The 69,372-nt window shown below is 57.8% G+C and overlaps 1 protein-coding gene across 4 annotated transcripts; it reads left to right on the top strand.

Moving 5' to 3' along the window:
• Nucleotides 1-29,927: 29,927 nt before the first annotated feature.
• LOC119516904 lies at nt 29,928-38,319 on the top strand. Of its 4 annotated transcripts, XR_005213399.1 has the most exons (3): nt 29,928-30,112; nt 33,040-33,173; nt 33,297-33,871. XR_005213399.1 is itself a non-coding variant. In XM_037813428.1 (2 exons), exons 1-2 carry the CDS (start codon nt 30,042-30,044, stop codon nt 37,266-37,268), a joined length of 885 nt encoding a protein of 294 aa, XP_037669356.1. In that variant the 5' UTR covers nt 29,928-30,041; the 3' UTR covers nt 37,269-38,319. The 4 variants fall into 4 exon arrangements, 1 of the variants encoding a protein (XP_037669356.1); XR_005213398.1 differs by having other exon boundaries at nt 33,040-33,871; XR_005213400.1 differs by having other exon boundaries at nt 29,928-30,127; nt 33,040-33,871.
• The last annotated feature ends 31,053 nt before the right edge of the window (nt 38,320-69,372 follow it).

The following is a 69,372-nucleotide window of genomic DNA, read 5'->3' as shown; positions in this document are numbered from 1 at the left end:
GTGGGGGCCTGGGTCCCAGGTTTCCCTAAAAGCAGCTGGGACCTGGGGAGGGAGCACCCGACCCAGGCTGGGACCCTTCGCTGGGGGTCTGTCCCTCTCTGGGGGTCTCCTCCTGCACCCTCTGCGTGAGCTCGGCAAGCACAAAATGCTTATTCTCATGGTCTGTGCCTCCGGACTTTGGGTAATTATTTCCCAGAAAAACCTGCATGGGTTTCCACCCGCACCCCCAGCAGTTCCTGAGGGTTCTCTCGCCCCACATGCTTGCCAGCACCTGACATCGTCTGACTTGATGATTTTTGCCAATACCGTGGGCATGATGTGGTCTCTCGTGGCTTCAGTCTGCATTGCTCCCCTGACAACCTCTCCGTGAACTTGTCGGTCACTGGGTTTCCCTCTCGGTGACTTCCCTTTCTGTACCCCTGACTCCTTTATTCCAAAAAAATCATCTCATGCTCTTGTACCCCCTGAGCGACCTCTCGCCCCTTCCCTCCTGGTTCCCATGGCCCTGCCTTCCCTGCTGTGTGGACAGGGTCCCTGAGCCCGGTTTAGGGAGGGGGTTTCTGCTCTAAACGTGGGTCTGTGGAGCTCGTGACCGAGACAGACCCGCAGTCGTCTCTGCTGCTGAACCACGGATCTTAATTTTGTTTTCTAAAGCAAGCAGGGGGAGAGGGGAGTTGGGGAGGAAAGCCCTGTGCCCACGGAGCCCTGTTGCCCAAGGCCTGGGGAGACCCCCTCCTCGCCGCAGCCGTGTCTTTTTTAATTAGTTTCTACTTGAAAGTGAAGACGCAAGATTCAAAGAGCCTGGAGATTCCACGCCCGGGCTGGAACCCGCATCTCTGCGTCCCAGGCCGGCCCGGTCCTGCATCAGGGAGGTGCCGGTGGACTTCGGGGGTGTCTGGGGGTGGGTTTTCCTCCTGTTGCAGGAACCCCCACCCCACAGAGGACCAGGAGGAGAACAAGTGACCCCGTTGAGCCCACAGCGCCGTGGGGGCATCCGGAGCGGCACACAATGGCCCCTGTGTCTGGCTTCTCTGAGGCCGGAAGCCCCCGGTGCGGGGCCCACGGATGAGTCACGCAGGATGCCCCTGCCCCGGCTTGTGCCCGAGGCTCTCTCATGCCCAGCCACGGCAGATGAGCTCTCCGCCCGCTGGCTCCGGGTAAGCCGTGTCACCCGGCACCGGGGCAGCTCGACGCCCACGGAGGCCCCATGAGAGCTGGAGCCGCCGGCCTTGAGAGGTGTCCTGGAGGGGGGTGGGTGCTCAGCCAGGACGGACAGAGTGGCCAAGGGGCAAAGGGGCTGGGATCCTGGAGTCCAGGGGCAGCCCCGCTTTGTTTTCTCCGGATGTGTGCGTGCTGATGGCCATGCAGCCTCCGCTGCATCCTGGGGTGGGGGGTTTCCTGGACTCGGGGAGCCCCCAGCCAAGTGCATCAGGGGCTTCCCCAGGAGGCCCGGCCTGTGGCTGCCAGGAAGTTTGGGGGGACCCAAGGGCTGGCCTTTCCCCTCTAACTGGGCTCAGCGGAGATCGCAGACATGGAAAGCCACGTGCAGAGGCGGTTTCTAATTCTCTGAACTTGGGTGTTGCTGTTCTTTGTGGTGGTTTTTAATGCATAGCCCACTTTAACATGTACCCCAGGGGCTTGGGGGTCACTCAGCTACACACCTGCTGACCATGCGGCCTCGAGAGAGTTACTTTACCTCTCCGAGCCTCAGTTTCCCCACCTGAAATGGGGACGACAACACTGCCCACGGGCTGTTGTCAGCATGCATGAGATTACAGATGTGGGTGCCTGGTGCGCAGTGGCTCCCCAGTGAGCATAGCCCCCCCTCTTTCCTCCGTTCCCCGGGAGCTTTGACGAGGTTCTCGGTTGGACTTTTGTCCTTGTCCACTTCCCAGAGGCTTGTGGCCTGGACACATTCTCTCCTTGGGATGCAGGTGATGTGTGGGCCACCTGCCAGCACCTGCTGGGGAGGGCACCCAGGTCAGTGCCAGTGCCAAGGATGGTGTCATCACTGCCTTCCACTAGGGTGTTACAGCCACTTGGTAGCCATGGCCATGACCGCTCAGAGGTCAGCCCAAAGGGAAACTCTGTAGGAGCAGGAAGGCCAGGCCCACGGGGCCCAGCAGACAGGCATCGGGGAACCTGGGGCTCTGCCCTGGTGGGCACTGAGGCCAAAGCCCCATCTGTGCAGACTGAGCCCCACCCTGCATCACAGGGGGCCCTGAGGTAGCTGAGGTGGCCCTGGAGTACCTGGGGCAGCTCTGGAGTAGCCAAGATGGTCCTGAAGTAGCAGAGGCATTCCTGGAGTAGCTGAGGTGGCACTGGGGTAGCTGAGGTGCCTGGAGTAGCTGAGGTGGCCCTAGAGTATCTGGGGCAGCCCTGGAGTAGCTGAGGAGCCACGGGCGGGACTCCAGGCACTGGTCATGAGAAGCCGTCTCAATGAGCTGCCCTCCTGCCTCTCCCCGGCCCCCCTCTCTGGCCCCAGAACTGGGAAAGCTGTGGTGAGAGCCCCCATCCCGGGCGCCTCGCCAGGACCAGCACGTTACCCAGGGAGAGTGACGCAGCTCCGAGTGTTCCACGTCAGAGATGCCCAGCCCTGCGGGTCGTGTTGAGAAACGACGCAGGACCATGGCTTCTGCAAGCCCACGGTCACCCGCAGGCCCAGAAATACCAAACTGTGAAGGGAGTTGAAGTCACACCGAAGAGACTGGAAGAAAGAGGTAGGGCCTGGAAATTTCACTCCAGCGATTTCACCAGGGGGCTCCGATAGGGCCAGCGTCTGCACCCCTGTCTGTGGAAGGGCAGCGCCCACCCAGCCCGTGCCCGGGAGCAAGGCCGGACAGTCAGGGGCCGGAGGTGAGGTCAGATGGTCGAGGGTGTCGCGCCTGCTCCGGGGAGGTGATGTCACCTCGGGCTCAAACGCGTGGCGATCCCGGTGGGGGCACAAGGCCTTGGTTGACCCGGCCCCGTGGAGCTCACTGTGGATCTCTGTCCCCTGCCTGTCCCAGGGGCCACCCTCAGAAGGGCCTTTCGCTGCTGCCCCTTCTGCCCAGAGGGTGTCTCCCCCAGGGCCGCCATGCCTGCCTCGCAGCCGTGTTTAAGGCTATCCCGGGCCACCGGCACATCCCAGGAACCGGAAGGAGGTGGGAGACGGCGGCGACGTGGCCTCTCCTAGGAGAAGGCCGCCGTGTTTGGAAGGAAGTCGGGGACAAGACGTCGGGCCCCGCAGAGGTCACCGAGCCCTCGAAGGAGGCTGGGCCCACAGGGCTTCCGAGGGGCCGGTGTGGGGAGCTGGAGCCCTCGCCCTGACAGAGGAGCGGTCCTCCTTCCCCTCCTCCCTCTCCGCCCCGTGCTCCTCACGGCAACACTGAACCCGGAGCAAGAACATGAATTTAGAACGTCACCAGCCCTCAACCCCCTGGAGCCCCAGATCCTTAGTCCACGCTGGGCCCCTCCATTCTCGACCAAGGGCCATGGCAAACCCTTCCTTGCCCTTTATGCTCAACTCAAGTGGCTCTTTCCTTGGGAACTGCTGGCTTCCCTGGCTGCTAAGCAAATATTCCGAATAGGTTGGGTTGAACAATGGGAATGTGTTCAACCACGGTTTTGAGGTCGGGAAAAAGTCCACGTCAAGGTATCATCAAGGTGATGCTTTCTCCCTGAAGACTGTGGCCTTCCGGGGCTGGCTGCTGGGACTCCTCGGCCCTTAGCTGGCCACACGGCAGGCACATGGTGGCCTCTCCTGCTGTCCCCCTTCTCTCCCTCGAGGCTCAGCTTCCAGCTGCGCCCTGTCACCTTTTCTCCATCTGAATGTCATTCTCTCATCAAGGACTCCCGTCATAGGACCGAGACCCATCCGGATTGACGGGGCCGCACCTGAACTGAAGTCACCTCATCAAAAGGTCCTACTTACGGTGGGTCCACGTGCAGGAATGGATTAAGCTTGGGAACATGTTCTTTTAGGATACATACAGCTCCAAAACACCGCAGGAAGCTTTGCAGAAGGAAGCACTAAATAAACACCACTTTTCCTATAGTGAAAGTATCAGCACATGGTAGGTGCTCCAGAAACACCTGCTGAGCCAAGGCAGGGCCCTTCGTGTCGAGTCAGTGGCAGACAACACATCGCTGACCCCGTGTGAGGCTGAACTGAACTTGCATGTCCTTGGAGCTGTGCAGAGATGGTGGGCCGCTCCAGACCCAGCCTCCCTCCTGTCTCAGACGGGCTCCCCTTTCTGACGCCCCCCCTTCCTGTCCTGGGCCCAGCGGCCTCCGCCCCACCTCAGGCCATCCTGGCCCCTTCCAGGCAGCCAGGCAGCAGAGCCCCTCCGTCCACTCACGCCTCACCTGGGACCGGCAGAGCCCAAAGCCAGGCTCCAGCTGCCCCCCGCCCCTCCTGCACCCCCAGCCAGCCCCCCTGTTGGCCACGGGAGTGCTCGGTGACAGTCCTCAAGCCCAGCTTCCTTCACGGCTTGCTCACCTCCAGACGCCACAGCAGGCCTGCAGCTGCTCCTGCCCACTTAGGGCCCCTGTGACACGGCCCTGTCGTGCCCACCGAGAATCCCTGAGCTGTGTCCTTGCTCGGTCCTCCCAGCCTCCTCGTGGTCCCTGCAGGGTCCCTGTGTGTTCCCACGCCTGGGCCTTCACTCTGACCTTTCTCCACCAGCCATGTTCTGCCGTGACCCCACTTACCGGCCCACCCACTCTCTGCAGCTCCAAGGCCGCCCCCTCGCTCTCACCTCTGGCTGATGTAACCCCCACGGCCCCACCCTCTTCGGCACCTCTGGGGTTTGATTCTTCCACAGAGTCAGGATCCTGAGAGTCTGGGTGTGATTTCTTCATTACGGGCAACTCCTGGGAGCAGGGCCCGAGACCCCAAGGGCTGCCCAGACACCAAAGGCCCCGAGCAAACCTGTGCAGGGGCCTCCCAGGAACCTCCCATCCCGGACATCCCAAAGGAAAAGATTCATCCGTGGGAATTCTGTTCCCTGTTGTTTGTTTCCCACTGAACGAAAGGATATGACTGGGTGTCCTCTGGTTCTTAGAAAGCACCTGCCTCTCCCCAAAACAGACACAGAAACCGAAACAGAAGCTGCAGCCTGCCTCATCCCTTGAATGGCAAGTTCTGCTTCAGGCAGGCAGGCCAGGCCTCAGGGACAGCCGACTCAGGGTGACGGGAATGGTTTCCATTTCTGTTGTGCAACAAAAAGTCCCCGGATCGTGGTGGGTGACCCGGGCTCGCCTCAAGGCCACCCCCCATCCGGAGCATCGTGGGTGCCTGCTCTGTGCCACGTGCTGAACTGTGAGGTAGGCAGCTCCACCCCCATTGTGGAGAGAAAGCCACGGGGCCAGCAAGTGGCTGAGCTGGGGAACCGCCGTGCGCCCCCCTGGGGTCTCCAGCCTCCGGATCCAGGCCTGGGTCTCAGGGGGGCTCAGGCCAGTGGGGAGACGAGACTTCCCGGCATAGGGAGCAGGGCAGCTGTGCTGACTTCAGCGGTGGGAGGGGCTATGCTGGGAAGGCTTCCTGGAGGCGGTGAGATTCCAGCTGGTTCCCTGAGGACAGAGAGAAATGGGCAAAGTCCAGGTGGAGGAAACAGCGTGAGCAAAGGCCCAGCAGAGGGAAGCCTGGACCGGGGGAAGAAGTGAGGGAGGTGCCTTCCAGGCCCCCTCTCCTAATGCCCCTCAGGAGCCTGTCGGGAACCTCTCGTGTGTTCCTTTCTGTAAAACCAGTATCTTTTACAAAGCAAATGCCCTCAAGTGTGGGTATCCAGTGCCCAGCAGTCATCACACCTTGAATTATCATCTCAGCTGCTCCCATGCTCCGTGGCTGGGCCGGCCTGAAAGCTGGGGTGGCACTGGGGAAGCAGAGGGTACCCATGTATGCCCATGGGGCAAGGCCCCTGGATCAGCAACCACTGCAGAGGCCGAGCCTGGGGAGCAGGGGGGAGGGGCATGCCTCTGCTTCCTTACCTGGTGATGGGGTGGGGCCCCCAGGGATGCTAAAAGAGGGGGTACCTACAAGGGGAGAGCAGAGTGGGGCTGGGGAGCCAGGGAGCTGCGGGCTGTGTGTTGAAAGCAAACAGCCCCTTGGAGTGCCAGGGCTGGAGGAGAACATTGGCATTTCTCGGCATTTTCTGACCTTGGGAACCAGCTGCCTGGTTAACACAAGCTGGAAGGCTTTGGACCAGGGCCCCAGGGCTGAGAGCTCAACACTGTAGTGTCCCTGGGCCTCCTGGCTCGCACACCACCTGTGTGGGCTGCAGGACTGAACCAGGTCAACACCCCTCCAGGTCCCCGGCCCTTGAAATGGGGCCTCTTCAAGGTCAGCAAATGCATCCCCTGGGAGTGTGAGTGGCTGCAGAACCAACCCCCAGAACCCATTGTTCAGAAAGTTCCAGAGAAACCAAAACAAACTCCCAACAATATGGGAGTGAGTAAGGAGAGCGGAAAGGGCTTTGTCCTCCAGCGTCCAGACGTTTCCATTTTCTGTATTAACCAGCTGGGAAACGGCTCCTCTTACGCCAATAGTAACAACAACACCCCCTCCACATCTCATTTAATCCTGGCAAAACCTGAGCAAAGCCAACATTATCATCCCTATCTGAGAGGGGATGAGGAGACTGAGGTTCAAAGAGGACCCCTGATTTTCCCCAGGTCCCAGGGCTAGTAAACGCCTGAGCTGGGACTTGAACCCACCTTCCCTGACTTCTCCCCAGGTCGGCTGGCTTGTGCCAGTTGTACCATCTGGAGACAGGATTGGGTTGAAAGATGTGCCTGGTTTCCTCCAGCTCCTGACGTGGAGACAGCCATATAAGAAACAGACTATTTTGCTAGGAGACCAGGGGGCTGGGTGAAGGTCAGACACCCGCTGAGTGGGGCTGCCGGGTGACGGGGGTCCCACTGGCCCTGGCTGGCTGCATTCCCTGCCAGTCGCCCCTTTCCTCGGCTGGTCCACTGTGGCCGGGGAACGGGGGAGAGACCAACGGATCAACCACTTGGGGACAATTAGCAACTGGCTGTATTTCCCTGAACTCTAAGATTTTCACAGGCTGATACCTTAGCTGGGGAGGAGAAATTGCTGATTTCATAAACTGTGATTTTGCTTCCTCATCTATTTCCAGCGCTCATTGCTGGATAACTAAGAGGTTGTTCTTTAATTACAGCCATTTAGTAAGTGAAATTCTAGCAGACACACTTGAGTCTTACCAGTTTCTGCCAAGAAGCCGTGAGCCACGGCCCTTCCATCTGGCAGGCGGCCTCGCCGAGCGTGCACAGAAGTCGGGGCATGGAAGCGTCAACAAAAGCACCATTAATCAGGGCCATTGTTCTCCCTGCCGTGAACATGACACTTGACTGGATTTCTGAGGCCGCGTGCACGTGACAGACCTGGCTTCGCGTTCGCTGTGACGCTCAGAACAACCAACGCCAAGCCCCGACGTGCTTTCCTTTCTGACGCTGGCCCCCTGCTCGCTTTGCATCTCCCCGAAAGCTCGGCGTGCGCCGGGGATGTGCGGAGCTGCCGAGCGCCTGGCCCTGGGGGGTGGGCTGGCTGCATCGCGTCCTGGGGGAGCCCGAGGCCCCCGCCAGTCACCCCAGGGAATGGTTCGGACCGGACACCGCCTGGAATCCGGCCTTCGCTAATTGTTATTTTTTGTGAGAAAACTTCTTGTTTTTGTTCCTTGCGGACCAGAGGGAGGAAAACGCCTTCAGCCTGTGGCCGAGCAGGAAGGGAAGGTTGTGAGCTCCCCGTGGAGCTGTCATCTGGGGGCTGCGGATTTGGCAGCGCCTCCAGAAAGGCCAGGAGCCAGCGACGCCTTCGGGACTGCGGCTCTACCCTGGGCTGGTCCTTTCTGGGGATCCTCTCGGAATGTCAGATTTTCAGTCTACAAAATAGTGACTCAAAACCCACCGAATGACATGGGTCTCGGGATTAGAGGGAGTGAGCGAGGGGCTTGGGGGAGAACAAGTGACAAAGCAGCTCCCGGGGACACCCAAGGCCCATGAAGGAGGCCAGGCAGGGCCCAAGACCCTGCGACCCCCGCAGACCCCGCGGCCCAGGGCTGGCAGCTGTTGAGGCAAAGGGGAGCTGCTCAGGGTTTCCCTTCCCCAAGGGTCCTGGCTCCCACACTGCCAGGCCTCGGGGGTCCCGGCCGCTTGGGTTTGTATCAGGATGTGAAGGACCAGATGTCGGCCTCAGGAACAGGCTGGGAGGGTGTCTGTGTGTTCACACACCCCCAGCTCTGTGGCCCCTGCACAGTGGGAAGGAGCCTTAGGTGGGTCCCCACCTTTCCTCGGCTTGGGGGACCCGGGGGTGGGGGCAGCCTGGTAAGAAAAGCTTAGACGTGAGTGAGTTCCTGGAGACAGGGCTGGCACCTCATCGGTCTCCCATGGCCTGCTATAACAAAGTTCCAGAAACTCAGGGGCTTCAAATAACTGACCTTATTCTCAGTTTTGGGGACCAGACTCCAAAACCAGTGTCACTGGGCTGAAAGCAGGATGCCACCAGGCTGTGCTCCCTCCACAGGCTCTAGGGAGACTCCGCTCCTGGCCTCTTCCAGCTTCTGGCAGCTTCCAGGCTTCCTTGGCTTGTGGCCGCACAGCTCCAGCGTCTCCAAACCTGCCTGCTCTGTCTTCCCGTTGCCATCTCCTCCATGTGTCAAGTTCCTCAGCCTCCTGCTTCTAAGGATCCCTGTGATTCCTTGAGGCCCACCCAGGAAATCCAGAACCATCTGCCCAACCCAAGAGCCTCAACCTCATCACATCTGCAAAGACCCTTTTTCCAAAGCAGGGAATATTTATAAGTTCCAGGGATGGGGACCTGATATCTTTGGCTGTTATTCCACCAACTGCATCCCTGATGTTTCCATGGCCATCGGCGGGCCCTGCCCTGGAGCCTGCTGTCTCACCGACATGCTGGGGGAGACGCAGGCTGCACAGGGCCCCCCACTCCCTTGGGGCTTGAGAGGGGCAGTTATTGAACAGCAGGGCCAGGCTGCAGCCCTGCAGAGCGGCTACCTGGGGAGGCCACACGCCCCGGCACGGATGGGCAGGACGGGGCAGGGAGCTGGCCTGGGGCATGCACTGGGCTCCGGTTCCCCGCTGGAAACAAGCGGAAGGTGTAAGAAGGTTATAATCGTTATTACCACTTACTGAGTCCCTTCCATGTGCCAGGCTCTTTTCTTCATTATTTCACTTAGTCCTTGTAATAATTCTGGCCATTTTACAGACAAGGATCCTGAGGTTCAAAGAGCTTTAGTAACGTGACCGACACCTCACAGTTTCTGAGTGATGAAGCCAAAATTAGAACTCAGGTGGGTTAGAAGACACGGTCCTTGGTTTTTACACTGCCGCCCGCTGTCTCTCCTGGTACCCAACGCGGAGATCTAAATCGCAGGCATGAGGCAGCATCGGGTGTGGGGAGATCATTTTGAAGTCTCAGGCCTACACCAAGACCTGAGTCCAGAGAACGCGGAGCCCCGAGGCCTCGGGCTGGCCTGGGTCGGGGTGGCGTGGAGGGGAGGGGGTTCTGCTGGGAGGGGGAGGGAGGCCCCAACCTCGGAGTCTTGGTTTCTGAACTGAGAGGGGCAGCCAGGCGTCCGGAGTCCCCAAACCAAGAAAGAATCTGACGGGAGCAGCACGAGGACCTGGTGGCATAGCCAGGCCAGAGCCAGGATGGGGTCCCGCCTGCCCTCCACCGAGATCCACGGAGAAGGCTTCATCACCGACTCCGCCCCGGACAGGAGGGTGGGAAGGGTGAAGCCAGACCCCCAGCTCCCAGTGCCAGCCTGGACTCCTGCCAGCTCTGTGTCAGGAAAATCACTTCACCACTCCAATCCTTGATCCTCGGAAACAGGAAGAGGGGCGAGGGGAGCGGGCTCTCTGGAACTGCAATGAGTTCTGAAGTCTCCGGTTCTGCTCCGCTCAGCTGATCCCTGCGGAGGAGGGAGGCATGCCCAGGGGCCCGGGGACTTAGTGGTTTGTGTTCGGGCCCAGGCTCCCGGGGGTGGCCCTGCGGAGGGCTCGGGCTCTGTCTCAAGCTCATGAATTACGTTACCACCTGATGTCAGGGTTAGGGTCCTGCTCCGGCTTTGCTGGGAACCCCGAGACGTCCCCACACTCACTGCCCCAGGGCCCCCAGGCCTGCTCCAGAGGGAACCTCCCTCCTGAAGGCCCCTTCGACAGTGGCCCAGGGCAGGGTCCCAGGCGTTCTCGTGGCCAGGGCGGGGGTCCCACGAGGTTCTTATGACCAGGGCGGGGGTCCCACATGGCCTGGGAGGGGTCGGGGAGGGAGCGGGCGGCCAGGCCTGCTGTCTCTTCTCCTGGGGTTTGCTGGATGCTGTTTTTCCCAGTCGGTGGCACCAGGCCCAGTTTGGCCAAGGACCCTTGGAAGGAGCAAGGGCCGCAGGAAGAGGACATGGAGGAGAACAATGAGGGGAGTTTTCAGCAGGCAGGGGTGGGAGCAGGGGGGCCAGCTGCCAGGCAGGCCTCAGGCTCCAGGAGTCTGGGAGGGCACGGGGTGACCCCGGGACGCGGCCAGTGCCAGGAACGGGGCGGGCGCTTCTGGGAGCCTGTGTTCAGGCCGGCTCCAGGGGGCCCTGGCCCGGCGCCTGCCCCCACAGTGGCTTCTTGCTCCACAGCCTGGACCTGGGCGGAGAACACTCGGGGGGTGGGGGGGCCGGGGGGAGGGCCTGAGTAAAGGGGTACAGCCTAAAGAAGGGGTGCTGGGTAACCTCATAGCTGGCTTCAGGGACGCAGGAGCAGAATTGGGCCTTGGTTTTCCTTCCTCCTTCGTAGGGGCAGATTCCAGACTGTTCTGACCCAGGTCAATTTAAGCACAGAGCCTTGCTGTGGGCAGAGCCTGGGCTGTGTTCTGGGGACCCCTGCTCTGGAGCACCCACCCCTCCCAGCTCTGCTCCCGGCTCCCTCATCTCAAGGCTTGAATGCTGAGGAGTTCCAAGCCCTCCCTCAGCTTCCCGCTGCCTTTCAGGTAAATCCACGCTCCTGGCTCGCCCCTGGGGCTTGGAACCTCCACGTCCCCCATGCTCCAGGGAACCCCTCTCTTCCCGGCCTCCTGCCTTTGCCTGCCTGTCGGCTTCTCAAACACCGTTTCTTCCTTCTGCCCCCAGCAGCTTCTCACTAGCTCCGGGATGCCGGGCAGGCATTGCCTCCTCCTAGCAGCTCTCCCTGCTCTCAGGCCGGGACACTCTGCATGGCCATCCTGGGCACACTCTCCCCCATGCCGAGCTCCCCGAAGCCACAATGGAGCCTCCTTTAGGCCTTTGCACACCAGAGCCAAGCAGGCCGTGCCAAGCTCAGAGAGTGTTTGCTGGTGAGTGAGCCTGGACCCAGGCTTGGCGAGGGGCTGAACCCTGCTCTAGGGTTCCATAAAGCTGAAAGGACACCTGTGCCAAGAGTCAAAGCTTTAAAATGGAGGCAACCCCCAGATTCAGGTGTCCCAGGCCAAAAAGGAGGAAGGAATCAGCCCTCTCAAACATTGCCATGTGGAGCAGGCTCTGGGTATCAAGAGCCCTGGAAGGGTTTGTGGGGGCCAGGGCTTGGGGCCCTGATGGGGCCCGCTCTGGGCAGGGCAGAGCCACTGTTTGAAAGGCCAGTGTGAGGGTGGTGATCAGGGGATGGGGGACTATCAGGGAGGGGGGTGGCACCACCTGCCAGCCTTTCCCGAGAGATGGGGCAGACGGGGAGCAGGGCCTTCTCGCTGGCTCTGAGGCTCAGCCCATAGTCTGGCTGTGGCTCGTGGTGCCCGATGCCTATTTCCACGGGCACGGGCAGAGCTGGGCCAGTGGCGGGGAGACTGTCTGGGGTCCGTGGAGTCAAGACAACCATTGGGGCCAGGGGCAGGTGGCCAGGGGCAGGTGGCCAGGTATGGTGGGGTTGTCAGGGTACTTGGGGGCAGGGTTGCCAAGTAAAGTATGGGATTCCCGGTTAAACCTGAACTTGAGGTAAATTAACATTTCTTTTTAGTATAATTATGTCGCCAATATTGCATGGGACACAACTGTACTAAAAAAAATACATGCATTGTTTATCTGAAATTCAGATACAGCCAGCATCCTGTATTTTCATTTGCTAAATCTGGAAACCCCATTTAGGGGTCAGCACGAGCAGAGAGGCGGCAAGGCCGGCAGACCCAAACACAGAAAACTTCTCTAAAGCAAACAAAACCCCCGGCAACTCATACAGAAAAACAAGAAGGGTAACTTCCTGAGAACTCATTATTGTCTGAAGGTGGAAATCTGATTTTGAAGGAAAAAACAAAGTTCTTTTCTAAGGAAGAGTGAGTCATGGCAATTGAAAATGTTTCCCCAGCCTTTGGGGGTGGGGCGGACCCCCTTCTCTCTCTTTCTCCTCCACGTCCACTCATTTGGTTCCCCTTGGGCCAGGCCCGGATCCCACCCTGGGCAGTGTCCGCTGGACCCCAGCCTCTTGGGGCACCGAGGTGGGCCCCGAGTCAGCCTGGTGCAGAGAGGGGTGGGATGGGGGTGTTCCCGGAGAGGTCTCCGGGGCTCAGAGCTGGGAGAGGCCAGGCAGGCTCACCTGTCTCCCCGTCACAGGGGCCCTTGGAGAGACGGTGCGTGCCTGTGGCTCCATGTCTACACCCCTGCACGGGGCCTGCCTGGACAGGGTGTCACCCTGGCAGCCCCCCCACCCCTGACTGGGCCGGGCTCCCTGCTTCCTCCCTGGCTCCTTGTCTGTCTTCAGGCAGCAGCAGAGGGGACCTGGGAAAACCTGCGGGTCTGCCCACGGCCGCCAAGCCGGCCACTCTCACCCGCAGCAGGGCAGCCACTGGACTGGGGGGCGAGGGGCTTCTGTATTAGCACACATCACCTGGGGGTCCTCTCCTCTCTTTCTCAAAGACCCTGCACCAAACCTGAAACTCAAATGCACCCAGCGTCCGGCAGGGAAGTGGCCCAGTGGGTCCTGAAGGGGGAGGCCCAGCTGCCCCCAGGGGCAGGGACGAGAGGACAGGGCCACAGGTCAGGCAGTGACCTTTGTAGCCTGGGGTCACTTGTCGTGGGCAGCCGAGCACAAAGCCAGCCTCAGCTCGGGCTGCGGGAGCCTCCACGGCTGTCTGCCCCCCCCCACATTCCAGGCATTCTTTGGGGTCCTTAGGGCTGAGGTCTGTGTCTGGGGGGAAGCTCTCGGCTTTGTGCGGGTGAGGAAGCGTCTGTCTGACTGCAGACCCCTTTGTCTGGCAGCCAGCGCCGCCTGCCCTCCCCGGGCCCCCCTGTTCCGGCCTAACTGCCCAGCTGGGGGGAGGCTGGGGGTGGGGACCGAGGCCTGGAGGCTGGGGACCCCCTGCCGCCTGCAGGCACCAGCCCCTTCCCGGTGTCCTAGGGGGGAGGTACAGGGCAAGGCTGGAGTGCCCCCAAGCTTTGGCCACTCGTTCCACACACAGCACTCGAAGGGCACGTGGCTTGGCCCGTGGCGAGGACTTCACCGCAGAGATCATCAAACCCCAGCACAGCCACTTCCTAAGGATGTGCTCTTCCCCCGTTACATCAACTCCCCAAAGCTCAGTTTCCTCCTCTGTAAAATGGAGCTCAGAATACTCACCATGTTACGGAGAGAACTAATTGAATACTTGTGTCGGTGCCCACGGTGGTTTCATGCAGGTGCCCGATAAATGTGAGTTCCACGGTCTCGGGAACTTCAGAGGGAGACCAGCGGGAGACACCCCAACCCCTGCCCTCAGGGGCTCTCAGGAGAAGGGGCAGCAGGAGACCCCGGGGACACGCGCCCTCCCCAGCCCCACGGGTTCCGCGTGTGGCTGCAGCTCAGGGAGAGGTGGCCCCAAGGTGCTCACGGCCGGGGCTCAGGTGTGCTCCGAGGGAGCCAGAGTGTGCAGGTGAGGCCGGTGCTACCTGCCTTCCTGGACCACAGGGCTGGGGGTGGGTGGGCAGTGAACACAGGGTGAGCCTGGCCTAACTCAGGGAGCTCCGGCAGCCAGACAGAAGCGCAGCCAGCTGGGGGCTCGTCCTGCTCTGGTCCATTCCACAGCCCCTGGCGCCTGCTGGGAGGTGGGCTCGGGTGGGAGGGGACCTGCCCGGGAGGTCGGCCCGATCGCCGCCTGTGACTGGAGAAGGCAGGTACCCAGGTGTGTGTGAGAGGGCTGGTGCTCCGACCCCAGAGGGCCCCGGGAGGGAGGCGCCGGGCACGTGGGCAGTTACAGGGCAGCAGGCAGGCCCTCGACTGCGGGACAATGCATGCGTCTGGCCCCTGGAGGCCGGGGCTCCCAGAGGGGTGAGCTTCAGCCAGCGCAGGTGTGTTCGAGAGGCTCAGAGGGAAACTGTCCTGGCATGAGGCCACTCCCCTGGAGACTTGGAGAGGCATTTCCTGGCTGTGAGACCTCGGGTGAGCTGTCTGAGCTGTTTCTTCGTCGGTAAAGTGGCATCATCACAACCACCCTGCAAAGGTGACGGCTGTTGTCTCTCCCTGGGGAGGCGGGGCCTGGGGGTGGGGTCTGGGGGCCCAGGCCTGGGGGTTCAGGCCTTGGGGGCTGGGCCTGGGAGGCCGGGCATCCGGTTCAGGCCCTGGCTCTCCCTCAACTCTGCGTGGCCTCGAGCAGGTCCCTGGCTGGCTCTGGGCGGTCCTTTCTCCCTCTGCAGCCTGGGAGGGACACAGCCCTTTCTGCTCTGGTCTGATGCTTTGGCTTGTCCCTGGCGGGTCTGGCTCTGGGCAGGTGGAGCAGACTCAGAGGTTCCTCATTCCTCTTCCGTTTGGGGTGATGCTGCCTGCTGGTGGGCACACCCCAGCTGCAGGGCACGCTGGAGCTGTCCCCTGGGGCACAGCTGGCTGGGGTGAGGGCTGGTGCACTGCTGCCCACCCCAGGTGCATGGGTGTGTCCCAGGCTGCAGGTGTCCGCTGGGATCAAGCCCAGAGGGGCCTCCTGGGTAAGGGTGTGGCATGTAGAAGGGAGGCCCACTCAGTCAAGGTCAATAATTGTGGGGAGGGGGCTGGCAGGGGCCAGGGGACTTACTCACATGATTCCAGGCTGTGTGGCAAGCAGAAGGAAGTTGGCAGGAAGGAAGCAAGGGCCTTGGGAGTGTCTGGCCAATTTGGTGGAGGAGCCAGGCTCTGCGGGGCAAGAGGCGGCTGCAGGCCATGACCCTGGTCTGAGGCTGGGCCTGCCCCCCATATCCCTCTCCTCTCCCTGAGTCCCAAAGAGCAGGATGGAGCCCTGGGGAAGTGGCAAATGGTTCCACATCCTTGCTGGGAGTAGGAAGTTCAGACATAACAGGACATGGTTTGGGAGAGAAATGATGTTTAGAACTGGATCAACTGTTTACTGGATCTCTAGAGGGATTCTGGCTTCTAAATCGGAGCATCCAAACTTAAATGTTAAAACACAGACCCCCAGGCCTGACTCCCAGAGGCTCTGACTCAGCAGGTCCGGAGTGCGGCCCGAGGTTCTGCATCTTCTAAGAAGCTCCCAGGAGCCTCCGCCGCTGCTCCCCCGAGCCCACTGAGTAGCTCCACCTGATGCTGCCAGCCCGGGAGCGCCTTAGAGACGCACAGCCCAAGGCCCAGCCCCATCTACTGAGTCAGAATCTGCCCTGCACCAGACGGGGAGTCCCAGGCTCCTCCGAGTTCTCCGGGCATGGGGAGCAGCGCTGTAGGGGGGCCGTGCTATGTTCTGGGCATGTCCACGTCTGCCCTGCCCTGCAGTGATCACTGCCCACCCGGGAGTGTGCAGCATCTCAAGTGCGGCTGGAACTGGTGTTTTTAATTTAATTTAAATTAAACTTTGGCCAGAAGCTTCCTTTTGTTCAGAACCTGCCTGGGATCATTCAGCAAATCAGTGACAGGGCTGGGACTACGCAAGTCCCTGGGCTCTGAGGCCAGTGCTCCCTCTTCTGCAAAGCCCAGCGCCACGGGCTGAGCCCTGCCCCGGCTGCACGGCCCGCCTCTGGCTCTGCAGTCCCTAGGTGCAGCAGCTGTACAGATTCAAGTTCACCAGAGCCACGGCGTGAACACGGTTCACTCAGGTTATAGGGGGGGCTAGAGGGGTGCCCACAGGTCGGGCAGCCTCCAGCCGCCAGCAGGGCTGGGGAGACACGTGGTCGGCTATAAACCACAAAGGGTGCAGCGTCTACGATGCGCTCAGAGCACACGTGGGCTTGGTGTAAAGACAACACTCAGCCCTCGCCGGCACGTGGCACCAGGGCCCAGACCCTTCCCACCGCAGGGAGCCATGCAGACATGAGTGGGGGGCTGACGGGCCTGAAGCATGCCGAGCAGGTGCGTCACGAATGAGGCAGGTGGGTCATCGGGGGCTGGGTCACTGAGTCTCAGCACAAAGATGTCCTGCCCAGCAGCTGCCAGGAGCAGAGGGGCTCAGCGGGCCAGGACGGAGACCCAAGAGGCCAGAGGACCTCGGGGCAGGTGGACACCTGGACAGGTCATTTCACAGCGCGTGACCAGTGCAATGGCAGCACCTGGAGGGCACCTCGCCCCACCCAGGGCCGGGAGAGGGTCCCGGAAGGCATTCTCCAGGCCATGAGGCCCTAGCAGGGTCTTCAGGAATAGGGAGGAGTCTTCAGGTGGAGGAGCAGGCAGAAAAGAGGAGCGGCCCTGGGGACGGAGAGGACAGCAGGGAGGCAAGACGCGGCCGGTGCAAGGAGCGGGTGGGCTGTGACGGTTCAGTATTGTCAGACGTTAGACTCGAGAAGCGAGGAGCAGGAGATGAAGAGGCAGGAAAAGAGCACGGGGGGCCTCAGAAGCCGAGTTGAGGCTCTTGGACTTTATTTTGTGGTGGCCTGAAGAATTTGAAGCAGGGAATTATCTGGTCAAACTTGCATTTTATAAAGGTCGCTCCGGCTGCGGAGAGTGAGCGGAGGGTGGAGGGAGGGCTGAGAGAGGCAGCAGGGAAACTCGCTGGAATCTGGGACAGTTTTGGGGTATGAGGTGGCAGAGAGGGATGTCAGAAATATTTCAAAGGTAGTTTTGCGAGGGAAAGTCATGGAACCTCACAAAGAAAGCTTCAGTGTCTTTCTCTGCAATGAGGGGGTAACAATCCAAAGCCCAAGGGGTTGATGTCTGGGTATTAAATAATGTAACACTCATGAGAGCCCTTTATAAAGTGTAAACGCAGTGGACTGGTGGGGTGGGTGATCTGTGAGCGCCCCACAAACCAACCAGCCAAGCGGGGCCGGGGAGCAGTGCTGGCAAGCCACATGCCCGCTCAGTTTGCCTTGAGGGATCTGTGACCAGGAGTGGGGTGTGGTCCTTTAGCGCAAGGAGGTCAGGGTAGTGCATCAAAAGATGAATTTCTAAAGGAGAGGGGCAGGAGAGGAGAGCATTTCAGAAGGAAACTGTCACGGGAAGTCTGACTTTAAAAGGCTGCAGGAGAACCAGCCACAGCCCATGGCCATCGTCGACTTCCCCCCGGGAAGCCAGGGACCCCGGGACGGGTCGGTCTCGCCTTCCCACCCGCACTGTGACAGTGCAGTGGGCAGCGAGGAAGAGCACTAGATTCAAGTGAGAAATTTGCATACCCAAAGGGATCTTGGGACTGTTATTAACATGTGAAGTGGGGGACGTGGGGCTCCAGAAGGGGCAAGGGATTTAAAGGGGAGATTAATTCTATGAAACTTTTTCCTCCAGAGTGCTGAGTAGCATTTCCCACTTTTCACTGTGGCTTTGGCATCTTGGGGGCCCCCCTTTCCCATTCTAGTCTCCTCCACTCCCTTCCCTCTAATTGATGGTTTCACTGCCCAGGGAGCCCTCTTGCTAAGAGGTCCCACAGCCCATGAGTCTCCAGCTCCCCCAGGCCTGGCCCCCCAGGATCGGAGCAGCGGGTGGGGGTGGGCTGAGTCTGCACCTCTAACAGCTCCCAGCGGATGTCGCCGTCACCGGGCTGCGACCACACTTTGAGGACACGGTGGCAGCTGCTGTTGGGGCCCTTCAGGCTGCAGCCCAGGGGTGGAGGGGTGGGCTACGCGCATAGAGGCCTGGGGTCCCAGCGCACCCACCACCCTGGCTGTGCTCCACTACCGTGTGCAGGAGCTCCGTGGGAGTCTGCCGGGTGGCCGGGGCCCCATCTGATCCGGGCTCAGTGCAGGGGCTGGCCCGGCCCAGCCCGAGCTCTGGACCGAGGGGTCTCCCCCTCTCCACCCCACCTGCTGACCACAGGCTCTGCAGAGCCCTGCACTGGGAGCCCCCTCTGGGGGGTGGGGATGAACCCGGGCTCTCTCACAGCCCTCTGACCTGCACCCACAGATTCAGGCTTCTGGGGCTCAGAGCAGGTGGGGGTGGAGAGGCTGGGGAGAGGGGGATCTGAGGGGGATCTGAGGGGCACCTGGGGTCAAGAGCAGGGCAGGCAGCTTGGCAGGGCCCACAGGCCTTCACAGCCTCTCTCCACGCTGAGATTCTCAGATATTTTTAGGAAGTCGGTGCTTCCCGGGCGCCAATTCATTAACGCAGCTGACAAAGATCAGCATCTTTTGCAATCCCAGTGGGAAGCTGGGAAGATTCCCTGGTGCTGCTAAGTGTGTATGATGAGGAGTGTGTGTGTGTGTGTGTGTGTGTGTGTGTCGCAGTGCTGGTTTGCACCCAGAACTGTATGTGTGTGTGGCGGGGGAGGGCTCAGTGGAGAGGAAGGGAGGGTGCGGGCGTGGGGGTGGGCAGGGCCTGGCAGCAAGCACTGTGAGGGCAAGGAGCTCGTGCCCAGGGCACGCCTGTTTGGCCGAGACAAAGCAAGAGCCCTCCAAGTGTCCTGCGAGTTCTGGAAGGATGCCCCAGTGTGTATGTGTGCATGCCTGTGTGTGCGTGTATGCGTGTGTGTGCAATGGTGCAGGGAGCCGGTGGAGACATTGTCACGTTGTTGGCTGGACTTTGGGTCCCTGTGCTCCCCTCTCATTTCCATGTCGGGTCCTTCTGTGAATCAGGCACTGGGCTGGGTGGGTTTACTCACTGCTCCTTTTTCTGCCTATGCACTTTTCTGCACGTGTGTGCACTGGCAGCTGCTCTGGCAGCCCCAGGCCAGAGCCAGGGACCCTCAGGGCTCCAGCCGCGTAGGAGGGAGGGGGCCATGAAAGCAGCTCTGAAAGGTGGGGGGGCCCTGAAGGCGACACAGAGGGAGGATGGGGGGCCTTGCAGGGGCGTGGGCGCCAGGCATGACCTGGAGCCGGACAGAGAGGAGGACGCACTGCTGGAGGAGGGGACGGGCTGGGCAGGGCACAGAGATGGGTGCAGAGGTGGGCACGGAAGTGAGCATGGAGGTGAGCCAGGGGAGACCCAGAAGAGGGGATGTGGGAGGTGGCGCTGAAGGGTGAGGGGGGTGCAGCCTGGAAAGGCTCTCCCTGTGGCCACTGCCTCCCTCCACCCCTGCCCAACCGTGTGGGGACTGACGAGGCCCCTGCCACCCCAACATCACTCCCAAAGCCCGTGGTGTCAGCTCCCAGCCCCTTTCTCCTCTGGCCAGTTATGTCCCTCCCACTACAATGGCCCAGGGTCCCCGGGAGGGAAAGTGCAGGTGCCTGGGCCACCCTCCATGGGGGCCGCCACTGAGGACCCAAGAGGAGACAGGTCAGGTGGAGCCTACAGCCGGGCCTGGGAGCCAGCGGTTCTGCTGAAAGACCTGTGGTGGGTCCCTTCTCTTCTCTGGGCCTCAGTTTCCTCCTCTGTCAAATGCAGAGGGGTGTGTGTGTAATAGTCCCCTGCCTGAGTGCCTCACTGCTAATGTAACGGAGGTGGAGGATTTGATAGACACCAAAGCCCCTCTATTCTTGAAACTCCCTCAGGATGCTCACCTGGGGGTTTGGCGTGTACCAAGCAGTACCCCCCCTCCCTCAGCAACCCCACCCAGCCAGATGGGAGAGCCACTCTGCAGTGCCACCAGCCTGTCCTTTCCGTGATGCTCTTGCTGGTGTGGGCTGGCCTGGCTGTGCCCTGCTAAGCCCTGGAATTCACACCTTCTTTCCATCCCAGAACCACCAATCCTGTTGCCTTTTTTCTGGCCAAGGCTCAGAATTGACCAGACTGTTCCCGAGAGCCAGACTGCCTGTGCCAATTTGCAGAAGACCCCGTGGGGACTGTGGCATCCCTCGGCCCTGGTGGCCAGGTGGGAGCGGCCAGGTGGGAGCGGGTACGGTGTCACGGGCAGCTGCCCCTGGTGCCAGCAGGTCACCCAACTGTCACGCTGCTGCAGGTTGAGGCTCCTGGTCTGACGTTTCTTTTCCTAAAACGACCTCAGAGATGCCCCTCAACCTTTCAGGAGCCTCTTCACTGTTTCATAACTGCAGGGGCCGTGCAGTGCAGGCCTGGGGAGGCTGGGTGGGGTCTCTGGCGAGGAGGGCGGGGCCTGGGGAGATGCCACCCGTTCGCTCACTAGCTCATTCCTTCATGCCCCCTCGAGCCCTCACGGAGCCCTGCCTGGGCCCCGGGGAGACAGTATGAACGGCACCCGGCCCCAGCTTTGGGGAGTGTGGTAGCCCACGGTGAGAGTGGGGGTCAGCTCAGGTCTCAGGGGAGCCGGGAGAGGGTGCCGCTCTAACCCACTGGGGTGTAGGTTGGGTCCTCAAGTAGACGGCTTTTGAGCTGACCCCTGAGGGGGAGCTGAGGAGTGAGGAGGAAGCAAAATGAGGTGGGGGGCTAGGCTGGGTCCAGCACCCTCCAAGACTCGGACCCCAGTAGCTCTTCCCACACCCAGCCCTGAAGCACCTCTGCATTCCCTGCATCCGTCCAACCCACAAACCCCAAAATGTCTTCTGACCTCTAGCTTCACCTGTGATCCCCCCAGCCTCCCTTCCTCCTTACTGAGAGATGGGGGGCGGGGGGCTCGGAAACGTGAAGAGACAGGGGCCTCCCACACCCCCACCACCCCCTGGCCCACAGGACCTGCTGTGGACTGGGGCCAGTTTAGGAGGACGCTAGTCACACTGGATTGGAGCTGGGGAGGCCAATGGCCTCAGGGGTAGAGGAGGTGCCGGGCTCCCCTGAGGGGATGGGGTCTTCTCTGCCCCCTTGAACTCACTGACTTCTGTGACATCCCAAACCTCCGGCCACGCTGGGACCATCCCAGACCCCTTGAACCAGTCTCTCTGGGACATGAGCTCGGGCTGGGGAACCACTGCTCCACGGTGCCTGTTGTCTCTCCAGCCAGGAAAACGGGATGGGACAGTCATAAATTAGCTGCCGGGTCATCTGGCTAGAACAGGAGCCTGAGCCTGTCCTGAGGGACACCACATCCTGTCTCCCCACTTCCAGTTATCCTGCTGACATCTCCTGGTTCGTTGACTTGTGGAGAGGGTGGCTGGGTGGAAAGGAAGCAACCCCCAAGGATCTGCTGCTCCGAGCAGAGTGCCAGGGGCTTCACGGGCATCCTCCTGCCCCAGTCCTCAAAGTAACGCCCATGGGAGATGCCAGAGGAGAAGGCTGGGACCAGAGGGATTGGCGAGTGGTCCAAGTTCCCTGAGACGGGGAGAGGCAGAGCCCAGCGAGGTTTGGGAGGAGAGGTAAGACCGGAAGTGAGAAGAGAATCGTTGGTCAGACGTGCTGACTGTGCCAGAGACAAAACCGCGAAGATACCCAGAAGGCTCTTCGGAGAAGGCCGCAGCGTGGGCAGGAGGGGAACTGGCAGGAGCAGGGAGAGGAAAGGTTTGGAGAGGTCAGTTTGCCCAAGTCCACATCCTTGGAGTGGATGAAGCCAGAGGCCCTCAGGCTGTGATGGCAGTGACGCCTCTATGTCCGGCCAAAGGCTGTGAAGGCTGTGGTCAAGCCGCCCGGCCCCCGGCCCCTCCGCACCTGCAGTCTGTGGACAGGACCACCCCAGCGGCCAGCAGGGCAGGCTGAGGGAGCCTCCTGGGCAGACAGCAGCCTCGTCCTCTCCTCTGGCTTCTCTCGGACCTTGAGCAAAGGCCACCGAGGAGTTGGGACCTGATCTAGCCTCCCTGAGCCAGAAGAAGTTCAATTAAAAAGGAAAGATAAGCCTCTTTCTTCCCGCTGAGAAATCCACGGGAGCAAGAGAGAGGCACACCCAGCCCATCAAACATCCAGGGCTCTGCTTTCCTTCGCTGTTTTTTTCCTAAACAGCTGCAGGGTGGGCTGGCTGGGTAGGGAAGACTTCTGCAGACGGGACCTGAGCTGACGGCTGCCAGTTTGGGTCTCGCTGCCAACAGGCTGTGCCACTATCCTGTGGCATTGCGCGGGCAGGCCTGTCTGACGGCCGGGCCGACCAGCCACAGTCGGAGTGGGCAGAGGGCGCCAGGGAAGGCGTCCAGGGTAGGGCTCCCCTCCCCTCCCCTCCAGGGCCCAGAATTTCACCCTCCAGGAAACCATGTCTTCCAGGTTTGTCTTAGCTGCTCAGGAAGAGCTCGGCAGAGTGTGGCTTCTTCTTTCCTCTTAGGACAATGTTTACTGCTGCAACAACTCCTGGGAAACTGCATTTCCTGATTGTGCCAAGGAAAACTGGTGTGTGTGTGTGTGTGTGTGTGTTCTGTGTGCTAGGGCCGGCACCCACACAGAGCCTCGCACATTGGCAGGCACTGAGTGTTTATCAAATAAACAAACATCATGAGGCTAAAATGCACCTGCCATCCACCAACCATCACTGAGCAAGCAAATGACATTTTATTCTAGTTTGGATGTTTCTTATCTTAACCTAATCAGTTTAACGTCTTCATTAGTTTACCTGCATAACTGGTGACCAGTCTTAGGGAGTCCTCTGGACATACTGAGAAAGAGATCCTACAGACACAGCAGCCCCGGCACCCCATCATCAAGCCCAGGGAGGCAGGCTTCCTGGAGGAGGTGGCCTTCATCTGAGCCTGTAAGGAGAGGGGCCTCACTGCGGACAGGCAAGGTGGAAGGGAGAACATAAAAGATCTTAACTGCTCAGGAAGGGAGCCTGGGCTTGCTGTGCGCAGGCCCTTCTGTTGCTACTGCTCCTGCTCCAGAGGGCCTGCCCATTCCCAGTGACCAAGTCATACTCCCCCAGGGCCAGGGGTGACCCTCGGGAGGAGACCCTATGGACAATGAGTGAGCATGCCCTGCCGACCTTCGGGGTTTTGCTGGCTGCTGGCAGGGAGCGTGCCTATGGGGTTAGTCTGGGGGCCTGTCCCGGGATGGGAGCTCCCTCCCTGTTCCGTAAACTGGAGGCAGTGGAGGCCTGCACTTAGAACACAGTTCTTCCAGGAATTTATGGAAGGATATCGACTCTAATGCATAACTGTTCCAAGTATTTGGTGCACCTTGCAATTAATTCTGCTGCAATAGCAGCTGTGAAATCCCAATTGCCAAGGGTGCAGCCATACTGATGACCCTTCCGGGGTGCAAATCTCGTCCATGTCTGGCTCCATAGAGACGGCCAACTTCTTGCATCTGCTCCCATCTTGCACTATCAGATGCCACGTAGACTCTGGAACGCTCCACTTTGTCTTGTGAAACAACAAGAGTAGAAAAGGCAAACAGTGTCTTCATATTGTTACGGAAGTAAGTTTGACCCCATTGACTCCTCACAAAGCTCTCAGCCCCGCAGGGGTTCCTGGACGCACTCTGAGAACTGCTGCTCTAGAGCTTCCCGAGCGTCTGCTACCCCCACCGCTTGTTTCCCGTGCAGCTGTCGCCTCCGCTGCCCGGGATGGGAGCTCAGATGGGACAGGGCCTGGCCCCGGGGGAGGTGGCGGGTGGACTTTGTCTTCAGGACGGCTGGGCCCTGCCTGGGTGGTGTTGGACTCGCCACCAACCCTGGCGCCTTTCAGTGCTTTTCTCTGGACTTTCTGAGGCTGGATCAACCCCCAGACCCTCCGTGGTCACACAACCTCAGACTCATCTGTGGCCCCTCTGTCCCCATAGCCGTTCTCTCCCCAGGCATTGGCAGTTCAGCCCATGAGTCGCTCTCAGCCAGTCAGCCTCTCCCCGTGTCCATTAATACCACCTAGTTCTAGCACCCCACCCTTTCCCGGGCTCCACCCAGACCCCCATCCTCCCCAAAGTGTCCAAACCACACTCCCCGGTAATTAAAGTGCAGCTCTCAGCACGTTACCCATTCGCTTAAAACCCTTGAAATTCTGGACAGGACCCCGAAAACCCCTTCCACCTTTCGAGTCCCACCTGTGTGCTGCTCTCCCTTAGTGCACCTCGAGGACCCCCACCCCCACCTTGGCCCTCTTCCCATCCTCCTGGGCCTCTGGCCCCTCCCAAGCTGCCTTCCCCACCTCCTTCACCTGCTGTCCTCCCACTACCCTTCAGTCTCAGATCAGTTGTCACTTCCTCCAGGAAGCCTTCCTGTACTTCTCTGGCTAGGTCATGTCCCCCCATGGAGGCACTCGTGGCAGTTTTCCTAGTTGCAGTTGTCAAGCTGTTGGTGTGATTATTTGGTCAATATCGAATTCTCCACCAGATGGTAGCATTCTCTGAAGACTCGTGTTGGTTATCTCTTGCTGTGTAACAAATCACCCCAAAACTTAGCATCTTCAAACAGCAGACATCCATTATCTCCCTGTTTCTGTTGGTAACGAATTGAAGGGCATCTTAGCTGGGCAATTCTGCCTTAGGATCTGCCATGAGATTGTGGTCAAGATATTGGACCCAGCAGCCACCTGAAGGCTTGATGGGGGCTGGGGACGCACTTCCCCGGGGGCCATGGGGGCCTCTGCAGAGGGCTGTGTGAGAGCCCCTGCAGCGCGGCAGGTGGCTGTCCTCAGATGACCCCGGAAAGCGAGGCTGGAGCCAGACGTATCCCATCGATCACGTGTCAGCCCTGTCCAGCCTAGGAGGTGGCCACACGAGGCAAAGAGAACCAGGAGGGGGTCCCCTGGGGGGCCACCGTGGAGGCTGCCCACCGCAGCTGGGGCCAGGTAGATATTGTTGACTGGGTTATCCAGCTTGACCAGCCGGGGGATGGTAAGCAGATCTGCCCACCCCCTTCACATCAGGAGCAGATTCTCAGGGGTAACAAAGTCCCCGGACTTGCCTTGTCCCTAATCGCCCGGAAGGCTGTGTATCCGCGTCCAACCCCGCGGTTTAAGAGCACAGTGCCAGGAGTCAGCTGAGGCCTCGGGCAGGCACCCCGTCCCTCCCCAGGGTGCATTCCCCGAGGACGCGCCCCGGGACAGCTGGTCATTCCCCAGACGTTTGGGTCAGAGGAGCAGCAGCTGGCAGTGGGGAGGGCGGCTTTGCTTTCCGTGCTCCCTCGATGCCAGCTGCCCTTGGGTCCACAGAGGGGGCCGCGAGCTGCACAGGCGGTGCTACCAGGCGCCTATTTTTATGGCTCTGAAAGATTACAAAGCTCCAGCCTGAGGAGAGAGGGAGGCAGTGGACCCTCCAGCCAGCACCCTGGGCATCAGCCCGAGTGTGTCTACAACTTTTCAGCAATGCTTGGGGCTCCGGGCACCAAGCTGGAGGCAATCTGCTCCCTCCCAGCGCCCAAGGCTGCCACCTGGGAGTCTGCAATCAGCTTCCCTGAGCAACTAGTAACTGAAGGCCTCCCTGTGCGGGATTAGAGCAGGCATCTCATGCCCGTGGAGGAAAGCAGGGAAGTCAGGACACTTACATTTCATTATAAATGGATGCGTGATGCAGCCGACAGCTCGGGACAGTGGGTGCGGGGGAGCAGCTGTCTGCACCGGCAGTGCGTCTGGCACGCCGTGTAAAACGTGGAGGACGTGGGGCCTTATCTGTGGGGCACCTCCCAGAACAGATACACCTGTCACACATCCTCGGGAGGTCCATCCTGCAGCTTTCGCAGGACTGAGAGCAGGGCCCATCCCCACCCCCACTGGAGATGGCTGCATCCAGCAGCTGAAATAATATTAATAGCCCCTCGCTGCTCTTCATAATCCTACGTCCAGCAATTTGCATGCTACACCTCAGATTCCTCGTGGCAGCTGACAACGTGCTATTAGATCTCGCTGCAGTGAGGAAACCACAGAACGGGGAGATGCCGTGCCCTCTCCCGGCCACCAGGTTAAGATGTGTGGGGGCCCAAATGGGAGCCCCAGGCCTGGGCGCACAGCCTGGTTCCTGTGCTTCCCCAAAGAGGCACAAGGGAGAGGCCTGTACAGTCACTGACCACGTGGAACGCTTAACACCACTGGGGAGCCCCCCGGCCAGCCTTCGCCCCACTGCCTTTCTGTGCCCCCCGCCCCTGCCCCGGCCCCCACCCCGTGAGCTCTGTCCATTCCAGTCCTCGGAGCCAAGGGAAACCGGTCTGGGTAAAGTAAAGGCTTGAAAGGCTGGGGGCCCCGAGACCCAGAGAAGTCATTGATCTTCTCTCCTTGCTGCTGTCGTCGGTGGCAGGAGGTACCACTGCCTCCTTCGTGGAGAGGAGCACAGGAGACGGGCACGGTTACATCCGAGTCTCCTGTTTGCCCCGTGTCCCCCACCAAGCCCCCGCCTTGTGTTTGCCCGTGCCCGTCCTCCTTCTGCAGTAGCTGTATCCCTAAAATGATGTGAGGCTTGGGTCAAACCTCCTTCCCCTTCGAGAAGCATTTCCCTGCGGACACTCCCCCCACCCTGCAGCCTCGGGGGTCCGGCCACCCACCCACGTCTAATCGCCAGCGGCTCTGTCTGACCAGGAGCCGTGTGTGCAGGGGCGAGCCCCCTCCCCCAGTCCACACCCTGCACCTGTCTGGCCTCGAGCATAAGGCAGGCTGGTGGCAAGGACAGGCCCTGGCTTCGCAGCCCTGGGCAGCTCTGGGTGAAAGTACAGACTGCCCGTCAGTCTCCCGGCCCCGGGGGACAGAGGGATCCTCCAGTCACCCCAGGACGGGCCCCTCTGGGAGCCAGCCCTCAAGGCCAGGCTCCCTGCCGAGGCTTGGACACCCCTGTGTCCCCGCCAGACCCAGAGACAAAGATGCCACCTGGGAGGCTTGTCCGTGGCTCCCACCAGACCCGAGATTCCCAAGGGGGACTTGTGTCTGATTTCTGTTTGTTCCCCAAGGAGATGCTCTGAGTTTAGAGCATGTAGGGGGACGGGAGGTGCTGAGGACTGGGAATTGAGGTTTGGAGTGTGGGGGGCCTCTTAGGCAAACTAGGAGACCCAGAACTGCGGGGTTGGCTGGGCAGAAGGGAGACAAGGCGATGGGTCTGCTCAGCACAGTGACCAGCCAGGCTTGCAAATCCCAGGCCCCGGCTGCTGCAGGGCCTCGGCCAGACTCAACTCATCCGCTCCTGCAGCCGCTCTCCTGCCGCCTGTGCCCCAGCCACATGCCCAGGGCCCAGGAAGGGGTGTTGGTGTCCAGGTGAGCACTGTACCCACAGGTGTCCCCAGGGGCCCAGGACACGGGGGTGCTCACTGAGGTTGACATGAGGACACAGCTGGGAAAGGCCGATGCAGTGGTGCATCCAGACCCCTGCTGGCTGCGGTGGCGCGTCCTGCCCCTGCTGGGGTGTCCACCTGTCCCCAGCACCGCTCCCAGGTACTGCCCATCACCCCTACCAGCAGGTCACCCAGGCTCCTTGGGGGCGTCCTTGCCTTCATCCTGCTGTCCCCCTCCTGCTGCCCCCTCTCTCCTTCTGCCCCTCCTGCTGTCCCCTCTCTCCTGCTCCCTCTGGGTTCTTCTGCTTGCTGTTGGATGCTCACATCTGCTGGGCCCCAAAGACGCTGTCCTCAGATGGCACTCGGCCGGAAGCCTGGGCCCTGCTCTCCTTACAGTGGGTGTTATGTGCAGGGGCGGCTGGGCATGGCCCGTTCCCTCTCAGGGGCTATCAACCCTGCCCTCAGATCCCTTCTGCAGACCCAGCTCTTGGGTCTTTAAAGAGCCTTTCTCAAGTGCCTGCCCCCTCCCACCCCATCCTACCTCCTGCCACGTGGGTCCTGTCTCCTCTGCTGGGCCCTCAGCTTTGCAGTTGTCCTTCCCCACGGCCGCAGTCAGAGGTGACACTGGCCAGTGCAGCCTGGGAGATGGTGCCCGGGCCTCTCCCTCCAGCCATCGCCGATAGTGCCCGGGCCTCTCCCTCCGGCTGTCACTGAGCCCCTCTAGGCCTCAACGCCCCATCATACATGAAGTTAGTGTGGACATTCTCTGGAGAGCCCCTCGCCACGCAGGGATGGTCGTCATGAAATTCCCTACGTGACATCACCTTCCTAAACCACAGGTGGAGAGCCTGAGTAAGGACAGCTTTATCTGGTCCGTTAAATGGGGCTCTCACTAATTGTGGGGTCCCCCCACCCGAATTCTCTTCCCTTAGCACTCCCCACCACCCCCACACCTGCCGGCCAAGCCGACCCCTGCAGCTGGGTGTGCGGGACCGAGACACGGCCATGGCGAAGGCCGCCTAGAGTTGACCACACAGCACAACTCCACATGCTTCTGTTTGTTCTACTTCCAAAGCCTCACAAGACTTGAAGTAAAGGCTTCAAGCTTGGTCTATTTGACCTGGTTCAGGGCTCACCTGGCTTCACCTCCTTTTCTGGGTGATTTCACTCTTCCTTGTACCCCTTGCAATTCTTGAGATACAAGATAGATTCTTTGAGACTCAGCAAATACCACTTCCTCCAGGCAGCCCACCAGTCCTGCTTTTGCACCCTCACAGGCCTTTGCAGACTCACTGCGGTGGAGCTGTCTGTGCACTGGCCAGGGCTTCCAAAGTGCGGGAACGGGAGCCCGGCACCTGTGGGGGCACCTAACACATACTTGCTGAATGAATGAGCAAGGGGTAGCTGTGATGCGGCTCCCACCTGCCGGAGACCAAAGACAAGGAATTAAGGGCTCAGGACTTCTAACTGTGATCCTGTATCCTCCAGGGAGACCCCAGCAGAGAAATGCTGGATAAAATTCCTAAAAGGGAAGGGAAGGGCAGGACACAGTGGGGGCTGTCAGCAAAGGGGCTCTTGAGCTGGGAAGGAAGCTACATGGCAGGGAGGGTGACCCCGGGTTGTTGAAATGCCCCCTGCCAGCCACAGATCCGCATGCCCTGGACCCCAAACCAGGGGACCCCGGCCCGGCCACAATCTGTACTGGGCTCAGGGAAGAGACGTCAGAGGTTGTCTCCAAGAGAACCCCCTCGTCTCCTGCTAAAATCCGGTTTCCAAGGGTGAGCAAGTGAGTAGCTTTCTGGGATGTCTAAGAAGAAATTTGGTAGGGGCGGTCACTGCTTTCTAGATCACTCGGTGTTTTACTGGAAACACGCTGGTCTTTTTTTTTTTTGCACAATCACAGCCAGCACACACAGCCTGTAATCACAGAATGTTCTGGGCTCGCCTTCCTCTCCAGCCTGGGGAGTGGGGCCTAGGGCAGAGGCCGTCCCTGGGGAGCGAGACGAGCTTGGGCCCCGGCCAGGACCTTGAGCACGGAGCCCTCCTCCTGCAGCCGGGCCTCCTGCCCACACTCACTTATCTGGGCCCCGGAATTCCAGAGGCGCCAGCCCCAGCCCCGTCCCTGTTGTGTGCTGAGCCCTGAGCCATTGCCGTGGGGGTCAGAGGTTGGGAAGACCGCTGTGCTGGCAAAGCAGCCGCCCCCCAGAGGCCTCTCCTGGGGCCGTGGGGATCCCTGGGGCCAGGGCTGAGGGGTGTCTGCCAAGGCCAGAGCTGGAGAGGGGCGGGGGGCACGGCTGCATCACCACCTGTCCTTGCACAGGTGGGGTCTCCTCAAGGGCAGAGCAGCATCGACCACAGGAAAACCACCGGTTGTGGCAGCTGGGGGAGGGGAGGGCAGGGACGAGGGGCCTGGGCTCTCCCTCTCCTCTCTGCTGGTACCCCATGGGCTGCTGTTCCCGGTTCCAAGCAGCCACCCATCATGTGATTTTTGGGACTCCTCCCCCAGCAGGCCCGGCCCCTCTGTCCCTGAAAACTTTGACCTCAACGACACATGCCCTGTCCCCTTCCAGAAACATCTCTGAGCGTGCCCTATGTCCTGCCACCTGACAGCTCGGAAGTCCCCAAAACACTGGCCCAGGCCGGGGGGGTGGGGACATGGTCCCCCAGCCCTTCCCCTCGCGGAACGGAGAAGGGACAGGCTGTTGAGTCCCAAGACCTAAGAGCCGGACTCCTGGTTCTGACACATGGAGGTGGCCGGTTCCTTGAGCCCTCGCAGCCTGAGCCTCCCGATCTGTAAAATGGGGAGAACCCCGTTTATCTCATGGCTTGTGGTTCAGCGAGGCCCACGGTGAAGGGGACAGCTCTCCGCCTGGCGCGTCGTAGCTGCTCGCCGTGTGTATTTTCCTGGTAGATTTTCCTCCCTGTCCTAACCCTCTTCTCCTCCCATCAGTGACTGGGGACAGGAATGTGCCATCAGAGCCATGGAACGGGGTTGGGAAGCACAGCTCGGGGACACAGCCTCTCCGTGCCCAGGCCTGGGCGGCAGACAGCAGTCACAGGCCGGGCCATCAGGGAGTGGGAACCCAGACATCCAGGAAGGGGCGGGGGCCCGGGACGACAGGGGACAAGGGGACGTGCCTGTGTGTCACCCCACCTCTCCCCGCTCCCCCCAGTCCCCAGCCCACCCGGGAGCGGCCACCTCCACCCTCCCTCCAGGGCCCTGCCTCGAGCCGCCCAGGCCAGGCCGGTGGCCGTCACAAGTGGTCTCTGCACCCCGGGGGTCCCGGCAGCCGCCCCTGGAGTGGCTCCAACCTCGGGGACAGAGTCTTCTGTGGCCTCCTGTCCTTCCTGGGGACAGAGACCTGCCCAAGTTTGAGAGAGACAGAGGATGCTTTGGGTGGCGCCTCCTGGGCAAGCTGGAGCCAGCGGCTCAGGGCAGTGTCTCCTTTCTGCCGGCCCGGAGGTGCCAGGGCCTCTGTCGGCCGGGGCGCAGCCTCTGCAGACACTCGGGAGGGAGGGCAGGGCACTCTTGCCACCTGTGGGGTTGGCTGCCCCTGGGGCTGAGGGCATTGCTGACGGGTCCCCGTGAATGCCTCCGCCACTGCCACTCACTAGCGAGGTCTTCCCTGTGCCAGGCCCGGAGCTGGGGTCCAGGGAGAGGCAGAAAGGAACCGGCCGGGCCTCCCGGGCTCGGGGGTCGTGAATGCAAAAACAAATCTGTGTCTCCAGAGAGGGCAGAAGTTAAGTCCAGGATGAGGGGTCTGAGCTGGGCCTGGATATCCGAAATGTGAATATTTTGGAGTTGACAAAAAAAAGGAGCAACCAAATTACAGGAACGAAGGCCCAGGGCTGGGCGTTCGGGACTGGCGGCCTGGCTGGCCTGGCAGTGAAAGGAGGCTGGAGGCAGCGGGTCAAAGACCCAGTGGCCGGATCAGAGTCTGAGTTTCTCTTGTAAGCACCAGGGAGGCCACCTCTGATCAGGGAAGGGGCTGTGTGGAGCCGCCTGCCGGAAGGTGCTCCGGTGTGGGGTCCTGGGTGGGCACGGGGCGGCCGAGGGGTGGCAGCCCGGCCACAGACCTTGACTCCACCCAGCAGACCTGCTCCCCTGGGTCCCAGGGCCAACCCCGCTGGCCTCCGAGGGCCCTGCTCCCTCCCAGGAGAGGACACAGAGTCATCCCTTGCTGAGCCGAGGGAGAGCAACAGGAAAAGCTGCCAAATGGCTCCCAGACAAGCCGCTGCCAGGGCCCCAGCTCGGCTCTCTCTGGATTCCAAATGGGGAGGACTCTGGTCTGAATGGGGGCCGGCCTCTTCCTGCTGGCCGAGGGCCAGCTCCTGACCTCTGACCTTTCCCGGGCAGGGCCAGAGGCCCGGCTGCTGCCAAGCCCAGCCCCTGGCTCCCCCTGGCAGTCCAAGGGCCTTAGAAGAGCCTCAGCAGGGCCCCCTACCCCTCGGCCGGGTGCCCAGGGGAGGGGCCGTGCTGGGTCCCAGCCAGAACCAGCCTCTCCAGACCCCAGAGCTGCCCACAGGGGCTGCAAGGAGCCCCTCTCGTGCCCATGGTGGGACCAATCCCACCCCACCCCTGTTCTTCCCCGGAAATGGCCCTGCCGCGGCTTCTGAACAAGGCTGACCCCTCGTTTGCCGCACCCACCCACCGGTGGGCTAAGGTCCCGACAGCCTGCACTCACCCTGCCTGCTCGGCACCTATCTGGGGCTCTCCCAGCAAAGCACCCCAAACAAGGGTCGCCACTGCCTGCCCTCATTGCAACCGTGAGGATGAGACTCAGCAAGCTGGCTCCCTCCCGTACCCCAACATCCAAGGGCAGCGGGACGTTCTAGAAGCCTGACACAGGCACCAGGGCCCTGAGCCACGTCCGTCAGCCTCTCTGCAGATCCTGGTGGCGTGCCCGGGACACCAATGCGCCTGGCTTCCTGCCCACCCCTTCCCCCACCCCCGGCAGCAGTCCCCGGGCCACCGTCGGCAGGCTCAGCCCTGCCCCGGACTGGGTGCCCAGGACCTGGCTGCCCATGGCCAGACTTCCATCGTCGGGCCCAGCCACCTGTTCAGATGCTCATGCCCTCCTGCTGGGCGTGCCATGGCCCACCACAACTCCTGCCAGGCCCTCCAGCCCTTGGCACCCCTGCCCGCTGGCCTTCCTGCTCAGCCGGCTCCTCCCGCCGGCGCCTGCTTCTGGGTCAGGGCTCCTCGGGGCAGCTGGTTGGCAGGTCGCTGCCTGGCTCTCAGTGCGGTGTCGCTGCCGCGTCCCCAAGCGGCTTGGGCCTGGTCAGGGGCGATACCTTAGACTAGAGTTTATGCCACCTGCTCCAGAAGGAAGAGTGTCCCCCACCCCAGGAGGCTGGCCCCTCAGGAGCCCTGGAGTCCCTGGAGGCCCAGGCCAAGCCCCTCCTCCACCCACCCTTATGCACCAGGCTCCCCGGGCTGGACAAGGGGCGCAGAGCCGGGACGGCCGAGTGTGGCCCGGGGGCTGCTGGCTGGTCGTCTCTTGCCACAGAAAGGGAACGGAGAGCCGCGGTGCAAGCCCGCTCCCTCACACAGGGCCCAGGCAGCCGAGGCTCCTTTGGGCCGGGCTTCTCACCCCATGTCCTGCCAGAGCCCTGTCCTGAGACACGGGGGGCCCAGAGGTGAGCCCGAGCCTCAGAGCCAAACACGCTCACCCTCAAAACCCAGCTCGGCCACTTACCAGCTTTGTGACCCAGGAAAATCACTCCCATCTGTGAGGGGCTAAAGTGGGCTCATTTATAGAAGATGCTTCCTCCCCTTCCCTTTCCAAAAAATCCTTCTGCAATTCCTTGTCGCTTAGAGAACAAAAAGCCAGACTTCTTACCAGCAGCCACAAGGCCGGTTTCTCTGAACACAACTGGCCCTTCCCAGGACCGTGACCAGCTTCGTCCCTTCAGCACGGAACTTCCTGCACCCAGGGAGCCCCTCAGTCCGGTCAGCCCCTGTTTCCCAGCCTCCTCTCCTGCTCGTCATGACACCCCACATTCCTCCCACACCCCCAAATGCCCTGACTTCTGACAACCAGGACTTTGCGAATGTTGTTCTCTTCCCCTGCAGCAAACACCCTCCTTCATCTTCACCTGCCAAGAGCCGGCGCAGCGTGGAAGGCCTCCTCCTCCAGGAAGGCCGCCCGGTCCCACCCAGGGTCAAAGCCCCCTCTTCCACCCTCCGGAACTCCTTTTGCAGTTCCAACATGGCGCTCCTCACCCAGGAGCACGCACAAGAGAGCAGAGGCAGCTGGGTGTCGCACCTCTGTACCCGCTAGTGCTCAGCACAGGTTTTCCCCCCACCCCCACCGCCACCCCCGGCCCCAGCTGCTGGCCCCACCCCCTCCCGCCTCTGCTCAGCGGGGGCCCATCCCCAGGCGGGGGTCCGGGAGAGGCCTGGCCGGGATAGGCCTCACCCCGGGCAGGTGGGCTTGATCTCCTGGTGGGCCACCCACCCATCCTGACGCTGCCCCCGAGGGTGAGAGCCTGAGACTGGGGCCAACCCGTCTCCAGGGTCCGGCCATCGGGCCATCGCTGCCACCTCACCGCAGGGGACATTCTTCAAGGCTTGTTGACCGGGTGAGACAGACGCAGCAGGGACTGTGTCCCGAGGGCAATGGGGGGTCAGCCAAGGATTCGCAGGGGTAAGACAGCGAGTGCAAGCACGGGGGCTGGCCGGGGGGGTTGCGGGGAAGAGGGGGGCCTCCAGCATCCCGGACACATCCTGCCCCTGAAGAATTGTTTTTAAAGCAGTTGGTTTGGGAATGGGTGAGAGAAACCCGATCGTTTTCCTCAAATTACAGAGTGGCCCGTGGGGGTCCGGGGTGGGCAGGGGACTTCCTGAGGTTGTGACTGGCTTCCAGGTGGGTGGGGTGGGTGGCAGAGGGGGCACGAGCCCCAGGTGCTTGGAGGGAGCTCCCGTCCCAGGCCGCAGGGGGCCGCCCAGGCCGGCTGGTGCGGGGGAGACGGGCGTGGACCAGCCCCACCCTGGGCAGAAGTTCAATGCAGGTCCGAGGAGGTGACCCCGGCGGAGGCCCCACGACCCCTGCTTTCTGTGGGGAGACCCGGCTCACAACAGCCTCAGCTCAACAACAGGGGCTTTCGGCAGCTGCAGGGACCAGGGAGGGGTGACTGGGACAAGGACACCCCTCCCTGGTTGGCTGAATTGGACGGACCACAGGGCTGGGGCAAGGCACGCAGGAAATGTCAGGGCGTGATTGGCCACTGGGGCGACAGATACAAGGAGCTCTTGAGGGGCAGGAAGCCACGTGGAGGAGGCACCCCAGGCCCACGTCCAGGGCAGGAGCCTCTTCCACAGAGGGGAGGTCCACATGCCCTAGAGACGGAGAAAGGTCACAGGTGCCATTTACACGGCCAGTGGCCATGGGGACAGTGGCTGGGGTCCCATTGCCCCCAAAACCACAATCATGGCTCGAAGGGATAAATGCTGGGCAGTGGGGAAGGAGCATTTCCCTGTTGTCTGGGGAGCTGGGAGCAAGGGCTCCAGTGTGAGCCGAGCCCTGCACCCTCCAGGACGCTCTCACACTGGGTTACGTGTACAGGCAGATCCCCGAGAGCTAGGGGTCAGGGGTCAGACACCCAGCTCAGCTCCCCCTAAGCTGCCCCATCTTTCCAGGGCAACCGCTGTGGGATCACAGGAGCAGGAAGGCCTGGCTGGGGCCCCTGCTGGGCACTGGGGGGGCCATTCATGCATGTTCTCTGCAGAGCACCTCTGTGTGCAGCATCCACGCCGGGCGCTGAGGGGGGCCTGGGTGAGTGTGGAATCCCCCCGCCCCGCCAGGGGTCACCTCCTAAGGGGAAGGACAGGAGTGACAGGAATTAAATAGAAGGCAGGAACTTTCTTGTCAGAAAGAGATGGAACCAAACAAGGAAACTCCTCAGGGGACCTGGGGGTCCACGGTCCCTGCTTCTTTTCACGGAGTTTTCCCACTCCATGGCCCCGGGTTTGAACCTTCATCCCCATCTTCTATTTCCATCCATGGGGTGCTGGATTCCTTCCTCCTCGAGTGACCGTCTTATCAAACGTTTAACGGTGATACTGATAGCAGCAGCTACGCTCACTTGTGATTCTAGGCCAGGCAATATAATACGTTTTAGGTCCTTCGCTTGCATTATTCATTCAACAAACATTCACCGGAGGCCGAGGAGGCACTGGGGCTTCAGCAACGAGCAACGGGAACGTGGCCCCTTCGTCTTCTGCTTCATTTCTCCCAAAGCTCGTGGGAAAGCTTGTCAGAGAAATGGGGCAGCCCAAGGCCCGCAGCTCGTAAGAGGCAGAGGCATCTCCACCCCGATGGCAGACAGTCCCCAGCCAGGGTCACTCCCTCCCCCAGGGCCTGCCGCCCCACTCTCAGCTTCCAAGACTCCAGGGAACCCTCGGAATTTCTGAGCATGCCAAGCCCCGAGCTGGCTGTTCCCAGGAATTGCAGCAAGACCGTGACCCAGGGCCAGCCGGCAAGGGCTCCCCGTCCCGCAGCTCGTTCAAGCCTCCACACCCGGCTGCAGGGCGACTGTCCTTTGAGGACTTGCTATTTGCTTTGTTTGGGCATCTGGGGGTGGGATGAGCTGTCCGTGCCTTTTCCTGGGGCCCTGGTTGAACGGGGAGAACCCACTTTCCAGGAGAGGGAAGTGAAGTCGGGGAGGCAGGGCCATGGGCTCAGCAGGACACGGGCCGGCAGAGCTGGGCCAGAGCCTGGGTCTCCCCTCTCATCCCAGGGCTCTCCCCGTGACCCCTGCCCCCAGCCCCGCTCGTCCGTGCCCCCCCACCCCCTCCTCCTGCTCCAGCCCCCTGGACCCCGGATGCCTCCGGTTCTACCTCAGGGCCTTGCTCTCAACTCTCTCCACCAAGGGTTAGAGACGGGGCCTTCCCGGGGTTATTTGCTTTGTTCCAAAGGGAAAACAGGAGAGCGAGGACTTCTCTCCCCAAAGGGGGGCTGTCCAGGTGTGGGGCTGAGGGTGGGCAGATTTCTGAGGCTCCCACCCCTTCAGGTGCTCAGACTCCCCTAGCTAGGTGCAGGAGGTGACTCTCCCAGGGCTGCCAGCTCCACGTTTCCCAGACCCCCTGAAGGTGCCTGCTCTGCCCTGAGAGCCCCTGAGAGAGGCCACGCCAGCCCTCCCGTCCCTGCCACTCAGAAACAACAGGGGGAAAGCCCTCCAGTTGGCACCCAGCCAGAGAACGGTTCTATTTTCTGCTCTTTTCCTGTTCAGAATAAGCAGCCCCATAAAACGTGAACAGAAGGATGGGAGTGATTTCCATGTGAGCCTCTCACTGGGTGAGATAAGAAATAATTGCTTGGCTGCCCTGAAGAGCGTGTCCTGGAGCCGAGGCCGCCTGCTTTCAGCTGGGCATGCCCCGTGGAGGTGCCCCAGCAGCTCCCGCCTATTGTCAGGGCCGAGTCACAGGAAGGGTGAGCTCGCAGCCCTCGGGCCCTGCCTGTCAGGGAGGGGGGCTCCCCCTGCCTCCGAGGTCCCCTCCAAACCCGGGGTCAGGCCTGCCCTGTGGGAGCACCAGGGCCTCCTGCTGTGCTGGCCCAGGCAGTGGGCCCTTCGCCCTCGGGCAGCCTCTGCCCTGCACCCACCACCGAGAGAGCTGTCCAGGGCACACCTCACATCCGGCCTCTTCCCTGCTAAAAGCCCTCCAGAGGAATCCAGACTCCTTGGCATGGCTGAAGAGGCCCTTCCTGATCTGCCCGTTTGGCTCCCAGCCTCGGCCCTCAGCTCCCCACATGCTGCCCGCGATGGGCTGCAGATGCTGCGGTGTCCCCCCACTTGGCACAGGCTGCTTCCTCCGCCCGGGCCTCCTTTTCACTCTCGTCCCTGTCCTCTCACTGCCCCGGGCTGTCCCTGGGCCAGTCTGCTCTCGGGATCTGTCCTGTGGGCCCCCGGGATCCCGACCTGCCTCCGTCCCTGTCCCCCCACCCAGACCGGGTTGTCAGGACTCACGCCACCTCACAGCAGCTTCTGGGGCCCCACTGCCCCAAGACCACAATCATGGCTCGAAGGAGCAAGTGCTGGGCAATGAGGAAGGAGCATTTCCCCGATGTCTAGGGAGCTGGAACCAGGGGCTCGAGTGAGAGCCAAGCCCTGCCTCTCTCTGGGATGCCCAGAAGCTTCTCGAGAGGCGTCACTGCTGCGGTCCAGGAGCGGCGCCTCTCGGAGCCTGCAGGGTGGGGTTCTTCGGGGGAAAGCACAGGTGTGGTGCCTGTTGGGGGTGAATCGGGGCCCCCTCCCGGCCTGTGGGGGTGACGCTCTGTGAAGAGGGCCCCTCCAGGTGATCCTCCCGTGAAGACCCCACACGCCAGGCTGGGCGCCCATCCGATGGCTGCAGCTCTTTAAAAACAGAGGGAAAGGCAGACAGACAGAAGCCACGGGGGGCAGCCAGAAGCCGGAGGTCAGCAGAACCCGGAAGACAGAGGGGAAGGCACCGCCATCTGCACTGTCCCGTGGCAGAAAAACCAAGGACGAAGGGTCACCTGCAGCCGCAGGACACCACGGTCCTTTAGGAGAAGGCGTCACCTGTGGACACCCCTTGGCCCTCCCTTGGGGCCCCTATGCCAGGTGGTGGGCGCCTCGTGCCCCTGTGACCCCACTCTGCTGCAGGGCTGCACCGTCCCCCGCACCTCTCCCCACGGAGGAACACGGCCCAGTCGGGCAGAGACTCCAGGGGCGGGTGATGGATCGAAGGGGCTGCTGTTGGTTTGGGAGGAAGGCAGTGGGGGAGGTGGGGGCTGGCAGGAAGGGGGGCACCCCCGGGAGGACACAGTGGCCTCGTTCTGGGCCTGGCTGCAGGAGACGAGAACACGGCACAGGGGACGTCAGCAAATCTGTACACACCGTCCCAGAAGGCTTAATAGTAGCTACCTAAAAAAAAAAAATTGTTCCATGGTTAAGTAAATGCGGGAGATGCTGGGTTAAGTCGGGCTCGACAGGCACCTGGTGCAATTTCTTAATCTTTCTATAGCTCAGTTTCCTTGGGCAGGAAAATGTACCTGGTAGAATAATTAAGTTTAAAAGCGTTCATTCATACAAAGTGCTTAGAATTGTGTCTGGGACATAATAAGCACTAAAAAATGTGAGCCAGCATTATTTTTTCAGCAAGACAGGGGCTGGAGGCATAAAATATTAAGTGAAATAAAAATCAGAATACGAAATGGCCTGGGCTTTGCTTCGCAGGCTCCGTGAGCTTATTCCACCGAGGCTGGGCAGGGACAGGGTGTGACCCAGCGTCTTCCTTTGCTTAGGGTGAGTTTTGCAACTCTCTCACCTCTCCAGGGCTTGGAAAAGCTCCTTCTTTCAGGTCTTCACGCCAAAGTCCCGAGAGCCTGAACCTTGACCCCAAGCCCCCCACGGCAGTTTCCCCAAAGGAGCTACAGGTGTCCGCCAGACCCCGTGTCCTGCCTCGACGTCCCAGAGCTCCCGGTGGATGGCACGAGCCGGGGCAGCTCACCCAGCTCACATGTGCACATGCTGGTTCCGCATGCTGAGAGCCGGCTGCCGCAAGGCGCAGAAGTCGGGTGAGGATGAGTCATTCAAGTTTCAGGTCACTAGTTGCTCTTTTTTCCATAAAGTTTAAAAATGAGTGGTGGACATCAACACCCACACAAACACACAACTCTGAGACTTCTTCTTTTCTTTGTCTCCGGCTGGGTGTGCAACCTCGAGGAAAGCCAGCACTTCTGGAACATTATCTTTAAGGATTTGACATTCAGCAGAGGTTTTTATGGGCACATTTGTTACTCATTCCTCAAAGCGACCACATGAAATGGGCCAAGGGGTTGTAGGGCTGCATCACCCACAAGATGCTAGAATGGTTTAAATATGTGGAGAGATAGGTGGACAGATAGATAGCAGTCAAGCTACAGATATCCTCAATAGAGGAGGGAAAAAAGAGAGATTAAAAGAATAATAGCTAACTTTTTGAAGATGCTGTGTTCCAGAGACTATTCCAAGTATTTTCCAAATGCAGCTCATGTGCTTCTCAAGGCCACGGGGGAGGTAGCTATTATTATCTATTTCTAACAAATGAGAAACTGATGCTTGGGAAGGTTGACTTGCCCAAGGTCACTCAGCTACTGAGTGATAGGGCCAGCTGTGGGAAGACGGTGCGTCACTGCCTGCACGGAACGGAAGCATCTGAAACGCTGAGCTTGTCTTGGCAAATAGCAGTGGGCTTCAGAAACAGCAGCGAGTTCTTCGGTGGCAAGGATGGCCCTAAGAGTCTCCCAGGGAAAGAAAATGGACTTTGGAGCCAGGCCTCCCCCCCGAGGTCTCTCCCTGGATTTGGAGAGCTGAGCAGGCCTGGGTTCCGATGTGGACACGGGGTGCCCTGCGGGAACAGCCCTTCCCCAGGGTCCCTCGCTCTCCCTCTGAGGAGAGCAGGCAATGGGGGTGGCTTACTGAGAGCCTTGGTTGTAAGTGCCAGGTGACAAACAGACAAAGCTTGGAAATTTGAACTGAGATGTGAACCAGGACCTAGTCACTGAGGGGAGCCGATGCCCAGTGGGTCCGAATAGCTGAATTCTAACAAGCCAGAGTCCCGGGAGGCAGTGCCCACAGCCCAGGTGCCTGGGGAGCAGACCTGCCCAGAGTCCTGTCCCTGCTGGTCCCCAGCCATGCATGGCTCCTGCCAGGGGAGGGGAGGATATGGGGGTCCCTGCCAAGGGCAGTGCCACCCAGGACAGGCCACGCAGAGGGGCCAGCTGGGCAGCAAGGGAGCAGAAGCCCCCAACCCCCAGGGGCCATGTGGGATCCTCTGTCTTGTCCTGTGGAAAGTCCCCCAGTGGACAGCTGACAATTGATTCCAGCCGGATGCTCTCTGCAGTCTCGGCCACATTTCCGTTACTTCCGTTCCCGTGAACCAGCGCGTGGCCCCTCCAGATCAGACAGTGACCTCCGGGGCCTCCTCGGGATGCAGTTCTCTCGGCCTCTCTGATCCGGGGCTGCTCCTTCTGCTGCCAGCTGCTGTCACCCATGGCCACCGCCCTGCCCCTGCCGACCTTCCTGCCCCAGCCGTGAGCCTCCCCTGGGGCTCGTGTCCACTGAACACGATGGCCTCAGATGAAGATCCCCTGACCTCCTCCCTCGCAGCTAAAATCATCAGAAACCACACAGGGTGTCGCTGACCTCCGTCCCCCGCTACTCGCCCCCCAGGTCTGTCTCCTGCCCTGTCCACTGAGTGCCCCTGTGGGAGCCTGCAGTGGCCTCTCAGCTCAGGGCCTGACGCTTGGACGGAGCTGAAGAAAGCAGCCCCCGCTGCACAGAGGCCGCCATGCAGCCAGACCCCAGGACAGGGTCCTGCAGCCCCCCCGGCCGTGCCCACCCTCTGCAGGCCCAGGACAGGGTCCCCAGCCAAGGGCCACCGGCTGCTGCTTCACCCGCTTTTCCTCGCTCCTTGTGCACACGGGGGTTGAAGTGAGTTACCCAGGCGGAGGGGAAGCCTGACCCCCAGGCTCTTCCTCACGGCCTCCAGGAGACCCCCACCCACCCCCAGGGACCCACGGGGGCTCTTTATCTCCCTCCCTGGTCGCCACCGTTGGCCCCTCCGCCACCTCTGGGCCTGCGTCCTCCCGACTCTTGGCAGTTTCTCAGTTATTTTCATTCTTGCTTTTGGACATATCCCGGCTCCTGGTGATTCCATCGCATCCAGGGGGTTTTGAGGAGGGAATGTCACAGACCTTTTTTTTTATTTGCCCCTCAGAAAGATGAGCTCAGGGATCGGGGCCCAGAGTGCCTGAATCAGCCCTTCCCCATCCGTCCCGTCAGCAGATATTCGAGAACACCCAGGGACAGATGACACCCAGCAGGAGCAGTGCCCCCGGGTTTGCACCCACATCATGGAGGGCACCCAGCCCCTCCCACGCACTCTCCCGTGAGGCTGCTCCGTGCTCCCGCGAGGCGGGCTTGGCAGGGGCTGTGCCCAGGTGGCCCGAGGCCGCACGAGGGGCCATGGCTGGTTCCACCTGGTGGGGCAGGGCCAGGCCCCAAGGCCCCTGACCTCCAGCCAAAGCTTCTGCACCAGCTCTCCTGGCCCAGGCTGGCCCAGCTGACCGGCAGCTAGGGCTGGGATGGGAGCAGGGTGGGGAACGGGGAAGGCAAAAAGCAGGGCCCCCTCTCCTGCCCCCAGGAGCCCTCCATGCAGTGCTGTCCCAGCTCCGGCACTGCCTTCCCTTCTGTCCCCCGGGGGAAGTGGCCCCTCCTGGGTTCTCTTTCCGCTCAGCTGAGGAGGGGAAGCAGCACAGGTGTTGGAGTGAAATAGGCTGGCTCTCGAATCTCGGCTCTGCCCCTCACGAACCACGAGACTTCAGAGGGTCACGTACATCTCTAAGCATCAGTTTCCTTATCTGTAAAAAGGGAATAATAATCTCTGTCCTGCAGGGTCGCTGAAAGGATTAAACGAAGTAACTCTGCAGTACTTCTGGTTTAATAACCTGTGACTCTTATTATTCTTCCTTCTTTCTGTTTAATAGATAAGGAAAGTGAGTCACCGAGTGGTGAAGTGACTTGTCCCGGAATAACACAGCCAGGTGATGGAGAGGAGGGTGGGGATGTACTCTCGGAAAGAGTGTGAATCTACCATCAGCCAAATACTGGGACGTGAGCTCAGGAGATGGGAGAGGGATGGGGGGCAGAAAGCAGGCTGGGTACACAAAAGTGGTGCTGACCCTAAAACCCATCAGAGCTCAGATGGGAGACAGAGTGGGTGAAGAATCTCACCTGGCCTCAGGTTCCTCACTTGCAGGTGTGTGTGTGTGTGTGTGTGCATGCACACGTGGACAGTGGGGGATGGGGTCAGGGTTGTAGCTTAGAATCAGGTCTTGCAAATGCACGGGACTCCTGGAGCTAGGCCAGTGGCATCAGGGGGAGAGCAGGCTCGAGGTGAGACCAAGGAGCGAGGCCACATGAATTAGGGCTGAGCACAGAGGGAACTTACACCCCTCAGTTCGCCTAGACAGTCACGGCTCACACCTGTTGTCATGGTATAATACATCAGGACTCCTTGTCACTCTCAAAGGCATCCCAGTTAGGACCATAATCAGATGTCACCACTACCAAACAGAAGGCCAGGTCAGTGGGCAGGTGTCGGTGTCCTGGCTGGGGGTCTCTAGGACCCTGTCTAGTTCCGTGGTAATAGAGGGAAACAGAGAATGAGGTGTTCCCTTGAGGGCACTGCTGTGAAGGAGCTGGCTACACCTGCAGGCAATGCCGCAGCCCCAGAACTGAATTGCTTGGCAAGATAAAAGCCCCTAGGAAAGAAAAACAGAGTCTGAACCTTCCCCAAGCTGGGCCTTGGCATCAAGAGGCAGAAGGCAGCTGGGGGCAGGGCCGCCACCTCCTACAACTCCATGGAGCACCAGGCACATGGTGGGCTATGTAAGTGGTACCCCTGGAATTGTGCAGTCCCCAGCCTGCCCAACTGTCCAGGGCGGCCTGCCCAAAGTGCCCACACACAAAGCAAGAGTCTGTGAACTGAGGCTAGATCATGTCATGGGGTTAACACAAGTAGGAGGGCAGAAAATTGACAAGCACTGGGAAGGGTAAGACTTCAGGGGGAGGGGGACAACTCAGAGTGGGCAGGAGCCCCCTTAACTCGGCTCAACTCAGTTCCCATCAGTGAACCTTGACTGAGCAAGGCTGTGTGCTCAGCCCGGGCAGTCACTGGGGCAGGATCAGGCACTGCCTTTGAGAAGCTCCTGGGCCAGGGGAAAAGTGGGCAGACCCACCATGTCCTCACCCTCAGGGTGAGCTGGGGCAGGTCACGGGGTGCAGGACAGGCTGGGAGGAGAGCTAGGAGGGTCCAGGAGGGTGGTCGGGTTCCATGGAACAGGGACCAAGAGACTCAGGGCTCCTCGGTGCCTGGGGTGGTGGTGGACACACGAGCCGGCACCTTGGCCGCAGAGCCAGCACTCTCGAGAATGGCAGCAGCTCACAGGGTGCCCGGTGCCCAGGACCCAGCTGCTGCCTGGGGTCGGGTCATGGAGAGCCTTGGATTCCCGGCGCGGAGTTTGGGATCGATCCCGGAGGCAGTGAGGAGCCGCAGGGTGTTTCTCTCCTGGCCTGGGAGAACTGGGGCCCTGACCTCCCCGCCACCCTCTCCCTGGCTGCCCAGGGCTCTTTCCTCTGCACCAGGGTGAATGAGGCAGGGGCTCAAACCGGAAGTGGCCCTGAGTCGCACAGGCAGCCCACAGGCAGAGGAGCCACCAGGAGGGGTCACATGGCCCGGGCCGAGGCAGCCCTTCCATCCGTCCTGGCAGAGTGTGGCTTCCAAGGGAGGTGGCTCAAAGACCCTTAGATGTTCCCACCAGGGCTGGAGTCACCTGGGGGGGGAACTAAGGGCCATGTGGACTTTCCCGCTGCCGCGTGCTCCACAGGTGGGTTTCACCGTCCCTGTCTTATGGTAACAGCATGAAGCTGGGCACACGGCTTAGGGAAAAGGCCGGCTCCTTGGAATCGGACACAGCCAGGTTGGAGGTGGTCTTGGGGAAGTTTAGTGATCCCCCTGAAACTCGTTTCTTTATCAAGAAACTAACTAGAAAATGGATGGGTTGCTTGGCATACAGTTTGCACTCAGTAAATAGTAGTGGTGACAAGGATCCTGATCAAGAGAAAACTCAGAGAAGTGATGGGGTTTGCCCGGGTGGCAGAGCCAGGACCGAAGCAGAGCTAGCACACCTCAGAGGCCCTGCTCGTCCCAGCCCCCTGCCCACCTGTCACCTCCGCTGTGTGGGACCTTGCTGGGTTTTCGCTTTTCACCATCTCATGCCCATCTCCTCAGTTTCTTGGCAGGAGGGTGAACAGTGCACTGAAGTGGGTTCCTGGGAAACGGCCTTGGGAGTAAGATTAGCATCAGAACCAGGCCTTGATTATTCCACAGGCAACCCGGCAAAGCAGGCGCCGGCCCACCGGGCAGACAGGAGCAGTTGGTTGCAGCATCGCTGCCCGGCAGGGGCTGCTGACATCCCCTGTGCGGTGGGCAGTGGGTTTGGTGGGCCTTTACCACGTGGTGTTCATCAAGGAATGTTCCGGTTTGCTAAAGCTGCCATTTTGCAAAACACCAGAAAAGGATTGGCTTTTATGAAGGGGGTTTATTTGGTTACAAAGTTACAGTCTTAAGGCCATAAAGTGTCCAAGGTAAGGCATCAACAAAGGGTACTTCACTGGAGAAAGGCCATTGACATCTGGAAAACCTCTGTTGGCTCAGAAGGCACGTGGCTGGTGTTTGCTTGCTCCCAGGTTGTGTCTCAAAATGGCATTCTCTAAAATGTCAGTGTCAGCTTCCAACAGCTGTCTTCAGAATGTGCCTCTCAGCTGCAGCTAGCTTCTGGGCCTGCCTGGCTCTTTTTATAGGACTCCAGTGAACTAATCAAGGCTCACCCTGAATGGGCAGGGCCACAGCTCCATGGAAACTTTCAATCAACTCCTAATCAAAGGAGTCACTCACAGTTGGGTGGGTCACATCTCCATGGAAACACTCAATCAGAAGGTTCCAACCTAATCAACACTAATATGTCTGCCCCTACAAGATTGTAAAGAATATGACTTTTTCTGGGGGACATAATATATACAAACTGGCAAAAGGAGTTACTCTCTCACTTGGGGGTCAGCCCTCATGAGAAGAAAATGAGCCTTTCTTTCCTTCTGGGGAAGGAGTCTCCTCAGTAATAGGAGCCACCACCCCAGAAGGAAAGAACTGGGACCAGCCAAACACGGTAAGGATTAAATTCCCCTCTGAACTGTTTTGAAACGCGATCCTTCTTCTCCCTACCCACACCCCCCTACAAAGACACGAATGCCTTTGACCTTTAAAGTCACTGCCCTTCAGATTCCCTTGGGCCGCCCACCCCACCCCACCCGGGTGGGCTGCCTGGCTTTCAGAGCAGGGAGCTGCTGTTGGCGCAGGGGCCATTTGCAGGGACAACAGCCTGGGCCCTGGGCTCTGGGGGGAGCAGCACAGGCCTGGGCCTCCGTCTTGGGTGGGACAGTGACCAAACAGAGCCCAGGAGCGGGTAGAGCCAGACTGTGCAGATCCCTGAGGGGACGTCAGCTCCCAGGGAAGGGCTGGCCCCCCCAGACAGCACCTGGGGCACGGCAGCGCGGCCAGTCCTGCCCGGGTCCTCCTGCCTGGGCCCTCAGGAAGCTCATTGAGGAGCAAAAGTATCATCTGCAAAGGACGCTGGAGGAAGGGCAGGGAGTGGAAAGGGCGGGAGTGACTCCCTCCCAGGGAAAGCAGGAAGGGGCCTGGCAGCAGCGAAAAGGGAGGAAACAAAGCAGAGCGGGTGGACATCACACAGGGACGTGGGACACGGAGGGAGGGGAGACGTGGCTCTTGGCCAAGCGGTGACTCACTGGGAGGGTCCGGAGTGGCGTCCTGTGGTCCAAGGGCGTCTCGGAGACCCGGGGCTCAGGTTGAGGGAGAGGAAACCTGTTCCTAACCAGTGAGTCTGCACTTTCCCCAAAAGCCTCCCAGGCCTCGGGACTGACAGTGCCGGTCGTGTGGGCTCAGGGCTTCTGTGGGTCTACAGCTCTGAAATTGAAGGACTTTCTTCTGGGGCTCTGGAGACCCCCCAGGAAAGGCTCCAGGGGCATGAAACATGTGGACAGGGGCTGGTGAAGGAGGGGCACGCTAACTCTGCCCCCACCCAGTGTCCTGAGCTGCTTTTCTCCTTCTTTCTCTGCCCTTTCACTTTCCCTCCTGGCCAAGTTCAAATTCAGCCCAACTCAGTTGCCAACCCAGCTCGATGGCCAAGACTGGGGGTAACCCTTTCTCCCCTGTGGCCGCTCTTTGGCAAGACCGTGTCACAGCTGCAGCAGGAGCACAGGGGTTCAGGCAGACCCCTTCCCTGCGGCGTCACCCCAGGCCCTGCCACGGGCCCAGCGGGGTGTTGGCAGGGGCATCCTTGGCCATCTGGGCAGCCGGAGTCTAGCTATGACCTGGGGAATATATTGTGTCCTTGGAGAAAGGGGACCATTGTAGATGGGATCCAAGATTCAGGATTTCAGTTTCTTTGTAAAGTGCTGATCTCAGAAGCTCATTCCCCTTTTTAAATCATCTCAGGAGCTCCCGTTGGCTCCAGCATAAAGTCAGGTCCCCTGGGCATTGCCTGCGAGAGCCGGCACCGTCGGCCCCCCTCCTGGTCCCCTGACCCCCAGCAGTGGTGAATTAATTGCTGGATCCGCTGCAACTTTGCTGAGAACACTCCTCTCCTTGTCTGTCTGGAAACATTCTTGTCCTCTTTAAACACTCAGCTCCAAGTTTAACTCTTTAGTAACAGAGAAGATGCTCAAGGGATGGATGGATGGAATTGAAGGTGCTGCTTGGAGTTACACTCCTTTCATTCTGTGAAATTACCAGAGGTAATGAGAGAAATAAATGGATCTGAGTTTAATTTTCCAAAACCAAGGTGAGTGCTTCATACATGCACATATTCTACATTTACTTCGAAACATTTTAGCTTGTGGAAGGAATGACAGACAGTGCACAAAACTTTGAGCCTCTTCATTTAAAAAAAAAAATCCTTGGAATATTTGAAAAAACTAGGTCATAAGCCTTTGTCTAGGCTGTTCTGGAAGAGGACCCAAAGACCCTTCCAGGGTTCCGGGCTCCATTCTAGAAGCCACCGGCATGGTGCCCCATGAAGATGGGGTGTACTGTACTGGGTGGGTGAGGGCCTGGGAGCTGGTGGGGACGGGATGACCCACGGCTGAGGCCACAGCACAGTGTCCCCTGCTCCTTCCCTGCAAACCTCCCCGCTGAGCCCTGCCCGGCTGCTCCCCCTGGGCCTGCTGCTTGCTTCCTTCCCCGGTTCTGCACAGAGCACGGGACGGCGGGCTGAGGACCGCGGCGTGCAAAGCCTGGTTTCCATGAGAGACGGCACTGATTCTGCTTTCCAGAAGGGCGAACGGAACCTCACTTCTGAACTGAGTCCCCGTGGGAAGGATTTGAAATGTGACATTTTTCTTTTCATCTTTTCCTTTCCTTCCAGAATTTCAGTGTTGAGTGTGGCGATGGAAATGGTTAAAGATTTAACAAAGCAAGCTTGTCGAGTGTTCCCTCTTACTTTCCCTCTCCTCATCCGTTCCCTTACTCATCCCTGAGGAGCGGGCCATGCAAAGACGAGCACGTGGGCTCCAAAGCCACCCAGCCTGGCTCAGAGGCCCCGGCCAAGCACGACCTGGAGGCGTCCGTCCCCCTGGGGACATCTGCACAGCTCCGAGGGTGCCCAGCCCTTCCTGGGGTCTCCGGCAGGGCTGGCCAGAGGGCAGGCAGCGAGTGGGGACCCACGGGATTCGCTCATACCGGGGTGCTTCTCCCCGAAGCAGCACAGCTGCCCAGACCCTCCCTCCAGCCAGGAGTGGGGAGCAGGCCGGTGGCCTCCCCCAAACTGGGTTTGTCAGACCTGTTCAAGATTTCTTTAAATAGGTATCAAACTGGGATTTTTGAAAGATCCCACCTAATGACAGTGTTCCCCTCTAAAATAGAATCTCTACTTATGATTCTCAGCTTTCTAAGAGATGAGTCCCAGATTCTGTCAAGAATCCTTAGTCCAGGGAAGGTGGGGGAAGGAGGCGCAGGGGCCTGGGGCTATTCACCACCTGTGAGTGTGGGAAGGACACGTCTGACCATCCACTGCCTCGAGCAGGACCATCCCTAACCCCCCAGGAGGAAGGGGCCTGCCCATCCCAAACCAGGTCAGAGTCAGGTCCCCATGCCCCTGGGCTGCCCTGGCCTCTTTGGGGAGCAGTGTCCCCAGAGGACTCCCCAGCAGCTGCAAGTTGACAGTGGCCGGACTCTCCCCTTCACTGGTCTCTGCCCACCTCTTGCTCAGCTCCCGGCCCTCTGAGGGGACAGGCTGGAGTACCCCCTCTCCCGCCCCCACCCCCGCCAGCCCCCAACGGGCACATGGCAGGTGCTCCATCAACACCTGCTGGGTTGAATCCGTCCGTGCCCGCCAGCAGCACAACTGCAAAGCCTCGTCCTTGACACCCATCAGCTTCCCCACGTCCTTGGACGCATCCAAGGTGGGTCAGCATTTGGCCACTTCAAAACCTCAGCCCACCATCGAGCTCCCAGGACCTTGGCCACAAGCAGGACCAGAAGAAGCTCCGGGGAGCCCAGACACCCTGTCAACTTGAGGTGATGCTCCTGCAGGAAGTGGATTCTCAACTTTCTTAGGGGGGACGGGGTGCATCTTCACAGACAACCCTGTCCCCAACCCGGACCCAGGTCCACTCCCGAGAGCAGTCAGACGTGCTCCGCTCTGGGAGAACTGCCCAGCTCTTGCCCCTCTCAGTCTGCCAGTGACCTGCGGGGAGGGGCTCAGCTCCTTCCTGCTTGGTCTCGTCATCCCTGGGGTTCCCGGCCTGCTGCACAGCCTCAGGGAGCACCGTAGCCTCCACACCCGTGGGCCCACGGGGAAGCCTTGTCCACTCTGAGTCAGGCCGAGAAGTTGCCCTAAACCTGCCCTTTCTAGCTGAGTCCTGGCCGGAAACGTCAGGACTCCTTGTCCCGAGGGCTCCACGTGCCAGGAGACCCCAGGGGTGAGGAGAAAGCGCCAGCCCCTGGCTGGCTGGGACACCTGGGTCGACGTCTCAAAGTGTCCCTGTCTCGCTTTCCCTGTCTGCAATGGGGGGTCTGAGAGAAGCTGCCGGGACAGCCGAGGCTGGACGGCTCCTGCTGCCCCCCGTCCCGGCGTCCAGGCCCCTGGGCCAGCTTCGGGGAGGACAGTGTACTGAGCTTTCCCGCTCATCGTGAGGAGTGGCGTGGACAGGCTCCCCGGTCGCCGTGTCACAGCCCAGGTGCAGGCCTCTGAGGGGGAGGCCAGCGGGGCCTTGGGGCTGAGGCCGTGGCCTTGTCCAGTTGGTGCTGAGTCCTCACCGGCTGCTCCCTGTGGCCAAGGCCAAGGAGGCCGTGGGTCCCCGCCACACGCTGGCACCAGCTCCAAAGTGTGGTCCCTGCCACCGCCCCTGTGCAGACGATCACAAAGGCCTCCAACAAGTCCCCGACTTCCAGCCTCACCTGACGGCATCTGCTCCCCACCAGGTGGCCTGGGAGGCTGTCCCTGCAGACCTGGCCCAGGCCCTAAGGCCTCTCCCCGCCCTCACCCCTGCCCTCATCTCCTGCCCTCACGGCCTCGTGCTGAGCCTGCAGCTGCCCGGGGCTCCCGCTGGCCCTCCCTCTCCCCGGAAAGTTCTTCCCGCAGATCCCCACAGAGCTCTCTCCCTCACTCCCTGCAGACCTTATCAGAGGACACTTCCCTGTGGGTCTCCCTCAGATTACACCCCAACAGGACTACCTGTGCCCTCAAACTGCTTTCTTTTCTTCTTAGCACTTATGGCCACTGCTGCCACCAAGATGTAGTGGTTGGTTGCTGACCGTCTTCCCTGCATGGAGTGTGTCCTCTGGGAGGCCTCTTGGCTGTACCTGCCCTCGGGGTGGGCAGGAGATCCCAGAGAGCAGATGGCTCCCGGACAGATTCCTGTAAAGGATCCAGGCAGTTTTCCCCGTGGTGAGTGAGCAGCCAGGCTGTAACTGTGCATCTCCTCGGCCCGTGACGGCCACCAACCGAGCCGTCACCCCAACCCCCACGCTGAGAGGCAGGGCGGGGGGCTGGGCGTCCCTGTCCACTCACAGCCCCCCCATCCCGTCTCTTACGTGCCATCACCCCTACCCCACCCCACTCCCAGCTCAGTGGGTTCTTCTTCGTGGCTCCATCCTCACTGCCGGCCTTGCCTTCCAGGTCAGGGCTGAAGCAATCCTTGGGCAAGACGCTGGCCTGGTTGCTCTTGGTTCCTGAAAAGGCAAAACCGACCAAGCACCTGCTGCCCGAGAGCAAGCGGGAGGCGGGGACGTGGGAGGCTGTTGGTCCTTGGCCTCCCTCTGCTCCACAGGCCACGTCCTCCTTCCCACGGCGAGCCCCTGGTTTACTCCCTGCTTGGGAAGCCAGGAGGAGCCCACGTGCAAAGGCAAACACAGGGATTTTCAGATAAACACGGGCATTTCCATCAGGGTTTCGAGTTGAAAGGTTGGGAGGCTGCGGCGGCTCTTCACCTGGGTTAGGGCCGCCGGTCAGCGTCGCTGACAGCTCTCTGGAACAGCACGTGCTTGGACATCTGTGTATTTTCTGGTCATGTCCAGAAGCTGCTGCTGCCTGTCGTGAAGGTTGCTGCTGTTCGAGGATTTCCGAGACCTGTGCCCGAGACGGTCAACACAGGACGTTGTCCCCTACGAGCCTCCTCGGCGTCGTCCCTGCTCAGCGTCCAGTGGACCAGCCCTGCCCAGAGGGGAGAGGAGCTCGGGCTGTGGACAAAGTGGGGAAAAGGGTCCTGCCGGGTTAGGGCGAGCCCTGGCCTCTGCCCTGGCCCCAGAACGCTGCCTGTTTATTCACTCAGTAAAGAGCACGCTGCAACGTGCCGGACCCTGGGGCCTGCAGCGAGCAGGAGTCCCTGGGGAGCTGCCCGTCCAGCGAGAGGGGACAAAGGCAGATGGAGGAAACAAACGATACCAGACAAATTAGACAACATCACCTGCAATAAAATAAAAGAGGCGACATGCTGGAGCAGGACCGGTTGGTAGATGGGGGTGGGGGTATGTTAGATTTGGGTGATGGGGCAGGTCTCCCTGAAGAGGCAACCTCTCTGAGATGGGCCCTAAGGACCCCCAGCCCCACCACGCACCCACGTGGGGGCAGAGGGAGCAGCAGGCACAGACTCGGCATTGGCCAGGCTTCTCCGGGGACCCCAAGCTGGCGGTGTGGACACGGGGAGCTCAGGCCCAGGAAGGAGACGTGTCCAGAGTCCCTTCAGGTTCAGCTTCCAGCTTGCGGTTCTGCCCACAGCAGGCCCAGTAAAGTGTGTGAACCGGGTCATCTCAAGCCAGAGAACCTTCCCAGGGCACAGCCTGGCACGGAGGCAGCAGTGGGAGAGGGTGAGCTGCCCACCGCCATTTAAACACCGAACATCGGGGTGCGGGGGGCAGGCCTGCTGCAGGCCCACGGACAGCTCTCAGGCCAGGCTTTCCTGCCGCTTGGTCGGCTAATTGTTTAATTGAATTAGTGCAAATTCCTGATGTTTCTGAGAGTTTGCCGTGTGGACAAAACGGGCAGGGACGGCAGCGGCAGCCAACTCGAGGGCCGGGTGTGGGTGGCGGGAGGGCTGAGTCAGGTAATCCTGAGGGCGCCCTCGGCCGGAGGAGGAGGACTGGAGGCGGGTGGGCCTGGCACAGAGGGTGCATGTGTGCCCACGAAGGCCCTGCCGGCGCCCAGCTGTTCCAGGCCCACGCACGCTCCTCCCTGGACCGCTAGAGCAGGGCACCTGCTTTGCCCGGCCAAGTCCAGCAAGGAGCTCAGAGAGGGGTGAGAGGCTCAGGAGCGGCCCATGCTCAAGGCTCCTTACTGCAAAGCGCCGGCTGGAAGGGGTGGGGGGGGCTTCTGTAACCCCTTTGTCCAGCCCCCAGCACAAAGCCTGTCCGGCAAAGGCTTCTCTGCACCAGGACAAGAAAGGACTCAGAGAACAAAAGGAACCGGAAATTCTATTCTCTAAATATCTGCACCATGCCCAGGGCCCTCCGTGGCACTTCCAGAAACAAGAAGCAGCTTTTCTGTTCCTGGCACAGCGCAAAGGTGGCCTGGTGTGCACCCTCAACCAACGGCCCAGACATCGACTTTGGGAATAGGTTCGGAAGGAGATAAAAATATCACCGGAAGTGGACTTGGCTAAGATGTTTGTGTTCACTAAGTCCCGTTTCCTGAGCAAACAGAGAACCACATTTCCCACCATCCCCTACTAAGAGACTGGGTTCTGGGCAATGGAATAAGGTGTTAACCCCAAAGACATAGGGTTGTTTCTCCAGCGATAAGTCCATCATCCTGAGTTATTGACAGCAAAGCTGGTGTTTCACATACTTCATTGAGAGGCAGCATGGAGTGGGGGCTTTGGAGTAGATCTGGCTGGTTCATGTCGTGGTTCTGCCACTTACCAGCTGTGTGACCTCAGGCAAGTTACTTAATGTCTCTGAACCTTTTTCCCATTTTAAAAAAGGAACATCCTACCTACTTCAAACTAACAAGCTAACGATTCTTACAACGGTAAGAATTCTGTGAGATAACGTATATAAAGTGCTTGGAATGAATCCTGTCACACACATAAGCACATAAATAGTAAGTGCTATTTTATTGAATTGAAAATAGTTTCAAAGATTAATTATTGCAAAACCATATCTGCCCTTTTGAAATTACGCATTTATTTCATAGATGGCATGAATGGAAATTGGGATGAAAGAAAGGAGAGACGACACTCAGGCCCCACAAAACCTGGACTAAATTACCAAACTGGGAGTTAAAAATAAATTGATTTTAGAAACAACTTGTCCTGAGTTGTGGAGACAGTGGAGCAGGGAGCCTGGCTTCCTAACTGGCCTGAGGGCAGCCTGACCCCGGCCTGCTGTGGAGACCCCTGTGGAAGGTGGATGGGCGGAGGCTGCGGCACGTGGTGGAGACCCCCAGGTGGGATTGGCAGGCTTCCTCCCTGCGCTATTTCAGCACGGCTCTGGGCTGGGCATCAGGAGACCCCCTTCTAGCTGTGCGACGATGCATTAGTCATTTACTCGGCCATTTGTGAAGTAGCCAGAAGTGTGGCTGTCCTGCCTCCGCAGGAAGGGTCAAATGACCTCCTGGACAAGGAATTGTTTAGTGACCCCAAGTGCTCAGGATCCTGGGGGGAATGGGGAACACCACGGAGAGGCTCAACATCATGAACCTAATAGCAGCATTGAATTACACATCTGAATGTGGCTAGAAGGGGAAAATTATGATTGCATATTCTTTTTTTAGAATTAAAAAAATACATAAATACATAGGACTGTACAACACAAACAGAGAGCCCCATCATAAACCATGGACTATAGTTGACTGTACAATTAGAATAATGTTCTTTCACCAATTGTACTAATACAAGGCATTAATAATAGGTGGGGTCCAGGGGAACTCTGTGTGAGAACTGTGTTTTCTGCATGATTTTTTTGGTAAACCTACAACTTCCATAATAAAAATAAATGAATTTTTTTAAAAAATGGGGACAGTCTCTATAGTCAAACAGCCCAAGTTCAAATCCTGGCTTGGCCACTTACCAAATGCGTGTGCTTGGGCCTGAGATTGAGCTTTTCCTGGCCATGGTTTTCCTGTCTCTAAAATGGGCACAATGATAGTACCAGCCTCACTGGTTTATTTTAAGGATTCGACGAATACACGTGAAGCGCTCAGGACCCAGGAAGTGCCCAGTATTTATTTTTGTCCACATTTGTGTTCACGTGACCCTTCTCTGCACTGTGCCTGGGCCCCTTGCTCCACTCCCACAGCTCTGACTCCCAGGCCCACCACCCTTCAGACGATGACTTTTGGGCAAGTCCCCTGGGCCCGGCAGCAGCTGGAGAGCTAGGACATCTCTTTCCAGGATGGGTTTCTGGAGCCACACAGGCCTCTGTCTCCTTCCCTCCTTAAGGGCTTTTTTTTTTTTAATCTTTTGAAACTCACTGAGATTTATTTTATGGCCTAGTACCTGATCTACATTGGGGAGCATTCTGTGTACACTTGAAAAGAACACACATTTTACAGTGTTGGGGTTGAATCTTCTATAAATTTCAATTAGGTCCGAATGGTTAATAATGCTGCTCAGATTCTGATTGTTTTCTAATTGTTCTATTAATCTCCAGAAGAGTGGTGGTAACATCTCGGACTCTGATGGCAGATTTGTCCATTTTCCCTTCAGCTGTGTCAGTTTTAATTCCTATATTTTGAAGCTCTTTAATTCAGTGCCCACATATTTATGATTGCTATGTCTTCCTGACATATAAAGTGTCCCTCTTAATCTCTGGGAATTCTCCTTGTCTTAGAGTCTATTTTGTTTGACATTAATATAGCTGCATCATCTTTCACATACTTATTGTTTGCATGGGATGCCTTTTTCAATTTGTTATGTTTAAATCGTCTGTGTGAAAAGAGAGATATTGTATGTTACCACTAATGTGAATTCTGTGAAAAATGTACAATGTTTTATACTGTAGAATGTAGGGGACCTAGAGATACCAATTAGTGGAGGGGGAATGATAATCTAATAAGAACAGATAAACTATGGAGGGTAATCTCAATGTTATGGGAATGCTCAGGAATGATTATGGTTTGTAAACTTTCTTGGATATAGTAAGATCATGTTGGAAGCAATAGAGTTATTTTAGGTTTTTTTTTTTCTCTTATTCCTTGTTTTCTTAGGGGTTGTTAATTTTCTTGGGGTATGGTAGGAACATGTTGGAAGCAATGTAGTTATTTTAGATTATTTGTTTTTCTTACTCCTCTGTTTGGACATGGTTTATTAATTTTCTTGGGGTATGGTAGGAACATATTGGAAGCAAAGTAGTTATTTTAGGTTATTTGTTTTCCTTAATCCATTGCTTTGTTTGAAATGTGGGGTTTTTTTGGTTGTTGTTTGCCTGTTTGTTTTTAATTTTTTGATAAACAAGTTAAAAAATTGAAAAAATAATCAGTAGAAAAATGGGAGTAAAAACTAAATGACAAATAGGGTGGGATGGGGGGATGGTTTGGGTATTCTCTTTTCACTTTTATTTTTTATTCTTATTCTGATTCTTTCTGATGTAAGGAAAATGTTCAGAAATAGATTGTGGTGATGAACGCATAACTATATGATCATACTGTGAACAGTTGATTGTATACCATGGATGACTGTATGGTTTGTGAATATATTTCAATAAAACTGAATTAAAAAAAATAAATAAATAAATAAATAAATCGTCTGTGTGTTTATGGTTCCAGCAGGTATCTTGTAAAAAGCATTTCATTGGGTAGAATCTCCCAGGCCTCGTAGCTCCCAGCTGCTGATCAATATTCCCTGTTGGCAGAGGTGGTGGGTGACTCCAAACGGAAGGTTCCGGAAGCAGGCTGGAGCTCAGGCTGTGACCCAGGAGGCCAGAGCAGAGTCTTTTGGCTCTCGTGTCCTGGTTGAAGCCTCTTTCTGAAAATGACCACGGGGGTCAGTGAGAGGGATGGATTGGGGAGTAATATCCAGAGAGAGCTGTTTTGCTGTCATGGATTTGAGAGGAGGTATAGCAACCACGCTGGAAAATGCCAGGGCTGCAGAAGTTGAGTTGCACAAACAGAAGCTCTTTGAGCACTTTCTGGGTAGTGGGGGGACATGCTGGATACTGCCCTCCGCAGCTCTGCTCACCCAGGAAGCCCAGGGGGACACACGCATGCATTTCCGCCCACACCTGTCCTCACTGAGGGTCACTCTGTGCTGGCCAGCTCAGCTGCTGGACAATGGTCCCAGGGAATGCTGAGAAGAGATGCTAAGGGCCTTGGCACCAAACCCACCAGCAGTTCTGTTCCAGAGGCCCGGGCTCCAGAGAGGGCTTCCTGTCTGCCCAGCACCCCTGGCTCCATGTGGGCTCTGTGGGGAAGGACACGATGATGACCAGTGTCTGAGTGAGTCTGCTCCCTTCTCTGTGGGTGGTCATTGGAACTCCAGGGACCCCCAACCCACTTCCCCAGAGATGGCCACCAACAGGGGCCCAAGAACAGGGGACACAGAAGACCAATTTGAGAATTTGTGGATTGTTCTCCCTGCTGGGTCTTCAGGTTTGAGGGTTTTTGTTACATTGCGAAGACTTTAAAAAAAATTCTTACTTGGTCACCTTCCCCTACACCCCTCGTTCTCAGTCCTGGGAAGAAGGTTAAATGTCTGCATAAAGACAGCTCATTCCAGTCAATTCAAGGCATAATACAATCAGCGTGGCACCTTCTCCACCCAAGAGAAGTTTCAATTAAGTTCCATACACGGTGAAATAATGTCTAATTATTCATTAACCCTGACTGGGTACTTTATTTCCGTGTCCCAGATCCTCTCCACCCAGGGGCAGTCATCCAGCCTCTATTTCATTTATCAGACCCTCAGTTTACCTTGCACTGCCAGCAACATTTACAGCCCACACAGGAGACCTTTCCAAACACTGACCCACCCAGCCCACAGTCTCCTGGGTGGTGAGGGGTGAGAGTTTACCCTGAATTTCACTGAGAGCTGCAATTCCCACCAAAAGACAAAAGGTTAATAGCCCCAATAAAAAAGGAACTTCTAAAAATAGAGAAAAAGATAAATAACCTCTTTTTTTAAAAAATAGGCAAAATGGCCCTTAAACATACTTTAAAAACTAACCAGTCTTACTCATAAAAGAGATGCAAATTGAAACTATCTTGAGATATTATTTCTTACCTATTACATTGCCAAAGATCTAAAAGTTTGACATCATTCACTGTTGGAAAGGCTGTCTGTGGCATTTTTATACATGGCTTCCAAAAATGTAGAATGTTACAAGCCCACACAGGAGCAATATCTAGGAAATTTGCATGTGCATTTACCCTTTTCCCCAGAAACTCTGCTTTTAGGGATTTACCAGTTTGGATGTATTTTGTCCCCCAAAACACCATGTACTTTGATGCAATCTTTTAATGTTGATTGGGTTGGAACCTGTTGATTGGGTGTTTCCATGGAGATGTGACTCAATCAACTGTGTGCGAGACCTCTGATTGGATGGTTTCCATGGAGGTGTTGCCCCCCCCCATTCAGGGTAGATCTGATTTAGATTGCTGGAGCCATATAAAAAAATTAACAAACAGAAGGAACAGATTGCAGCTTAGAGAGACATTTTGAGGATGGCTGTTGAAAGCAGTCTTTTGCTGACACTTTGCTCCAGAGAAGCTAAGAGAGGACAAAACACCCCAAGAGCAACATTTGGAAGAATGCACAGGAGCTGAGAGAGGAGCTAGAACACAATCTAGCATCAGCAGACACCAGCCACATGCCTTCCCAGTTAACAGAGGCTTTCCAAATGCCAATGGCCTTTCTCCAGTGAAGGTACCCTATTGCTGATGCCTTACCTTGGACACTTTATGGCCTTAAGACTATAACTCTTAAACCAAATAACCCCACTTTATAAAAGCCAATCCATTTCTGGTGTTTTGCAAAATGGCAGCATTAGCAAACTGGAACAGGGATTTATCCTAAAAATTCATTGGCAAGGATACAATAAGATGCATGCACAACACAATCCATTGCAGGACACTTTGTGATAGCAAAAGACTGGACTCACCCCAGGTAGTCATCGATAGGGGACTGGTTGAATGGACATCTAGCAAATGGAGTCTCTGCAGCTGCAGCAGGGAACAGGACTATCTCCATTTATTGCTAGTGAGTAATCTCCCAGGTGATGGTTAAGTGAGAAAAGCAAGGTGCAGATGCGAGTTCACATTATACCACTGTATAATGTAAGGAAAGGAGGGATACAAATATACCTAGTATTCCGGTTTGCTAAAGCTGCCAGAATGCAAAATACCAGAAATGGATTGGCTTTTACAATGGGGGTTTATTAGTTCACAAATTTACAGTGCTAAGGCCATGAAAATGTCCCAATTAAAGCATCAAGAGTAAGATACCTTCTCTGAAGAAAGGCCAATGCATCTGCAGTTCCTGTGTCACATGAGAAGGCACATGGCTGGAATCTGCTGGGCCTCTCCCAGGGTTAGCTTCTCCTATCCATTGCTTTCTCCAAAATGTTGCTGGACTTCTGTCTTAGCTTCTCTCTCTCACCTCCTGTGCGTCCTTGCTTGTTCTCCTAGGATGTTTCTCTCTAACCATCTGGGGGTCCTCTCTTAGCATCTCTGGGGCAAACTCTGGACTTCATCTCTTAGCTCAGCATCCCCAAATGTCTTTTTCTCTGCATCTCCAAGTGTCTACATCTGTGTTGACTCTGAGTCATCTTAAGGACTCCAGTAAACTAATTAAGACCACCTTAAATAGGCAGGGTCACATCTCCATGGAAATAATCTAATCAAAAGATCCTGCCAACAATATGTCTTCCCCCACAAGAATGAATTAAAAGAACATATTCTTTTATGGGGTACACAACAGATTCAAACCAGCACAACTAGATTGTGGTCCCTAAATACCATTTCCCACTCAAAGGAACTAGGCCTCCTTGGAGAATAACTGATTCCAGATTGAAGGAAGGAAATGCACAAGAACCCTGTGCCAGTTTGGACATACGGTGTCCCCCAAAACACCATTATCTTTGATGAAATCTTGTGGGGGCAGGCTTATTAGTGTTGATTAGGTTGAAACCTATTGGTTCAGTGTTTCCATGGAGATGTGACTCAATCAACTGTGGGTGAGACCTTTCATTGGATTATTTCCATGGAGGCGTTGTTCCACCCATTCATGGTGGGTCTTTATTGGATCACTGGAGTACTTTAAAAAGAGCCACACAGGCCCAGGTACAGTGTAGCTGTGAGTGACATTTTGGAGAGCAACTGAGAGTGATATTTTGAAAAGGACCTGCAGCTAAGAGAGGACAAAATGTCCCAAGGGCAACATTTTGGACAATGCCATTTTGGAAAGCAACTTAGGAGCCAGCAGACACCAGCCACATGCCTTCCGAGCTAACGGAGGCTTTCCAGACACCAATGACCATCCTTCAGTGAAGGTACCCCCTTACCATGGACACTTTATGGCCTTAAGACTGTAACTTTGTAATCAAATAAACACCCTTTATAAAAGTGAATCCATTTCTAGTGTTTTGCAAAAGGGCAGCATTAGCAAACCGGAACAAACCCCAAGCTTCTTGCTGGACCAAAAGTCAAATACGACTAAGATCATGTCAAAAGGACTCAGGAGCTAATGTGAATAAGCTCCCACCGGCTAGAAATGGGACAATTTGAACATAAATAGGAAAATCACTACAGTGGGTTCAAGAACATCAAGCCTGTTTAAATGCATACTCCTCATTGGCCACCTTTGGGAGATTCTGGGAAACCAACTCATTTTTTGAAAATTGGAAAATAAAGGGAAACAATCAAGCATTTGTTCCACCTTTTATGTATGAACTGGGCCTCAGGATGATCCTAGAGTTAATGAAAACAAGTTTCTCTAAATGAAGAAGGGATGGTGGAACCCAAGCATCATCCTCTTGCATCCTCTAATGAGTGAGACGATTCAGACGAGGAGGACCCATGGCCCACGAAACCATGGGAAGAGGGACAAGGAGATCTCACGTGCCTCCTGAGAGAGGCACGCAGCACCACCCGTGGAGGCGAAAACCAGAACCTGAATCTGATCAGGCCTCTGGACCACACCACCAACCTAGAAGAAACATGGGGGTAGAGGAAACTTCTCAAGGAGGCCAAGGGGTATCGTCCTCAAAATCCAGACTCTAGGGAACCCTACAGGATACCCCACCCAGAGTCTTTAAAATAAAAGAAAGTTGAGGGCAAGCGAGAGAGGAAAGAAGCTTTAGATTAAAAGACATTTAAGAGCTATCTCAACAGTCACAACACATGCTCTTGGGTCCCAAATCTAACGCTCCAGCTGTAATGACACTAAGCAAACCTCTCCAGACAATTGGGGTAAAGGGAAGACAGTCTGCTCTGCTGCTGTGACGTCACCTGTGCTTCTCCTAAAATCACCCCGTGATGCAAAATCAGGCAATGAAAACCACAGGCTTATGAGGAAACCTTCATCAGTGACACACTGGGGGTTTGAAAACAGCATAAGAACGTAATAAAAAAGTAGCACAGCTTTGCACATGTTAAACAGTTCAGATATACATAAATACTCGATAAATATGACACATTTTGTTGAAAAAGTCCTGAGGTTTGCTTGGGGAAATTCGGAGTGGTGGAGGGTCGGGGGCGTCAGGGGTGGTGGAGCACCGGGGGGAGCCCGCGGCTACGACGGTCACTGTGTCCGGAGGGAGCCGTAGGGGCCTGGGGTGTGCGGGAGAGTCGGTGTTTCCCGGCACGGCGACCATCAGCCGGGTACAGCTTTCGGAGTTCGCTTAGCGTTTTACGTGGAGGAAATCATGCACGAGGAACACAATATTCAAGTTATGTGCAAATTGTTCTCTAATACATCAGTCACATTGGAACAAATTTGCATTTTCAAAACAAGCATTATAGCAGATTTGACTGTGCTTGCTGAATGTTTGCTGAAATTAAGGAAATATTGATAAATTTTTTCAGTTAGATTAGGGTGCTATGGTTCTGTTTTCAAAAACATGAAAAAAAGTCTTTCTCACTTGGAGCTACATACTGAAATATTCATGGTAAAATGATAAAATGCCTGGGATTTGCTTTCAGATAACCCAGTGGGTGGGGGGAGGAGTGAGTGGGGTAGAAACTCATCAAGACGCGTCAGGAATTGGTCACGGTGAAGGTGGGTGGCAGTAGGGGTTCATTGTACTTTTCTCTCTGTTATTCCTTAAAATCTTAAAAAAATAAAATGTCGAAGAAGGAGACACAGAGAGAAAGAAAAAGAAGAAGAGGAGAGGAGGCAGAGGAGGAGGGAGAAAAGAAGGAGGAAAAGAGGGGAGGGGGAGGGAGAAGAGGAGGAGGAAAAGGAGAAGAAAGAAGTAGAAGAAGGGGAAGGGGTGGCCAGCCTGGAGCCGGGCCCCGCCCCAGCCTCACTCCTCCGCCCGCCTTGAGCTTGGCACCTCTGCCCTCTGCCCACCAGCAGACCCTGGCCCGGGGCTTGTCCCTGGGTTCCTGCCCAAGGACCCCACTTGCTGGCAGAGCCAGCCTGCCCCTGGGTTCTGGGAGGAGGGCCCTGAGAGACGTGTGCCGGAGCTGGCACTGTGGAGCCCAGGGAGGGGGCAGGCGGGGGGCCGAGGCTCCTGGGATGGGCCTGGCTGTCCACCCCACAAGGACAAGGACAGACACTGGTCAGAGTGAGTCAGAAGGCCTTGGGGATGAGCCGTGTCCTCCCTGGAGACTAGGGTGCCACCACCTGAACAGAGTCAGGGTAAATGCTAGGCCGAACGGAGAGGTCAGAGCTGTCCCCTCATGTCCTTCCCTGGGGACGGGAAGGGGACCCCCCCACCACAGGGAATCCTGGGCCAAGGAATGTTCTTGTTTCTGGAAGCCATCGGGGTGGAAAAGCCGAAAGGGGGTCCCTAGAGTGGGTGGAGACAGGCCAGCCGGGACCTGCTGGGCACCCTGGGTGCAGAGATCCCCTAGCATATGCCACAGAAGGGCAGTGGTCTCCTTCTCAGTGGAAGGGCCGGGCCCCTGGCCTTCTGGCCCCACATGAGGTCACCACCTGGAGGGGCAGTGCCGGCACCAGCCTCTCTGGGCTGAGCGGGATCTGGCCCGGCCCCACCGCTGGGCCTGCAGGCAGAGACGTCAGCACCTGGGCCTCACCAAGGACCCCCGGGCCCAGCCTCTCCCACTGCCTCCCACCCCAGGAGCACCCACAGAGCAACAGGGTCAAGCACAGGCAGCCAGGGGAGCAGAATCTGTCCAGGCCAGACCGGGAGCCAGGCCCACACCCCCGGCCCAGGCTGCAGGCCACTGGGTGAGTGAAGTGGTGTTGGACCTTCCAGCTCTCAGGGCGTCACTGGGCCCAGCCCTCACTGCCCAGGGGCTTGTCCCTCCAGCAGCACCCTGCCCGGTGACCAGCACACAAGCTCCTTAGAGCAGGAAGTCTTCTTCTGACCCTCGGGGATCCAAAAGACTGTGTTCCTGTGGCTCCATCAACATTTGCAAGCATCTCCGTGCCCAGGAAATGGGGATCCCCTCCTCACCCAGCTCCAGGGCTGCTTCCACGTGGGGTGATACCCGAATCCGCCTCAGCAGACAAGTGCCCCTCGCTGCCCACAAGCCAGCAGACCCTCATCTGAACTCCTCAGCTGCCCACAGCCCCTGACACTGGTCATTGCACCCCCTCCCCCAGGACACAGGCCCTGCCCTCTGGGTCTTCCGGTTTCCTGTCCGTCTACCTTTCTGGGCACACCACCTCCTGTGCACATGCATACACACAGGTCTACACACAATCACAGCATCTCAATAGCCTCCTAGTCCCACTTGCCCTACTCCCAATCCAATCTCCTTGCTGCGATCAGCGAGAATTTTAAATGCAAATCTCACCATTTCTCTCGGCTTAAAATCCCTCCAGGTTCACTGTTCCCGGTCTCCTAAAGGATGAGGGCTACATTCCTTCTTGCCATTGTTGCGTCATTAGGCTCCCTGAGCTCTGAGCCTCCCCACCTGGCCCCGCCCCTGGGCCGCTCACCTGGTCCCTTTGATATGGGGCCCAGGTAAAGGGGAGGGAGCAGCGTCCCCCTCCTTTTACCTGGTAAAACCCTGTATCTCCTCCAAGGCCTGTCACCAGGAAGAATCCCTCCTCTTCCCACCCTCAGCCAGAGCCCCTGCCCCTCTGCATGCCTGCAGCCCTTGGGTGCCGACCGCCTTCCACTTGGCGGGTGGCCATTTGGGTCCTGGATGCTGCCCACTCACCTGTCCACGACTTCTTGAGGGCAAGGACGACGCCAGCCCACCATGCCCATGCAACCCCCCCCCCCACCATCTGCTCCCTCCTCTTTTCTTGACCCAAGAAGGCGTCCAGGCTGCCTCAGACCTGCTGGGCACGCCCCTCCCTCGGGTCCATCACGGGGGTCCCGGGAGAGCACTCCCACCTCCTGCTGGGCCTGCTTCTGCCTGGATCTGAGCCTCTCACACCGCAGGCATGATGCAGCCGGAGCGGCTGCTGGAGCCCGGAGCTGTTGCCATGCGTCCTTCCAAATGCTCTCTGCTTCGAGGGGGGCGCTGGCTGCTCCGAGTCCTCAGCCTGCCTGCAAATCCTGTCTTGACCAGCCCAGACCACCACACACGTACACACACACACACACGCACGCACACGCATGTACACGCACACACACATACTCCTCACAAGGGAGCATTGGAGCCATATGGGTGCCCCTGAGACCTAATCTGCGCCACTAGTGGGAAAGCTGGTGCCCAGGCCAGCCCTTCCAGGAGAGGGATTGCAGGGGGGAGATCGGCAGCAAGCAGGCAGAGGAGAGCAGGGTGGGGCTCGGCCCCTTCCCTAAAACTCAGTGTTTGTAACATGTTAACTGTGACCTTGGGCAAAGTCATTTCTTTTGTTACTATATTTTCTTATCTGTAATATGGGGATAATGACAGCATTTGCCTCATAAGGTAGCTATAATGATTAAATGTCTTCTCATAACTATACATATACATATATATTTAAAAACAGAACTTTCAGTTGGCAAGGATGAGAGAAATTAGAACCCTCATACATTGCTGGAGGGGATGTAAAATGGTGCAGCCACTGTGGAAAACAGCCTGGCAAGTCCTCAAAAAGCTAAACATAGAAGTACCATATGACCCAGCAATTCCACTCTTCAGTGTCTATCCAAGAGAAGTGAAAACGTGTGCACGTAAAACCTTGTGCTCACCTGCTCATCATGGCATTATTCGCAACAGTCACAAGGTGGAAATGACCCCAGTGTCCATCCTCTGATGAATGAACAAACCAAACGCGGTGCATCCGTATAGCGGAATAGCATTCAGCCAGGAAGTGGAATGGAGCGCTGGTGCCGCCACAGCACGGGGGAGCCTGGCAGCGCCATGCTGAGCGAGAGAGGCCGTCACAAGAGGCCCCAGTCGTATGGCTCCGCTGATCCAGAATGACCGGAACAGGCAAAGCCAGAGAGAGAAAGGAGATCCGGGTCGCCAAGGCTGCAGCAGGAGGCTGGGGAGTGACTGCTAATGGGGACAGGGTCTCTCGTGTATTTGTGAAGATAGGAAAAGACACCAACCTGTACACTTTGAAAGGTGAAGTGTATGGTCTGTGACCATATTTCAATTAAAAAAAATAAAAGAAGAAGATGCTGACCCACACACACCAAGAAAATAGACTGAATTTGAAGACACCACCCTGGCTCTGTGGACACTGATGAACCACAGCCACTCGGCACCATATTGGGGTTTCCTGCCGAAGGGTTAGCATTAGGGAAACACAACTTAGCAAAAAAGAACCTATAAAAATGCCCTCTACTCATCCTTGGGAAAGGTGAGTTACTTCGGGAGGAAGGGAAAGTGCTTCTGTCCTCCATCATCCACCCCATCCCCATCTCCATGCGGAGGTCAAAGGCGGAAAGGTGGAACGGGGGACCCTGGGGAGGTGGGAGAAGCCTGGAGAGGAGGAGCTCTGGCTCTGGGGCTCCAGCACCCCAACCAGGGCTGTATCGGGAGCACTTGTGGCTGGCGTTCCTGGAAAAGGATGGCTGCGGTGTCATGGGGGCACCCAGCGGCCATGGCAGCCGGTGAGGACCCACCCCAGCCTGGTGGCCCGGGACAGACTCGCTGGGACAGGAGGCTTCGTCTCCCCCAGTCTTCGGGGCACCTGATAGGAAGAGCCCCCCCTTTCCTGCACTGAGGAGACATCTCCCCAGGGCTCCTTGCCTCTGCATAGAACCTCAGCAGATGTTCTTCTGGACCCCTGGGGTTCCCCTGAGCCCCTAACAGGGTGGGGGCAGTCTGGAGCATATTGTGGCCCCTAGGGCTGAGGAGAGAGGAGGGCAGAGCACCCCAAATCCTACAGGCTCTCCGTCAGCACTCAGTCATCATCGCTCGGCTCCCTCCATGCCCACCACCTCCCACCGCCTCCTCCTTGGTCAGGCCACAGTGGCCTCCCACCTGGGCCCGGGCAGCCAGCTCCCCTCCGCCCTGCAGGGACCCCCACCTCCTGATCATGTCCTGACCAGCTCAAGCCTTTCAGGGGTTCCCTGGCGCTTACCTTCCCCACCTCCCTTACAGGCCTCCGCTCGTGCAGCCACACCTCCTTTAGGAAAGAGTGAGGGTGAAATGATAGCTACATCAAAATAATGAGCGTGCCCTCCCTTCAGGCCCCTCTGCACCCGTTTCCAGGTTCTTCACCTCCTGGGGCGCCGTCTCCCCCACCCTCCACCTGCTCACAGCTTGAGGCACGGCAAGGACCGAGGGCCCTGCCAACCACGGCCGGGGCCTGGCCGGGGGATCCGCAGGGAGAGGCCACACTCAGACCCGCCCTGGGCTCCGCAGCTGCCGCCCGTGGCAGCTGCACCTGCTGCCGGCCGAGGGGTGTCGCCAGAACCTCCCCCGCCCCCACCCGTCCCACCCCACGGAGGGAGCGCGGCCGCCGTCACCTCTTGTGCGGCCCTCCCATGCCACCCCTACCGCCCCACCCTTCCTCTGGGAGTCCGTACAGCTCCAGCAGACCAAGAAAAATATCCCCGCTGCAGAACCCAGACGGTGTTCTGTGTGCAGAAATCCAGGGCGCCATTAGCACCTCTCAGGGCAGTTGGATGTTTCCAGAAGGGTGGGCTCCTGCGGCTGGAGGAGGGGAGTGTTTGTGCCAAGCGTTGATGAGTTTCCAGCGAAGCCATGAAATGCACAAAGCTGCTTCCCAGCGGCTGCCCCTCCGCCAGCCCCTGGGCTTCCTGGGGACCCCAGGGTGGGGCTTCGGCTTCGGCCCTGACCCCTGATGGGAGAGTGAATTGGCGCACGGGTCAGCAGCACGGCCGGCCGGGGTGTGAGAAGAGCCGCAGGGGCAGCCCTTGGCTACCTTTATCTTTTGGTCCTGACGGGGTGGAAAGAGGATGGAAAAAGGGAGAAGAGTTCCATGTGTAGCCTGTCCCTGAGGGCCCACCACCCCCGGCCCTGCAGCAGCACCCCGTCCCCAAGCCTGGGCATCAGCGAGCAGGGAAGGACTCAGTCTGTCCATTCCGGTCCAGCAAGTCCTGGGGACAACTAGCCCCTCAACGCAGGAGAGGACTAGAGAACAGGAATTACCAGTTGTTCTTACCCCAGGGAAGGCCAAAAGGCCCCATGGGGATTTTCAACTCTTCTCCATAAAAATAGAAAATGTGTGTTAACAGCAGTAGGGTCCCAGGGACCATGGTTAACATGGTGCAGTGTTTCAGGGTGCAAACTCCCAGCCAGAGTGTGTGGGTTCAAATTCCACCTCTGCCACTCTCTCGCTGTGTGACCTGAGATGGTGGTTTAACTTCTCTGAGCTGAGTTTCCTCATCTGTAAAAGGGGGGGTGATGCTACTACTAACCTCATAGAAGAATTGGAAGATTGGATGAATCAGTATTTGCAAAGCACTTAGGATAGTGCCTGGCCCGAGGTTAGCTATTGTAATTGTGCCTTACTAGCTCTTGCTAGCATTACCCTCCCGCGCTCTCATTAGCAGTTCTCAGCTCTGGCTAAGAGCGTGGCTGCAGGAGAGAAGCAACCCCCAGCTCTCAGCTTCCTAGACTGCAGTTGCCTCAGCCGAGCACCTGGAGCCAAGTTTAGGGGTCAGGGAAGTGGTGCCCTCCTTTGTCCCCAGGGTAGGGAGAACCCTGAGTGCCATGGGAGCAGCAGCAGGAGCTACCCGCCACAGGGTCCTCCGTGGAGGGGCGATGCCACCCCGAGGCCCCACAGGGCAGTGCTGGCGGCACCGAGACCACAGGGCATAGGTGCCAGAGCTCAGCAGGTAGAGCCTCCCGTCCTGAGCATGACCTGGGCGAGCAGCCGCAGTGCCGGCCCTGCTGTCACCTCCAGGCGGTGGGCGGAGGCCTGCCCAGAGGAGGCAGCCCGGGCTCCCTGGTGGGGCCCGGCCCTGGCTCGGGAAAGGCGGGGACCCTCTTCCCTGCCACCGCCACCTCTTTCCCCTCCAGGGTGCTGCTCGGCTGGCTGAGGCTGCTGTGAGTTCCGGCTTTAGGGGGGAAACACTCATTTCATTGCAGTGTTTCCCCCAGGAGAAAGCAGCTGGCGCTCAGAGTCAATCTGACAAACCTGAGGGTCCCTTTAAGCTTCTCCTTTAGGAAAGGAGAAAGGAAAAACTCCCAAGGAAAGGCGTCTGGTGCTGTGATGTGTAGTCTCTCTTTCTTTTCTCTTTTGCTTACTTTCACTTTCTTTTTCTTTTCCTTTGTTTCTCTTTCTCTTTCGTTTCCTTTTCCTTTCTTTCTCTTTCGTTCTTTTTCTTTCTTATTTTTCTTACTTTCCTTCCTTCTTTCTACTTTCTTTTTCTTTCTGTTTTTCTTTCTTACTTTCTTTTTCTTTCTTACTTTCTTTTTCTTTCTTTCTCTTTTTCTTTCTCCTTTTTCTTTCTTCTTTCTTTCTTTTTATCTTAACTCATGGACTACGTAAATAAATGTTAGCGGTAAAAAAGAACTTAAACAAGACAGGGGTATCTCGAGTAAAACATCAAAGTCCCATTTGGCAATTGCTCCTTGCAGTGGAGACCACTAGAAAGACCATCAGTCTTTCTAGATCTTTTTCTACGCATTTACAAATATGCATGAGTATTATTCTACTTGGATTACACTACGTATATTCTTCTGAGACATCCTGCTTTTGCTTAACAAGATATCTTCATGCCCCCCTTCATCTTCTCACCACTCTTTTCAATGGTCGCAGAGTATCATTTGTGTGGATGGAAATGATTCACCCAGCGTCTCCTCTATCCACAGGCATCGAGGGTGGCCACAGCTTTTTGCTCTTATGAACATTTGTGTGTGTGGCTCGTTGTGCACCTGAGTAGGCATTCTGTGCAAGGGTTCCTAGAAGTGGAATTCCTAGGACAAAGGATTGAAGTAGCCACAATTTTATTCATAGCACTTATAAATTATGGCAAATATGTATTTATTTATTGTCTGTCCCCCCTCCCCCCTCCCAGAATAGAAACTCCTCAGAAGTAGATACCGTCTCTGCCTGATCCACTGATGTATCCCTAGAGCCTGGAATAGCTCCTGGCACGTCGTAGAGACTCAGTATTTGTTGGATGAAAGAATGGATGAAAATATGTGCATTTTTATGTTGATAGATACTGTCATCTTATTTTCTAGATAAAAGACTGACCAATTGCACTTCCCACCAAAAGGGTAGGATGATGGTTTCCCCACATCCTTGGCAACACTGTATAGTATCAACTTTTTTGTTAAGTTTTCCCATGTGAGAGGGGAAGAAAGGCTCTCCGCTCCTCTACAGCTTTACAGTGCTGGCGTCTCACTGTGAGGAGCAGGGCTGATTTGGGAGGTTCCCTTTGTTCACGGCAAATGTGCCCAGAGCCACGGGCCCTGGAAGCCAGGCCGGGGTGATGGGGTCCGTGGGAGCAGGGAATTGGAGCTGGAGCCAGAGCTGCAGCGGAATTGGGAGCCTGGGAAGGGGTCCAGGCAATGTCGCAGCTGCTGCCGCAGCGTCTGTGGGTGGATGACAACAGCTGTGCACAGCGGAAGGCAGAGAAGTGGCTCCTGGCAACAGACCCTCAGGGGACAGAAGGGTGGGTCAGTCCCCGATCAAAGGGAACCGAGTGTGGGCAGGAGGCTGCCAGGCATGGCCGGGCAGGTCCCCTCGGAGTGATCCGAGGCACTGGGAGGGGCCGCTCAGAGAGCCAGGCCCCAGCAGGCTCCACGTCGTTGACCTTGGTCCCCAAAGTCCTTCCCCAGAGGCTCCGCGTGACCCCCTCTTCCCTGAGAGCCTCTTCCCTCCTTGGGAAAAGCCTTCCCCTCCCACGTGTCCCAGTGGCTCCCCAGGGAGGGACAGCTCCTCTGGGATTCTAGGCTTCAAAGCAGAAGCCCTTGGCAGACCCCCTCGGTATGAAGTCTGGGGGCCGGGAAGGGAGAAGCAGGGCTTCCCCCGGCCCCTGAGAAGGGCCAACGCGACTCACCTGTCCGCACCAAGTCCACGCGACCAGGACGGGGAGGCACAAAGAACTTTCTAGTTCAAAAGGGACCTCAGAGACCCAGTGCAAGCCGCGAATCTGGTTTGGATTCTCGTTTGAGGAAATCAATTCTAAAAGACTTTTTTGCAACAATTGCAGAAATTTGAATACAGACTGGGTGTTAGAGGACATTAAGGAACGTTTGTTCATTTCGGTGGATATGATACTGATGTTGTGGCTGGGAAGGAAAATCTTATTTTTTAGAGATGTATACTAAAGTCTTGAGGGAAAATGTGCATCAGTAATTTGCTTTAAATGACTTCAGCAAAAAAATAAATAAAGCAAATGCAGCAAAATGTTAATGAATGTTAAATCTAAGTGGTGGGTATATGGGGTTTATGTTATTCTCTCAATTTTTCTGTGTGTTTGAACGTTTTCATATTGAAAATTAGAAGACAGAGGAAGAAAGAGGAGACAGAGGAGGGGGGAGAGGAGGGAGGGGGAGGAGGGAGAGGAGGGGGAGGAAGAGGGGGAGGAGGGAAATGTCAGGAGAGAAGGAGGAGGCGGAGAAGGGGGAAAGGAGGGC

The sequence above is a fragment of the Choloepus didactylus genome, chromosome 20, assembly GCF_015220235.1.
Source record: "Choloepus didactylus isolate mChoDid1 chromosome 20, mChoDid1.pri, whole genome shotgun sequence".
Taxonomy (NCBI): Eukaryota; Metazoa; Chordata; class Mammalia; order Pilosa; family Megalonychidae; genus Choloepus; species Choloepus didactylus.
The sequence above is the reverse complement of the archived record's forward strand: the minus strand, read 5'-3'. Positions and strand labels throughout refer to the sequence as shown.

What these genes read in the sequence shown, in the direction of transcription:
- LOC119516904 (XM_037813428.1), top strand. Translation starts at nt 30,042, where the DNA reads ATGGCTTGTGGTTCAGCGAGGCCCACGGTGAAGGGGACAGCTCTCCGC. An exon ending in GCGCGTCGTAGCTGCTCGCC is followed by an intron (nt 30,113 to 36,454) that starts GTGTGTATTTTC and finishes TTTCCTGTTCAG; the next exon opens with AATAAGCAGCCCCATAAAAC.